We start from the raw sequence: 72,089 nt of genomic DNA on the forward strand, positions 1-72,089 counted from the left end.
TTCTTTACTATTAAGAATTTTTGGTCTCAAATAAAAAAAAAATATATAAAAAATTGTCAACAACAACATGTTGGGGGAAAAAACAAAACACTCAAAACATTTTGAAAAAAAAATGATTAGGTTTTACCTGTGTGAGAATTGTGAGATCGATGCCGGATGAGAAGACCTGGCTCACTGGTGTTTGGTTGAGTTGAGGTTTAGACTCTGTAGGTCTCTCATGTATATTTGGAGAGGGATTCACATACTTTTGGCTGCATAGATCGGTGTTATGGGGAGCTGTACACAAAACATTTGGCCTTCATTTCTACTGGATAATTGTTTATGGAATCAGAAAACCCTAAACTATATTCATATATAATTTTCACCGTATTCCACACATCGCTGTCCGTATATAAAACATTTTGTTCCCAGACAGCACAGAAGAGGAATGTGTTTAATTTATAGACCTCCCCACCCCCTGCTGGGACCGGCCGGTACTTTACTGACGTTTTGCAATCATTTCTCTGTAGGGTGAGGATTATTTGAAGCACAAGGTCCGGAGCAGAGCGGAAAAGTCTGATCTGACAAACATGCATCTTCTACAAGGTGAGCTGCTCAGCCATAGAAGATATCCTTCATAAGAGCTTAAAGGAAATGTGTTTTGTTTTTATATGTTGCATATTATTATACCTTCATAATGTTGTGGTCATTTGCAGTCCACATGGATTGCAGAGTAAGTTTAAAAGCATAGATGGTTTTGTATACTTTAGTTTTGGATGGAGTAAGAAAGGGTTAAAACTCCTCTGGTATATTATCCTTTTTGCTGTCTGTCCCCAAAAATGTACCTTCCTTTACCTACATCCATCTGAACTTCCTGTCTTGGACAAATAACAGGAAATAAGTTGAAACTTCTCTAAAATGATGGTTGGGACACAACCTATCCAATCACTAGAGACCAGTGACATCACCGAGACCCTTCATATTCATGAGAACACAGCCTATCCAATCACTAGAGACCAGTGACATCACCGAGACCCTTCATATTCATGAGAACACAGCCTATCCATCACTACAGACCAGTGACATCACCGAGACCCTTCATATTCATGAGAACACAGCCTATCCAATCACTAGAGACCAGTGACATCACCGAGACCCTTCATATTCATGAGAACACAGCCTATCCAATCACTAGAGACCAGTGACACCACCGAGACCCTTCATATTCATGAGAACACAGCCTATCCAATCACTAGAGACCAGTGACATCACCGAGACCCTTCATATTCATGAGAACACAGCCTATCCAATCACTAGAGACCAGTGACACCACCGAGACCCTTCATATTCATGAGAACACAGCCTATCCAATCACTAGAGACCAGTGACATCACCGAGACCCTTCATATTCATGAGAACACAGCCTATTCAATCACTAGAGACCAGTGACATCACAAGACCCTTCATATTCATGAGAACACAGCCTATCCAATCACTAGAGACCAGTGACATCACCGAGACCCTTCATATTCATGAGAACACAGCCTATCCAATCACTAGAGACCAGTGACATCACCGAGACCCTTCATATTCATGAGAACACAGCCTATCCAATCACTAGAGACCAGTGACACCACCGAGACCCTTCATATTCATGAGAACACAGCCTATCCAATCACTAGAGACCAGTGACATCACCGAGACCCTTCATATTCATGAGAACACAGCCTATCCAATCACTAGAGACCAGTGACATCACAAGACCCTTCATATTCATGAGAACACAGCCTATCCAATCACTAGAGACCAGTGACATCACCGAGACCCTTCATATTCATGAGAACACAGCCTATCCAATCACTAGAGACCAGTGACATCACCGAGACCCTTCATATTCATGAGAACACAGCCTATCCAATCACTAGAGACCAGTGACATCACCGAGACCCTTCATATTCATGAGAACACAGCCTATCCAATCACTAGAGACCAGTGACATCACCGAGACCCTTCATATTCATGAGAACACAGCCTATCCAATCACTAGAGACCAGTGACATCACCGAGACCCTTCATATTCATGAGAACACAGCCTATCCAATCACTAGAGACCAGTGACACCACCGAGACCCTTCATATTCATGAGAACACAGCCTATCCAATCACTAGAGACCAGTGACATCACCGAGACCCTTCATATTCATGAGAACACAGCCTATCCAATCACTAGAGACCAGTGACATCACAAGACCCTTCATATTCATGAGAACACAGCCTATCCAATCACTAGAGACCAGTGACATCACCGAGACCCTTCATATTCATGAGAACACAGCCTATCCAATCACTAGAGACCAGTGACATCACAAGACCCTTCATATTCATGAGAACACAGCCTATCCAATCACTAGAGACCAGTGACATCACCGAGACCCTTCATATTCATGAGAACACAGCCTATCCAATCACTAGAGACCAGTGACATCACCGAGACCCTTCATATTCATGAGAACACAGCCTATCCAATCACTAGAGACCAGTGACATCACCGAGACCCTTCATATTCATGAGAACACAGCCTATCCAATCACTAGAGACCAGTGACATCACCGAGACCCTTCATATTCATGAGAACACAGCCTATCCAATCACTAGAGACCAGTGACATCACCGAGACCCTTCATATTCATGAGAACACAGCCTATCCAATCACTAGAGACCAGTGACATCACCGAGACCCTTCATATTCATGAGAACACAGCCTATCCAATCACTAGAGACCAGTGACATCACCGAGACCCTTCATATTCATGAGAACACAGCCTATCCAATCACTAGAGACCAGTGACATCACCGAGACCCTTCATATTCATGAGAACACAGCCTATCCAATCACTATAGACCAGTGACATCACAGAGACCCTTCATATTCATGAGAACACAGCCTATCCAATCACTAGAGACCAGTGACATCACCGAGACCCTTCATATTCATGAGAACACAGCCTATCCAATCACTAGAGACCAGTGACATCACCGAGACCCTTCATATTCATGAGAACAGCCTATCCAATCACTAGAGACCAGTGACATCACTGAGACCCTTCATATCCATGAGAACAGCCTATCCAATCACTAGAGACCAGTGACATCACAAGACCCTTCCTATTCATGAGAACACAGCCTATCCAATCACTAGAGACCAGTGACATCACCGAGACCCTTCATATTCATGAGAACACAGCCTATCCAATCACTAGAGACCAGTGACATCACCGAGACCCTTCATATTCATGAGAACACAGCCTATCCAATCACTAGAGACCAGTGACATCACTGAGACCCTTCATATTCATGAGAACACAGCCTATCCATCACTACAGACCAGTGACATCACCGAGACCCTTCATATTCATGAGAACACAGCCTATCCAATCACTAGAGACCAGTGACATCACCGAGACCCTTCATATTCATGAGAACACAGCCTATCCAATCACTAGAGACCAGTGACATCACCGAGACCCTTCATATTCATGAGAACACAGCCTATCCAATCACTAGAGACCAGTGACATCACCGAGACCCTTCATATTCATGAGAACACAGCCTATCCAATCACTAGAGACCAGTGACATCACCGAGACCCTTCATATTCATGAGAACACAGCCTATCCAATCACTATAGACCAGTGACATCACAGAGACCCTTCATATTCATGAGAACACAGCCTATCCAATCACTAGAGACCAGTGACATCACCGAGACCCTTCATATTCATGAGAACACAGCCTATCCAATCACTAGAGACCAGTGACATCACCGAGACCCTTCATATTCATGAGAACAGCCTATCCAATCACTAGAGACCAGTGACATCACTGAGACCCTTCATATCCATGAGAACAGCCTATCCAATCACTAGAGACCAGTGACATCACAAGACCCTTCCTATTCATGAGAACACAGCCTATCCAATCACTAGAGACCAGTGACATCACCGAGACCCTTCATATTCATGAGAACACAGCCTATCCAATCACTAGAGACCAGTGACATCACCGAGACCCTTCATATTCATGAGAACACAGCCTATCCAATCACTAGAGACCAGTGACATCACCGAGACCCTTCATATTCATGAGAACACAGCCTATCCAATCACTAGAGACCAGTGACATCACCGAGACCCTTCATATTCATGAGAACACAGCCTATCCATCACTACAGACCAGTGACATCACCGAGACCCTTCATATTCATGAGAACACAGCCTATCCAATCACTAGAGACCAGTGACATCACCGAGACCCTTCATATTCATGAGAACACAGCCTATCCAATCACTAGAGACCAGTGACATCACCGAGACCCTTCATATTCATGAGAACACAGCCTATCCAATCACTAGAGACCAGTGACATCACCGAGACCCTTCATATTCATGAGAACACAGCCTATCCAATCACTAGAGACCAGTGACATCACCGAGACCCTTCATATTCATGAGAACACAGCCTATCCAATCACTAGAGACCAGTGACATCACCGAGACCCTTCATATTCATGAGAACACAGCCTATCCAATCACTAGAGACCAGTGACATCACCGAGACCCTTCATATTCATGAGAACACAGCCTATCCAATCACTAGAGACCAGTGACATCACCGAGACCCTTCATATTCATGAGAACACAGCCTATCCAATCACTAGAGACCAGTGACATCACCGAGACCCTTCATATTCATGAGAACACAGCCTATCCAATCACTATAGACCAGTGACATCACAGAGACCCTTCATATTCATGAGAACACAGCCTATCCAATCACTAGAGACCAGTGACATCACCGAGACCCTTCATATTCATGAGAACACAGCCTATCCAATCACTAGAGACCAGTGACATCACCGAGACCCTTCATATTCATGAGAACAGCCTATCCAATCACTAGAGACCAGTGACATCACTGAGACCTTCATATTCATGAGAACACAGCCTATCCAATCACTAGAGACCAGTGACATCACCGAGACCCTTCATATTCATGAGAACACAGCCTATCCAATCACTAGAGACCAGTGACATCACCGAGACCCTTCATATTCATGAGAACAGCCTATCCAATCACTAGAGACCAGTGACATCACTGAGACCTTCATATCCATGAGAACAGCCTATCCAATCACTAGAGACCAGTGACATCACAAGACCCTTCCTATTCATGAGAACACAGCCTATCCAATCACTAGAGACCAGTGACATCACCGAGACCCTTCATATTCATGAGAACACAGCCTATCCAATCACTAGAGACCAGTGACATCACCGAGACCCTTCATATTCATGAGAACACAGCCTATCCAATCACTAGAGACCAGTGACATCACAGAGACCCTTCATATTCATGAGAACACAGCCTATCCAATCACTAGAGACCAGTGACATCACCGAGACCCTTCATATTCATGAGAACACAGCCTATCCAATCACTAGAGACCAGTGACATCACGAGACCCTTCATATTCATGAGAACACAGCCTATCCAATCACTAGAGACCAGTGACATCACCGAGACCCTTCATATTCATGAGAACACAGCCTATCCAATCACTAGAGACCAGTGACATCACCGAGACCCTTCATATTCATGAGAACACAGCCTATCCAATCACTAGAGACCAGTGACATCACCGAGACCCTTCATATTCATGAGAACACAGCCTATCCATCACTACAGACCAGTGACATCACCGAGACCCTTCATATTCATGAGAACACAGCCTATCCAATCACTAGAGACCAGTGACATCACCGAGACCCTTCATATTCATGAGAACACAGCCTATCCAATCACTAGAGACCAGTGACATCACCGAGACCCTTCATATTCATGAGAACACAGCCTATCCAATCACTAGAGACCAGTGACATCACCGAGACCCTTCATATTCATGAGAACACAGCCTATCCAATCACTAGAGACCAGTGACATCACCGAGACCCTTCATATTCATGAGAACACAGCCTATCCAATCACTATAGACCAGTGACATCACAGAGACCCTTCATATTCATGAGAACACAGCCTATCCAATCACTAGAGACCAGTGACATCACCGAGACCCTTCATATTCATGAGAACACAGCCTATCCAATCACTAGAGACCAGTGACATCACCGAGACCCTTCATATTCATGAGAACAGCCTATCCAATCACTAGAGACCAGTGACATCACTGAGACCCTTCATATCCATGAGAACAGCCTATCCAATCACTAGAGACCAGTGACATCACAAGACCCTTCCTATTCATGAGAACACAGCCTATCCAATCACTAGAGACCAGTGACATCACCGAGACCCTTCATATTCATGAGAACACAGCCTATCCAATCACTAGAAACCAGTGACATCACCGAGACCCTTCATATTCATGAGAACACAGCCTATCCAATCACTAGAGACCAGTGACATCACCGAGACCATTCATATTCATGAGAACACAGCCTATCCAATCACTAGAGACCAGTGACATCACGAGACCCTTCATATTCATGAGAACACAGCCTATCCAATCACTAGAGACCAGTGACATCACCGAGACCCTTCATATTCATGAGAACACAGCCTATCCAATCACTAGAGACCAGTGACATCACCGAGACCCTTCATATTCATGAGAACACAGCCTATCCAATCACTAGAGACCAGTGACATCACCGAGACCCTTCATATTCATGAGAACACAGCCTATCCAATCACTATAGACCAGTGACATCACAGAGACCCTTCATATTCATGAGAACACAGCCTATCCAATCACTAGAGACCAGTGACATCACCGAGACCCTTCATATTCATGAGAACACAGCCTATCCAATCACTAGAGACCAGTGACATCACCGAGACCCTTCATATTCATGAGAACACAGCCTATCCAATCACTAGAGACCAGTGACATCACCGAGACCCTTCATATTCATGAGAACACAGGCTATCCAATCACTAGAGACCAGTGACATCACCGAGACCCTTCATATTCATGAGAACACAGCCTATCCAATCACTAGAGACCAGTGACATCACAGAGACCCTTCATATTCATGAGAACACAGCCTATCCAATCACTAGAGACCAGTGACATCACAGAGACCCTTCATATTCATGAGAACACAGCCTATCCAATCACTAGAGACCAGTGACATCACCAAGACCTTTACTGTATGGGTGAATTATAATCTACTTTTCTAAGAGACCAGATTTGATTAAAATGGAATTTGTAGCACTGAATATATGAGAAAGTCTCAGTTTTTTCTTCCACTTAAAAACAAATACAAAAAAACATTTCTTATGCTACAATGTTCATTTTTCGTAAACTCTTCCTCTGAGAATAACAAGCGTTTCCTGCATGTAGATTCATCTAGTGAGGGATCGGCACAAACTGCCCAAATTAAATTAAAAAGGACCCGCCTTGCAGATGACCTGAATGAAAGGATTGCCCTCAGGCCGGGTCCTCTAGAACTGGTGGAAAAGAACATCATTCCTCTTGAATCTACTGTGAAAGAAGCCATGAAAGGTGGGACATTTTTATTTTTTATATCATCAAACCTATATGAGCTTGTTGGATATCCTATTCCAAAACCAGGACCATTACTTACCCCCCCCCCCCCTCCCCCATTCCTTTGTGGCTTTTACATCCTTTACTTTTCTGGGAATGACTTTCTTCAAGGTTGTGAAATGCATTTGTGGAATTTGTACCAATTTTGGCAAAAGACCTTTTATGAAGTCGGGTACTGAAGAGAAAATCCACATAATGTATGTAGATGTCTTCGGTTTTATAAGCTCTCCTGATACAAAGCACATAGACATGGACCAAGACATTATAACTTTTTGTACTTTGATTTAATTTAGTTTTTTCTTAAGCAGGGCCTTTAAATTTACCTAAATGTTTTTGTATAAGGTTTCATATTTGAGTTAAACCATGAGCAACGTTTTGTCAGTAAAGTAGAATCGTTCCAACCTCAGACTGCCATGTACACCTCCTCGGGATTGGTGAAGGTTCTCAAGTCCACAAACCTAAAGAAAAATGGATGTGGCCTCAACCCCTGTGGGCTCAACCCTCTCAGGTTATGAAGTCAGGTACTGGTGTTGGATGACAAGATCCAGACAGTATATTTAGATGCCTTCATTTTTTTTTTCGTAAGCTCTCCTGATACAGAGAACATAGACATGAAGCAAGACATTATAACTAGGCAATCTTAGGAACTTTTTGTACTTCAATTCAATTGTTTTTCCGAGGAAGGCCTTTAAATTGGCCACATTTTCGTGTATAGGGCTTCTGTCAGGTCACCTTGAGGCGAGGTGACAGGTGCACACCGCAGGGATCAGGAGTGCACTGCAAGGTTGTGGACCCTACGGGAGACAGGTCCCACTGGGGTTAGAGCGTAAGATTCCCTGGGGCGTGGAGTCTAAGAGCCAGCAGGTGTTCAACTGGCTCCAGGTTGCGACCCCCAGGGTCCCCCAGCTCACACCAACAGTAGGCAACAGGAGGATAGGGATGGTGAGGGACAAAGCCAAGGTCGGGGCCACAATCAGACAAGAATAGTCGGGGACACGCCAAAAGATCAGGATCACAGGCAAACAGGGATAGTCAAGGACACGCCAAAGTCGGTAACGAAAAACAGTAGAAGAGCACACGGCAGGTAACAGGAAGCTAACACAAAGGAATACACAATGGTTGATCAGCACTGATGGCCTGCAGTGCAAAGGTTAATATAGGGCTCCCTGATAGGGCCTGGGGTGGAGCCATGCTTAGAGGAGAGGTTATAAAAATCACCAGGTGGAAGTGGCTGACCTCTTAGTCTGAACACATGAGGAAAGGTAAGCAAACACAGGAAGATCACTGCATAACCATGACAGCTTCAGAGTGAACCATCAACAACAATTGACAGTAAAATAGAGTCATTCCTCCCAGAATTTTTGGAACCTCAAACTGCCTTGTACACCTCCATATTGGTTAAGGCTCTCAAATTAACATTCTACAGAACTAAAGAAAATGGATATGGGCTCAACCCTCTGAAGATTAACTCCATAAAATAATCGATTGATCGATCTTACAATTACATAATACCAGAAGGTGCTGCAGAGCACCTCAAATCATACAAGGACTTTGTGTACTCATTTTGGATTGTTACTTTTAAACTCTAATGCCGCGTACACACAATCCGAAATCCGGCCAGAAAAAAGACCGATGAGAGCTTTTCATCGGAAAATGCGACCGTGTGTACGCTCCATCGGAATTTAGCTGTCCGAATTTCCACCAGCCAAAAATTGATAGCATGTTCTCGACGGAAAAACTTTCTATCGGTAATTCCGATCGCGTGTACGCAATTTCCGACACGCCAAAAATCACACATGCTCAGATTCAACTATGAGACGGAAGCTATTGGCTACTGGCTATTGAACTTCCTTTTCTAGTCGCGTCGTACATGTTCTACATCACCGCGTTGTAAACTATCGGAATTTGATGTGACCGTGTGTAGGCGAGACAGCTTGAGCCGAATTCCAACGAGAATTCCGATCGCGTGTACGCGGCATAAATTGATGTTAAATATTTCTGCTCCTTATGCTGCAGATAAGTTGCCTAAACCCCGTTGTGAAGTGGAGAAGAGCGAGCCACTTCCATCGATTTCTTTGACTTAGTAGCCACTCGAAATAATTTCTGACCTAGATAGCTTACAATGGAAGACTTAGATCTTGTAGCCAACATTGTAGCTGATATAATTCAACCGTCTAAAGTGAAAAACGCTTGGAATAACATCACACTATTCCTTATTCCCTCTGGGTTTAGTTTTTAAGTCAGATAACAAATATTTCTTCAAACATAATTGGAAAGTAATTTGGGGCTCAGCGTTGCGCGATGCCAACATGACTAGAGATGTGGAGCGCTCGATGGCTCAATGGACTTGGCGCTCCTTTGTAGATTTTTTCACGTTGATAAGTCCAACAATCGGCATTTTTGGGCCCTTCGCTGCATTTCTCACAAAATAATGATTTAAATGCGTCCCTTTGGTATTACATCTTTACTGGTCCAAACCTATAAAACAGGATCATTTGGCTTTAACCTGTTTGCATATAAAATGTTTAGACGCTGCGAAGTGCAGTCGAGTTATTTCTGTAATCTGACTTGAGTGCACAGATCGGAGCCAAAAACCTAATAACTTCCAAACGGCGGGCAGCAAGGTCTAGGTTCTGAGCTGGCACATATCTGAGGGTTGATATCACAGACCCATTTACCAGTTGCCTGTCAGCACTCAAAGCTCCCCATCCATGAGGACAAAATGGAGTCTGGTCCAGGAAGAGGCGGATTATCCAGAGCTTGAGTCACATTACTGCCTGGCATGGTGGTCTGCGCTGCTCTGCTCTGCTCTGCTCTGCGCTGCGCTGCGCTTCTCTGCGCTGCTCTGCGCTGCTCTGCTCTGATCTGATCTGCTCTGCTCTGCACTTCGCTGCTCTGCTCTGCGCTGCTCTGCTCTGCTTTGCTCTGCGCTGCTCTGCTCTGATCTGCTCTGCGCTGCTCTGCTCTGCTCTGCACTGCTCTGCTCTGCTCTGCTCTGCGCTGCTCTGCACTGCTCTGCTTTGCTCTGATCTGCTCTGCTCTGCTCTGCTCTGCGCTGCTCTGCTCTGATCTGCGCTGCTCTGCTCTGCGCTGCTCTGCGCTGCTCTGCTCTGATCTGCTCTGCTCTGCGCTGCTCTGCTCTGATCTGATCTGCTCTGCTCTGCACTTCGCTGCTCTGCTCTGCGCTGCTCTGCTCTGCGCTGCTCTGCTCTGATCTGCTCTGCACTGCTCTGCTTTGCTCTGATCTGCTCTGCTCTGCTCTGCGCTGCTCTGCTCTGATCTGCGCTGCTCTGCTCTGCACTGCTCTGCGCTGCTCTGCTCTGATCTGCTCTGCTCTGCTCTGCTCTGCTCTGCTCTGCGCTGCTCTGCTCTGCTCTGATCTGCTCTGCTCTGCGCTGCTCTGCTCTTCTCTGCTCTGCTTTGCGCTGCTCTGCTCTGCGCTGTGCTGCGATGCTCTGCTCTGCGCTGCGCAGCGCTGCTCTGCTCTGCGCTGCTCTGCTCTGCGCTGCTCTGCTCTGCTTTGCGCTGCTCTGCGCTGCTCTGCGCTGCTCTGCGCTGTGCTGCGCTGCTCTGCTCTGCGCTGCTCTGCTCTGCGCTGCGCTGCTCTGCTCTGCGCTGCTCTGCGATGGGCTTTTAAGTGTTTTAACCAAGTAAGCTAAACCCAGCTTCAAAATGAAGTGCACCTCGAAGTTCCATACACCTTTACAGATCCCCCGAAAAGACGCATTGCAGGAGGTCACACCGCCAGGAAGCCGAAAAACCTTCTTCTGTCTTCTGAACCGAAGATGAGATGGAAAGAGAATTGTGACTCTTTTACTAGAGACGTTCCCCATGGAAAGTGGGCTTTGTTTTGGGTTTGTTCGTTGAGTTAATCATTTTGTTTTGTCATATTTATTAGAACGATTTGTTTAGTGAAGTCGTTTTGCACATTCAGATTTGTTTTGTATAATTCGTTATTTTCAAATCGATTAGAAATTAGAATTTTGGGAGAAGGTTATTTTCATTCTACTCCTATCTTTTCTATTTTATTCTATTCTATTAATTCTATTCTGCTTTATTCTATTCAGCAGCCCAAGTAGCAATCATCTTATTTCACCTTTTATACCGCACTCTATTTATTGCAAAAATGTTTCCATTTCACATTCAAATTCGTTTTCGAATTCTAATTAATTTTTTTAAATTCAGATAATTAATTTATTTTATAATTTATTTCGGATTAGTTGAAATTCATTACTATTGTGATTCAGGAATTTGTGTGCAGCGGAATCTCCCAATAATGAAAATGTCATTTAAAATTGATTTGTAAAAAAAAAAATAAAAAAATTGCAAACATCCGTCTTCTACTCATATTGTGGAAATCACTTTGCAACAAATGATATATTGGGCCTTTACACACATATGATATGAACTTAAGAAAAATATGGTGTACATATTCTCCATGACCAGGCTATTGGTTGCCAGATTTTTTTTCAATATATCAAAATATACACTATATTGTCAGAAGTATTGGGACGCCTGCCTTTACACACACATGACCTCTAATGACCCCCCCAGTCTTAGTCCGGAGGGGTCAATATTGAGTTGGCCCTTTGCAGCTATAACAGCTTCACCTCTTCTGGGAAGGCCATCCACAAGGTTTAGGAGGGTGTCTATGGGAATGTTTGACCATTCTTCCAGAAGAGCATTTGTGAGGTCCGGCACTGATGTTGGATGAGAAGGCCTGGCTTGCAGTCTCCGCTCTAATTCATCCCAAAGGTCTTCTCTTCTGGAAGAATGGTCAAACATTCCCATAGACACCCTCCTAAACCTTGTGGACGGCCTTCCCAGAAGAGGTGAAGCTGTTGTAGCTGCAAAGGGCCAACTCAATATTGAACCCTCCGGACTAAGACTGGGGGGGTCATTACAGGTCATGTGTATAAAGACAGACGTCCCAATACTTCTGACAATATAGTGTCTATTTTGATAATTCAATGATCAATCAAAAACAAAATCTGGCAACCAATAGGCTGGTCATGGAGAATATTTGTACAATATTTTTGCTCATTTGTGAAGAACGGAAGCAAAATAATCGAATTTGCTGATACTTTGCAATTGCTGGAGACGAACCCTCACGGAGGAATATCTTGGGAACGATTCGCTTTAGAAGTCTTATCTGGATCATTTGCACTTGTTTCTGGATCAACAACAATCTGTCCAGTATTAGCAACTATCATTCCTTTTCTCATCGTGTCTCAGAAGCGTCTGATTGGTTGCAGATGCTTTTATTGGCAGTTGCCCTTGTTCTGCATCCAATCGCCCCGTTCCATATGGATGGATTCCAGTTCTTAAGAGCTGCTACCACCATGAAAGGAGCTTTCATCCTTCTAGACACAATTCTATCTTCCCCTACCTGCCTCTTCTATAGACAGGTGAGATATCAGCGTTTGTAGGGGTGTCACTTCTCTGCAGGTGACAAATTCCGAGTATATTATATGGCCAAATGTTTGTGAAGATCCGACCATCACCCCACTATATGGTCAGAAGAGTGTGGAAACCCGTGAGAAGGGTTGAGTTGGGGCAATGCTTGTCTGTAGACACGCTCAAAGCTCTTCATCCAAATAAAGATTTTGGGTTGATTTTTAGGGTTGAACTCTCCTTTACACATCCTCTGCCCCCATAATGTAAGGTTGTTTCTCATTGTTGAAGGCAATGCAGCGAGTTACTCCAAGCCAGTGGACGCCTTCGCCTTTGAGGAAGACAGCAGTGATGAAGGCTTGTCCCCCGACCAAGAGAGAAGCGATGAAACGCAGGGAAACCCATCTTCATCTCCACAAGAGACCAAAACCCAAGACGCCTCCACCTCCCCCGCCTCCGTCCCAACACAGGTAACCCCTCCATTTCATTCTTATTACAAGACAACATTTAGACTTCCTTTACAAAGAGGATATTAACTTTGCATTGCAGTTTTTTAATCTACTAAATCCTCTACTATAAACCAACTATCATCATCACAGGGATAGGTTCATGTGGATTTACGGGACCACTAAATGCACAACTTGAGGTTTTTCCCGGTCCTTTATGCTGTAGGCCAGAGATCTCCAAACTACGGCCCTCCACCTCCCATGAGGCATTGTAAAACATTCACAGACATGACTGGGCATGATGGGAATTGTAGTTCCTGAACAACTGGTGGGCCGTAGTTTGGAGACCCCTGCAGCGTATGAAAATGGATCTGGTTTCACACAGACATGGGCAAAGTTCAGTAGATCTGGGAATGGTTTCCTCAAAGTCAAAGAACAAGAATTTGCGTCTTCCTGATGTGTTTTTATTGTGGTATTTTTTAAATTCCTTAGGAAGTATTCGCATTGCATTCGAGGTCTTCTGTCCCGATATAAGAATGTATCTATGAGTTGGTTTCTAGGGGTTTTGGACTTAATCATGCATTGGAATTCAGTTCTTTAGTGTGAGCTGTATGGGGAACACAATCGGGATTGGGTTTAGACGATTGACTAGCTTTCTTTCTCTCTCTCGGGCCAGCTTGGCCATAACTGTTCCTAATGACCACCCCGTCTCCATCTTGTTCCTAGTGACCACCCCGTCTCCATCTTGTTCCTAATGACCACCCCGTCTCCATCTTGTTCCTAATGACCACCCCGTCTCCATCTTGTTCCTAATGACCATCCCGTCTCCATCTTGTTCCTAATAACCACCCCGTCTCCATCTTGTTCCTAATAACCACCCCGTCTCCATCTTGTTCCTAGTGACCACCCCGTCTCCATCTTGTTCCTAGTGACCACCCCGTCTCCATCTTGTTCCTAATGACCATCCCGTCTCCATCTTGTTCCTAGTGACCACCCCGTCTCCATCTTGTTCCTAATGACCACCCCGTCTCCATCTTGTTCCTAGTGACCATCCCGTCTCCATCTTGTTCCTAGTGACCACCCCGTCTCCATCTTGTTCCTAGTGACCACCCCATCTCCATCTTGTTCCTAATGACCACCCCGTCTCCATCTTGTTCCTAATGACCACCCCATCTCCATCTTGTTCCTAATGACCACCCCGTCTCCATCTTGTTCCTAATGACCACCCCATCTCCATCTTGTTCCTAGTGACCACCCCGTCTCCATCTTGTTCCTAGTGACCACCCCGTCTCCATCTTGTTCCTAATGACCACCCCGTCTCCATCTTGTTCCTAGTGACCACCCCGTCTCCATCTTGTTCCTAATGACCACCCCGTCTCCATCTTGTTCCTAATGACCACCCCGTCTCCATCTTGTTCCTAGTGACCACCCCGTCTCCATCTTGTTCCTAATGACCACCCCATCTCCATCTTGTTCCTAATGACCACCCCGTCTCCATCTTGTTCCTAATGACCACCCAGTCTCCATCTTGTTCCTAGTGACCACCCCGTCTCCATCTTGTTCCTAATGACCACCCCGTCTCCATCTTGTTCCTAGTGACCACCCCGTCTCCATCTTGTTCCTAGTGACCACCCCATCTCCATCTTGTTCCTAATGACCACCCCGTCTCCATCTTGTTCCTAATGACCACCCCGTCTCCATCTTCTATAATCCCACTTGACACTTTTCTATCTCTTCTTTTGGTTTCACCTCCATTACTTTCTCAATTGACAAAATTGGGTGGGGCAAACCTAGAGAAAAAGGCAAGTAACCCTCTCAACCTATCAACAAGCATTTCAATGGCAGTAGAGACCAAAACCCAATGGACCTTTTTTTTTCTTTACAAGGAATATCATATCAGCGTCCTTCTAAATCTGATTTGAAGTCGTGTATTCCTCATACTACTTCTATTTAGTGCAGATGGAACATCGGGAGGCTGCTTGGAGGCCTTCTCCATAATCACTTCTCCCCTCCTGAGATCCACTATTAATCTTTTCTGATGTAACCAAACTGACATAAACCGTTAGATCGGCGTTGTGTTTGATGGTGTGATGGACGGCTGAAGGCTTCGTCTTTAGCTTTGCTTAGTTTAATAATTTGTAAAGTCAATAAGTCCTATTAAAGAGTTCACCGAGAAATCTGCACATCTCTTGGATTAGAATGTCAGGAAAGCGCTGACATTACGCAGCTCCAGCGAAGGTTCCATCTTCTCCTTGTTCTTCAGATGATAGCGCCGCTCTGTGTAGGGTATCCGGGGGATTGTTATCCCACAAATGACAGATCTTTGGCCGGGGCCTCCAAAGCTTCATTCCTGTGTCTATGTTACACAGTGTACTTGGCATGGCGGCCCTTCATTTTCCAGGCAATGAGGGCAAATGGCCAAAGTATTGTCTGCACGGTGTGTCTAATAGTGAAAGGAGGCTTATGAAATACGATTGGTCTCCAAGGCTTGCAGGTTGCACCGCACTCACGATCGAGCGTTCGTGACTTTCAGGCAACAACTGGTTTACAACCTTCTTCATGTTTTCAAAACAAAATGAGATACTGGAAAGAATATGTGACAGCAAATACTCATCGGCCCACCCACCGCCGCTCAATCCCTCCACCACATCGACCTAACCCCCCAACGCTCAGTCCCTCCGCCACATCGACCCACCCACCGCCACTCATTCCCTCCACCACATCGACCCACCCACCGCCACTCATTCCCTCCACAACATCGACCCACCCACCATCACTCAGTCCCTCCGCCACATCGACCCACCCACCGTCACTCAGTCCCTCCGCCACATCGACCCACCCACCGTCACTCAGTCCCTCCGCCACATCGACCCACCCACCATCACTCAGTCCCTCCGCCACATCGACCCACCCACCGCCGCTCAGTCCCTCCGCCACATCGACCCACCCACCGCCACTCAGTCCCTCCGCCACATCGACCTAACCCCCCAACGTTCAGTCCCTCCGCCACATCGACCCACCCACCGCCGCTCAGTCCCTCCGCCAACATCAACCCACCCACCGCCACTCATTCCCTCCGCCACATCAACCCACCCACCGCCACTCATTCCCTCCGCGACATCGACCCACCCACCGTCACTCAGTCCCTCCGCCACATCGACCTAACCCCCCAACGTTCAGTCCCTCCGCCACATCGACCCACCCACCGCCGCTCAGTCCCTCCGCCAACATCAACCCACCCACCGCCACTCATTCCCTCCGCCACATCAACCCACCCACCGTCACTCATTCCCTCCGCGACATCGACCCACCCACCGCCACTCATTCCCTCCGCGACATCGACCCACCCACCGTCACTCAGTCCCTCCGCCACATCGACCTAACCCCCCAACGTTCAGTCCCTCCGCCACATCGACCCACCCACCGCCGCTCAGTCCCTCCGCCAACATCAACCCACCCACCGCCACTCATTCCCTCCGCCACATCAACCCACCCACCGCCACTCATTCCCTCCGCGACATCGACCCACCCACCGTCACTCAGTCCCTCCGCCACATCGACCCACCCACCGTCACTCAGTCCCTCCACCACATCGACCTAACCCCCCAACGCTCAGTCCCTCCGCCACATCAACCCACCCACCGCCACTCATTCCCTCCACCACATCAACCCACCCACCGCCACTCATTCCCTCCGCCACATCAACCCACCCACCGCCACTCATTCCCTCCGCCACATCAACCCACCCACCGCCACTCATTCCCTCCGCCACATCGACCCACCCACCGTCACTCAGTCCCTCCGCCAACATCTACCCACCCACCGCCACTCATTCCCTCCACCACATCAACCCACCCACCGCCACTCATTCCCTCCGCCACATCAACCCACCCACCGCCACTCATTCCCTCCGCCACATCAACCCACCCACCGCCACTCATTCCCTCCGCCACATCGACCCACCCACCGTCACTCAGTCCCTCCACCACATCGACCAAACCCCCCAACGCTCAGTCCCTCCGCCACATCGACCCACCCACTGCCACTCATTCCCTCCGCCACATCAACCCACCCACCGCCACTCATTCCCTCCGCCACATCAACCCACCCACCGCCACTCATTCCCTCCGCGACATCGACCCACCCACCGTCACTCAGTCCCTCCGCCACATCGACCCACCCACCGTCACTCAGTCCCTCCGTCACATCAACCCAGCCCCCAACGCTCAGTCCCTCCACCACATCGACCCACCCACCGCCACTCATTCCCTCCGCCACATCGACCCACCCACCGCCACTCAGTCCCTCCGCCACATCAACCCACCCACCGCCACTCATTCCCTCCGCCACATCAACCCACCCACCGCCACTCATTCCCTCTGCGACATTGACCCACCCACCGTCGCTCAATCCCTCCACCACATCGACCTAACCCCCCAACGCTCAGTCTCTCTGAAACATCGGCCCACCCACCGCCACTCATTCCCTTCACCAACATCGGCCCACCCACCGCCACTCAGTCCCTCCAGCACATTGACCCATCCACCGCCGCTCAGTCCCTCCACCAACATTGACCCACCCACCGCCGCTCAGTCCCTCCACCAACATCGACCCACCGCCGCTCAGTCCCTCCACCAACATCGACCCACCCACCGCTGCTCAGTCCCTCCGCCAACATTGACCCACCCACAGCCGCTCAGTCCCTCCGCCAACATCGACCCACCAACTGCCGCTCAGTCCCTCCACCAACATTGACCCACCCACCGTCTTTCAGTCCCTCCAGCACATTGACCCATCCACCGCCGCTCAGTCCCTCCGCCAACATCAACCAACCCACCGCCACTCATTCCCTCCACCAACATCGACCCACCCACCGTCACTCAGTCCCTCCGCCACATCGACCCACCCACCGTCACTCAGTCCCTCCACCACATCGACCCACCCACCGTCACTCAGTCCCTCCGCCACATCGACCCACCGACCGTCGCTCAGTCCCTCCGCCACATCGACCCACCCACCGCCACTCATTCCCTCCACCAACATCGACCCACCCACCGCCACTCAGTCCCTCCAGCACATCGACCCACCCACCGCCACTCATTCCCTCCACCAACATCGACCCACCCACCGCCACTCAGTCCCTCCAGCACATCGACCCACCCACTGCCGCTCAGTCCCTCCACCAACATTGACCCACCCACCGCCGCTCAGTCCCTCCACCAACATCGACCCACCCGCCGCCGCTCAGTCCCTCCACCAACGTCGAAAAACACCCACCGCCGCTCAGTCCCTCCACCACATCGGCCCACCCACCGCCGCTCAGTCCCTCCACCAACATCGACCCACCCACCGCCACTCAGTCCCTCCACCACATCGACCCACCCACCGTCGCTCAGTCCCTCCACCACATCGGCCCACCCACCGCCACTCCGTCCCTCCAGCACATTGACCTAACCCCCCAACGCTCAGTCCCTCCGCCACATCGGCTGTAGACAGTGTCATTTCTTCAGTGTTGTCATATGAAAAGAGAGAAGAAAAGATTTACACACATGTCACTGAGGGGTGTACTTACTTTTGTCCCATACTGTGTATATATATTATGCAGTGACCTCATCATCCACATGTCTGTAATATTCATTGTTTGGAGTTAGTTTCCTCGGTTGTCTCTCAGTAGCTAAAACTGGACAGAATTTGTAGATATCCTGATTTACGTGAAATGTCCCCAGGAGATTTAATGCTCCTCGCCTGCCAAATGCGTGCTCCTCGCAGCTTGTTCCCCGTGTGCAGCCGCTGTCATCGTCCAGACGCTGAGCAGATTAAGGAATTGTCGCCTCCGTCTTTCTGGTTTCCGAATCATAATTTAGGAGCTTTTCTAGATTAGTCTGCAATGAAGACAGCCAATGGCAGGCGAGACCTCAGCCAGAAGAAACGCCGAATTCACCCCCAACTCTTCATAAGGAAGAATCGGGGAAAATTCTATTTCAGCAGGTGCATCCATCTCCTCTCCTGAAATACTCCTCTCCTTCCTCTATAACTCTCCTCTCCTGAAATACTCATCTCCTTCCTCTATAACTCTCCTCTCCTGACATACTCTTCTCTGCTGGAGGACTCTGCTCCTTCCTCTATAACTTTCCTCTCCTGAAATACTCTGCTCTGCTGGAGGACTCTGCTCCTTCCTCTATAACTCCCCTCTCCTGAAATCCTCTGCTGGAGGACTCTGCTCCTTCCTCTATAACTCTCCTCTCCTGACATACTCTTCTCTGCTGGAGGACTCTGCTCCTTCCTCTATAACTTTCCTCTCCTGAAATACTCTGCTCTGCTGTAGGACTCATCTCCTTCCTCTATAACTCTCCTCTCCTGAAATACTCTTCTCTGCTGGAGGACTCTGCTGGGGTGACATTTGGCCCACTGAATAGATGAGATATAGTCGTGGTGACAATCACTTCTTCCCCGGGTGCAGTTTCGGGACACGTCGGATCTCGGGGGGGGGGGGGGGTGATCTCCTCTCCAATGTTCTTTCCCAGTAGGGATATCTGGTTTCTCCGGAGCCTCAGGTGATAGAAGTCCAATCTGTTGCAGTCTATATTATACAAGACATTACGGAGTCTTTAATTCAATAATGGCCTCATGTTGGCAGAGGAGACTCATCTCCAGATATGGTCTCTTCTCTCCAGGATGGGTTTGGCTCTCATTCATTTGTCGTCAACTCCAAAAATCCGTAAAACCAGCAAACTTCTCTCTGAAGGACCGTGACATTCCCTAATAGAATTCCGTGATATCGGACACTTTTTGTGCGCCTTCCAGGCAGCTTTGAGTAACTGCAGAGGAATCGAGACAAATAGGACAATAAATAACTCCTGGAAATCCCGCGGCCTTTGTGCCGCGCCGGTTTCTGGTCTAATCCCGGTGAGATGTCTGCCCAGATTGGGTGTCTCGCTGTGTGGTGGGATAAATAAGGGCATTTAGGCTAAATCCTGCCGTTCTCTGCTTCTAGAATCACACAAAGGAGAATGAGAAAGACTCACAGGATGTGGGCAACCCCCAAAGTCACCCGCTGCACCCCGACAACCACCTGTCACCAACGGGACCCGAGGCGCCAAACTCCGCGGCTGCCAAGGTAGGTGTCCGAAACTGCTTCACCACTTCACGGCCCAGCCTTTTTCTGACACTTGAAAATTCTGTAGTTGTTGCTAGAAAATGACTTAGAACCCCCAAACATTATATATATATTAACAGAGACCCCAGAGAATAAAATGAAGGTCGTTAAACAATTCCCTACACCACCACCAGCAATTTTTTGTGTTACATGGTTTTTGCTCAGTGTTTTTTTGAAAACACATTTTTTTGGGGAAAATATACGCTTTTAGAATAAAAAAAACAAAAAAAAACATAATGTATACCCCAAATTTTTTTTGTATTTATTTTATTATTTCAGGTACTTATAGAACACCATCAATTTTACATATATTATACATTTACATCAGTCCCTTCCCCCAAGGAGCTTACAATCTAAGGTCCATAACCAACACTCTGTCTTGGTGTCTTGGCGTTGGTCGGGTGTCTTGGCGTTGGTCGGGTGTCTTGGCATTGGTCATGTGTCTTGGCGTTGGGCGGGTGTCTTGGCATTGGTCGGGTGTCTTGGCCTTGTTCATGTGTCTTGGCGTTGGTCGGGTGTCTTGGCGTTGGTCGGGTGTCTTGGCATTGGTCATGTGTCTTGGTGTTGGTCGGGTGTCTTGGCATTGGTCGGGTGTCTTGGCCTTGGTCATGTGTCTTGGCGTTGGTCGGGTGTCTTGGCATTGGTCGGGTGTCTTGGCTTTGGTCGGGTGTCTTGGCGTTGGTCAGGTGTCTTGGCGTTGGTCGGGTGTCTTGGCGTTGGTCGGGTGTCTTGGCGTTGGTTGGGTGTCTTGGTGTTGGTTGGGTGTCTTGGTGTTGGTTGGGTGTCTTGGCATTAGTCGGGTGTCTTGACATTGGTCGGGTGTCTTGGTGTTGGTCGAGTGTCTTGGCGTTGGTCGGGTGTCTTGGCGTTGGTCGGGTGTCTTGGCGTTAGTCGGGTGTCTTGGCGTTAGTCGGGTGTCTTGGCGTTAGTCGGGTGTCTTGGGGTTGGTCGGGTGTCTTGGTGTTGGTTAGGTGTCTTGGCATTTGGTCGGGTGTTTTGGCTTTGGTTGGGTGTCTTGGTGTTGGTCGGGTGTCTTAGCTTTGGTGGGGTGTCTTGGCTTTGGTCGGGTGTCTTGGCGTTGGTCAGGTGTCTTGGCGTTGGTCGGGTGTCTTGGCGTTGGTCGGGTGTCTTGGCGTTGGTCGGGTGTCTTGGTGTTGGTCGGGTGTCTTGGCGTTGGTCGGGTGTCTTGGCGTTGGTCGGGTGTCTTGGCGTTGGTCGGGTGTCTTGGCGTTAGTCGGGTGTCTTGGCGTTAGTCGGGTGTCTTGGCGTTAGTCGGGTGTCTTGGGGTTGGTCGGGTGTCTTGGTGTTGGTTGGGTGTCTTGGCTTTGGTCGGGTGTCTTGGCTTTGGTCGGGTGTCTTGGCGTTGGTCAGGTGTCTTGGCGTTGGTCGGGTGTCTTGGCATTGGTCGGGTGTCTTGGCTTTGGTCGGGTGTCTTGGCGTTGGTCAGGTGTCTTGGCGTTGGTCGGGTGTCTTGGCGTTGGTCGGGTGTCTTGGCGTTGGTTGGGTGTCTTGGTGTTGGTTGGGTGTCTTGGTGTTGGTTGGGTGTCTTGGCATTAGTCGGGTGTCTTGACATTGGTCGGGTGTCTTGGTGTTGGTCGAGTGTCTTGGCGTTGGTCGGGTGTCTTGGCGTTGGTCGGGTGTCTTGGCGTTAGTCGGGTGTCTTGGCGTTAGTCGGGTGTCTTGGCGTTAGTCGGGTGTCTTGGGGTTGGTCGGGTGTCTTGGTGTTGGTTAGGTGTCTTGGCATTTGGTCGGGTGTTTTGGCTTTGGTTGGGTGTCTTGGTGTTGGTCGGGTGTCTTAGCTTTGGTGGGGTGTCTTGGCTTTGGTCGGGTGTCTTGGCGTTGGTCAGGTGTCTTGGCGTTGGTCGGGTGTCTTGGCGTTGGTCGGGTGTCTTGGCGTTGGTCGGGTGTCTTGGTGTTGGTCGGGTGTCTTGGCGTTGGTCGGGTGTCTTGGCGTTGGTCGGGTGTCTTGGCGTTGGTCGGGTGTCTTGGCGTTAGTCGGGTGTCTTGGCGTTAGTCGGGTGTCTTGGCGTTGGTCAGGTGTCTTGGCGTTGGTCGGGTGTCTTGGCGTTGGTCGGGTGTCTTGGCGTTGGTCGGGTGTCTTGGTGTTGGTCGGGTGTCTTGGCGTTGGTCGGGTGTCTTGGCGTTGGTCGGGTGTCTTGGCGTTGGTCGGGTGTCTTGGCGTTAGTCGGGTGTCTTGGCGTTAGTCGGGTGTCTTGGCGTTAGTCGGGTGTCTTGGGGTTGGTCGGGTGTCTTGGTGTTGGTTGGGTGTCTTGGCGTTAGTCGGGTGTCTTGGTGTTGGTTGGGTGTCTTGGCGTTAGTCAGGTGTCTCGGCGTTGGTTGGTTGGCTTGTTGTAGCACTGGACCAGCAGGGATGAGAAATTAATTTTTTACTAAATAAATTAAGACATCAAATTTTGAAAAAACTAATTTTTCTTAATTTCTGTTATAAAGTTTAGCACATAAATAATAAATAATATTTCTTCATAAATTTCAGCCAAACTGTATTCTGCTCCATTTCTTTGGTGAAAATCCCCCAAATCAGTGAATATTATTTATATGTAGGAAAGTTACAGAGTCCACAAACTATGAGATATATGTCTGATCAATCGACCAATCCTGAAGTACTGACGGCCCATTTCTTGAGCCCTGAAAATGCCAGGACAGTACAAATAGCCCCCCAATCACCCCCAGTACAAATAGCCCCCCAATCACCCCCAGTACAAATAGCCCCCAAATCACCCCAGTACAAAAACCACCCCCCCAATCACCCCCAGTACAAATACCCCCCAAATCACCCCCAGTACAAATACCACCCCCCCAATCACCCCCAGTACAAATACCCCCCAATCACCCCCAGTACAAATACCCCCCAAATCACCCCCAGTACAAATACCCCCAAATCACCCACAGTACAAATACCACCCCCCCAATCACCCCCAGTACAAATACCACCCCCAGTACAAATACCCCCCAAATTACCCATTTTTGGAAAGCAGACAATCCAAGGTATTTAGGATGTATGGCAAGTTTTTGAAGTTGTAATTTTTTTGTCACAATTTTTTGTAAATTGAATAAATAAGAAAAAAAAAAAGTTTCACAAATGAAAGGAAAAAGTTCCATCCTGTCCCCCGTGCCGCGTCATCACATGACTGGGGGGGAGATCGGGGACTCTCACTGGTGACTGTATGTAAAAAAAAAAAGAAAAAAATGTTTTAAATATTTTTTTTCTTTTTTTTATGACATTTTTCTTTTTCTTTTTTCTACAATTAGTTTTACATACAGTGAGCAGAGCAGAGCAGAGCAGAGCAGAGTGTCCCGTGTGATCTCTACTCTGGGGGGGGGGGGGGGGGTGAGGATTTCTCTCTTTTTCTTACACACTCTGATTGATTAGAACAGTGAATTGTTTTGTGATTGGGAATTTGGATACATCCGAATCACAAAACATTTGTCTGAATTTCCATAGAGAAGGGAAGGAATCGCACGTCTCTTCCCCACATCCGTCCCCTTCCCCCCTCCTGTAATGGATTCTCCTCCCCGCTATCAGAGGTTACATTGTATCCTTTGTATTCCATCAGTTTTAAGGTTTAAACAAATGTTGCTACTAAAGCATTGATTGTTGTTGTGATAATCTGGCATTTTGGGTATGTTTTATTGGTTCTTACTCCCGAAAATACCGCGCCTGAAAACGCCAAAATAATAACAAACCGCCAATCTCCATTTGTCTCTGAAATCAGCAGAACAAGCCTTCCGCAGACTCCAAAAACCGCCACAAAAAGCCCAAAGACATCAAGCCGAAAGTGAAAAAGCTGAAGTACCACCAGTACATTCCGCCAGACCAGAAGGCAGAGAAATCGCCACCGCCGATGGACTCGGCCTACGCTCGGCTCCTGCAACAGCAGCAACTCTTCCTTCAGCTGCAGATCCTCAGCCAACAGCAACAGCAACACTTCAGTTACCAGGGAATGCACCACTCACATCTCAAGTACGTCTCCATGTGGTTCCATCATCTCTCCGGAGATAGAAATCCCAACCTGACGAGTTCCTCCTAAACCAGAGGTCTCCAAACAATGGGCCAGTTTACTGTCCTTCAGACTTTAGGGGGGCCAGAATGTGACCAGTGGGGGTAGAAAATGTCCCGGGCCCAGCATCAGTGAGAATAGGCCTCAGGGTTGGTGGTCAGTAGGGGGCGGAGTGGTGCCCCATCATTGGGGTCAGTGGGAGGAATAGTGCCCCATCATTGGTGTCAGTGGGGGGAATAGTGTCCCATCATTGGGGTCAGTGGGGGGAATAGTGCCCCATCATTGGTGTCAGTGGGGGGAATAGTGTCCCATCATTGGGGTCAGTGGGGGGAATAGTGCCCCATCATTGGGGTCAGTGGGGGGTAATAGTGCCCCATCATTGGGGTCAGTGGGGGGAATAGTGTCCCATCATTGGGGTCAGTGGGGGGGAATAGTGCCCCATCATTGGGGTCAGTGGGGGGAATAGTGCCCCATCATTGGGGTCAGTGGGGGGAATAGTGTCCCATCATTGGGGTCAGTGGGGGGAATAGTGCCCCATCATTGGTGTCAGTGGGGGGAATAGTGCCCCATAATTGGGGTCAGTGGGGGGAATAGTGCCCCATCATTGGGGTCAGTGGGGGGGAATAGTGTCCCATCATTGGGGTCAGTGGGGGGAATAGTGTCCCATCATTGGGGTCAGTGGGGGGGAATAGTGTCCCATCATTGGGGTCAGTGGGGGGAATAGTGCCCCATCATTGGGGTCAGTGGGGGGAATTGTTTTGGGCTTTTTCCATAAGATGGTGTTTTCATCCTTTTTTCCCTATCTCAATATTGCTGATCTCCTCCAGTCCAATCTCAGTATTGAATTCCGCCACTTCCTGCCCTTTTTCCAGGATTGGTTGCTCAGCCTTGCGTGGTTTGATTGTCTCTCGGGGGATCAGGAAGGATTTTTTCCCCTGCTGTAGGTAATTGGATCATGGCTTTGCTGTTTTTTTTGCCTTCCTCTGGATCCTCTGTGGGTGATGGATTGATTATTTGGGATCGTATGATTCCCCCCCCCCCCCTTAATGATTGAACTAGGTGGTCTTCTTTCAGCAAGACTATCTATGTATCTACAAAGACCCCAAACCCGTCTCCAATTGGCGCTGTTGACTTTTATGAAGCAAGGGCAAAGCAGGGAGGAGATAGACCTCAAAGTGAGGATCAATGAATAGGGATCACCACACACCCTACAATAGATTGAGGAGAAGACCAGGAGCAACCAAGAAACGCTTCTACTAAAGTGTCCGTCTTTCTGATATTTCATTTACAAATATTTTTCTTTCTCATAGGCAGCAAAATGAACAAATGCACCGGAATGCCAACACGCCAACAGTGGGCAGTCCTTCCTTGTCTCCAGTAAAGACCACGTTCTCTGGCCAGTCTAACATGTCTTCCATGAAGCCAGGACTTCTCCCGTCCAATCTGGACGACCTAAAAGTAAGTTCTGCTCTGCTGGCTCCAAAGAATACAAGGAGTCTGGCACATGGGGCCAAATGGAGAATTGTGAGGATGTTTGAAATGTGACCTCCATTTTTTTGTGTGTCTAGATCCATGTTTCCCAACTCGGGTCCTCGAGGCGCCCCAACTGGTCATGTTTTCAGGATTTCCCTCAGATGAAACGGCCGTGGTAATTACTAAGGCAATACAACTGATCAAATCACCTGTGCAAAATAATGGGAAGCCGGAAAACATGACCTGTCGGGGTGCCTTGAGGACTGGAGTTGAGACGCGCTGGTCTAGATAGTTAAAGTGAATCTTCCCTGAATCTGAGCGCCACAAACCAAAAAACACTATTTCATTCATTTTTTATATTCAAAGCAAACTCGGCCCATCCGTCCATGTCTCAATGCTTTATGTTGCTGAGAAATCACTTTGAAAAACATCCCCCTAGCACAGGGATAGGCAGTTAGCGGACCTCCAGCTGTTGCAAAACTACAAGTCCCATCATACCTCTGCCTCTGGGTGTCATGATTGTGGCTGTCAGTCTTGCTAGGCCTCATGGGACTTGTAGTTCTGTGTAGGTCCGCTAATTGCATATCCCTGCCCTAGCATTTCTGGCCATGGCCATCTTGAGCAAGGGCAAATGATTCATGTAGCATCTACTTCTTGGAATCCATCTGCCCTTAGCTCCGGCATGTATGCAGGGGAGTGTGCTTAGCTGAGAAAATCCCTCCACCTCTCCTCCCCTTCTGGAGACTCCTGAGTTACCTAAAAAGTGACCCAGTTGTTGACCCTCCTGAAGACTCCTGAGATGTATGACATCACTGGCCTAGCCAAGAAACCAGGAAGTAACTGAAGAAATGTACAAAAAAAAAAGTTTAAAACCAGTAAATATGATCTATTTTCCTATCTATTTACTAATACTAGCAGCACAAGGATTAAAAATGATGAATGTTGATTGGGGGAGTGAAGTTCCGGATGGGCTGAGCCTCTAGAGCAGGGGTCTTCAAACTACGGCCCTCCAGTTGTTCAGAAACTACAATTCCCATCATGCCTAGGTATGTCTGTGAATGTCAGAGTTTTACAATGCCTTATGGGATGCGTAGTTCTGCAACAGCTGGGGGCCGTAGTTTGAGGATCCCTGCTCTAGAGTCAGATGTGTGGAGATGAGCTCTTTCTATGATAACAATACAGGAATGATGCTCCTTTATGACTTTATCATTCTTTCCTCTTCTCCAAGGTGTCGGAGTTGAGGCAGCAGCTTAGAATACGTGGATTGCCCGTGTCTGGCACAAAGACCTCCCTGATGGAACGACTGCGGCCCTTCCAGGAATGCAGCGGTAACGCAGTCCCAACCTTTGGCGAGATCACCACCGTCACCTTCCCAGTTGCGCCAAACAACTCTCTGTCGGGTTACCAGACGCACCCGTCTGCCGGGGTGATCTCAAATGGATTCTATCAGTTCGGCAGCACCAGCTCCACCCCACCAATATCCCCGGCCTCTTCCGACCTTTCTGTAAACGGCTCTTTACCTGATACCTTCAGTGACGGGCCAATGTCTTCTCCTCACTTCGGTCTCCACCCTTCCCCAATCCACCTGAGTGCCGAAGAAAGTCTTCTGAGCAGCATCAACAGTAGCAGCTACCAAGCAGAACTGGAAGGCATGGATGCTGAGAAGGACAAAATGTTGGTGGAGAAGCAGAAGGTCATCAATGAGTTGACCTGGAAGCTCCAGCAGGAGCAGAGACAGGTGGAAGAGCTGAGACTTCAGTTACAAAAGAGGAAGGGGAGCTGCGGGCCTCTAGATAAGGCCCTTCCATCTCAACACTTCTTTGGAGTGCAGATCAAACAGGAAAACGTGTCAAGCTGTCCCTTTGCCTCGAAGCAAATGACCATGAAAAACCAGACCAATAATGGGATGGAGAAGCTGGGATCGTGTGCAGCGCAACCAATGCCGTGCTTAATGAACAACCACTGTATGGAGGCCTCAAACCCCAACTCCATGTCTTCCACTTTTCTAAGTCCCCAGTGCTCCCCGCAACATTCCCCACTTGGACCTACAAACAGTCCCCAGCACATCAGCCTGCCCCCATCCCCCAACAACCATTGCCACTACCTGCTGCCCGTGTCCCCAAATTCACAAGGCGACACGCGAAGTCTATCGCCACAACGCATCAATACTCAGATTTGCACTGGACAGGTAATCGATCCCAAGTCGTAAAATTGGAATTTATTGTTTGTGCAATTTAGAGCTTTAAAATTTGTCACATATCTGTAAAGTATATTTTCCCTTGTATTGATACTAATGCCCCGCACACACGATCGGACATTGATCGGACATTGATCGGACATTGATCGGACATCCCCACAACAAAATCCATGGATGTTTTCTGACGGATGTCGGCTCAAACTTGTCTTGCATACACTCAGTCACCCAAAGTTGTCAGAAATTCCGATCGCCAAGAACGCGGTGACGTACAACACGCATGACGAGCCGGGAAAATTGAAGTTCAATAGCCAGTGCGGCTCTTCTGCTTGATTTTGAGCGTGCGGGGCACTTTGTGCGTCGGAATTGTCTGCACACGATCGGAATTTACGACAACGGATTTTGTTGTCGGAAAAATTGAGAACCAGATCTCAAATTTTGTGTGTCGGAAATTTCCGATGGAAAATGTCCGATGGAGCCCACACACGGTCGGAATTTCCGTCAAAAAAGCTCCAATCCAACATTTTCCCTCAGAAAATCGGACCGCCTGTACGGGGCATAAATCACACCGTGTGTACGGGGCATAAATCAGACCGTGTGTACGGGGAATAAATCAGACCGTGTGTACGGGGCATAGATCGGACCGTGTGTACGGGGAATAAATCGCACCGTGTGTACGGGGAATAAATCACACCGTGTGTACGGGGCATAAATCGGACCGCGTGTACGGGGCATAAATCGCACCGTGTGTACGGGGAATAAATCACACCGTGTGTACGGGGCATAAATCGGACCGCGTGTACGGGGCATAAATCACACCGTGTGTACGGGGCATAGATCGCACCGTGTGTACGGGGAATAAATCGCACCGTGTGTACGGGGCATAAATCACACCGTGTGTACGGGGCATAAATCGGACCGCGTGTACGGGGCATAAATCACACCGTGTGTACGGGGCATAGATCGCACCGTGTGTACGGGGAATAAATCGGACCGCGTGTACGGGGCATTAGGCTGTATAGTTTGATTTGTGTCATTTGAGACAATTATTTATAAGTTGAACTAATGTCAATTAAATAAAATGCAAGCAGAAAAAGCAAGGGCGTAGATAAGGTGGGGGTTATGGGGGTCCAAACTTTCCCCAGAGGTCCTGACAGGGGCCTGAAGTCACACAGCCCAGGCATTCTTCTGTGTCTATCCATCAATGACCCCTTGTTGGACTGTCAACAAAAAAAAGCCTTTCAGGAGACTGCAGTACCATGTCTGTCAGCCACTCTCTGAAAGGTTATTCACTACAGATCGCTTTTCAGGGACCAATGCAGTTATAAACAAGCCCTTGCTGTGTAGGCATAACTTTTAAGCCCCTCCTACTGTCAGTCAAGTTTTGCCAGACCTCGAATTTTCTATGTTATGCACATCACTCTGGGTGCCCAAGGTCGATATGAGGCCCTGAGTGAAAAGTCCTCAATCAGTGGCCTGGACCTGGAATGTGACCTGGAATCAGCCTCTGATCTGACAGCAGAGCTCAGACTGGGAGAGGGAGAAGCAGCACAAGAACCTAATCATTTGTGCTTCAATACTAACAAGGGTCATACTGATAGGAGGAAAGAGCAGAGTGATAGAGAGGAGAGCTAATCAGTCTGCTGCTTATCCCTTCACAGTCCTGTCATGGGCTGGTGGATGGGAAAGACCTGTAGGTGATATTTAACTGTAACAGAGAAAAATCAGGACTCCTGTCCTTCCAGAGAGGGATGTGCTCTATGTCAGAGCTGTGTAAATCTCAGGCCTGGATGGACAGAACTAGAAATCATTTAGCAAGTAATGCAGCTCCCTTTTTATGTATTTTAATGCTCCTTATATTGCTAGAATGGAAAACAAGTAATGTGGAAGTGACGCGGCTCGGATTGACCTCCGAGTGACATTGGGAATGCCGGATCTTTCTTAAAGCGGAACTAAACCCATCCATTTAACAGTTTCAAAAAACAGTTCCTGGCACATGCGGGGAATGTAACTGTCACATTGGTTGTGCTCGCAACCAAACTATCAAACCATCCAATGGCCGGTGTCATAACGGATCACATGTGCTGCACCGTGGCAGCAGAAAATAAAATGGAGGCCAAGATGGCGGCTTCCTGGGCTGAAAGCGATGGGAGGGTTTACTTCCACTTTAAGTCGTCGGTCAGAGGCATCGCGTCTCTGAAATTTGTACCCCGCTGCAGTCTTGTCATACCCCTTTCAGTGATGTGCAACAAGCATTCCTATTAAAACAACTTACCATGCTACGAGTGCGCTTCCTGCACACTCCCTGTGCGCTCCCTGTGTGCTTCCTGCACACTCCCTGTGCGCTCCCTGCATGGTCACTGCACGCTCCCTATGCACTCCCTATGCGCTGCCTGCGTGCTCCCTGTGCACTCCCTGCCCGATCCCTGCGTGCTCCCTGTGCACTCCCTGCCCGATCCCTGCGTGCTCCCTGTGCACTCCCTGCCCGATCCCTGCGTGCTCCCTGTGCACTCCCTGCCCGATCCCTGCGTGCTCCCTGTGCACTCCCTGCCCGATCCCTGCGTGCTCCCTGCGCAATCCCTGTGCGTTCCCTGCGTGCTCCCTGCACGGTAGCCACGTGTATCAGAAGCATACTAGCAATCAGGAGCTTTCTGACCATGTGACCACTGTCACAGCCAATCACAGCAGTTAAATGACTGAATGCCCACCTCCACCTCCCCGCTTTTAGAACACTTAAAGGGCCGGGAGTTGGTTAGCGGGAAGGGGTTAAAGAAGAATTTCTTGTATGGTTCATTGGTTCAGCTTGGATCGTGTATGTAGAATAACGGTGGGATTTCCGTCTTCTCCGGGGATCTGCACTCATTTCCAGGTCCCGCGCCCAGTGACTGTCCGGCTGTGTTGTGAAAACAGGAGGAGACCATTCGGAAAGCATTCTGTGAATGGATGAGGTGGAAAGGTGGGGCCATAACCTCACACTCTCCATATTGTCCAATCAGAAAATGCCAAGTATTCTTGCATGGCGCCTAATGGTCCAATCGCTGTCCTCCTGTGATCACAATGCACAGGACCTGGAATCTAATGAAGGTGAATGGAGTGGGGGGGCTCCTTCCATGACTCCCATCTTCTAGAGAGATCCCGCAGGGAGGGAGGGCAGGTATAGTTCCATCGGTCCAAGCCGGACTCTAAACACGTCCTCTCCTCAAACCCGAATTATTTCTATCTTTGTGAAGACGAGATTCATCTCCCATAAACACAACAATCCACCAAAGGAAAGTGAAGCCCTTCACTAATATTAATCTTCTCTGTGACTTTGTATTTGTAGAATGCTGGAAGCTCAGTTTGCTTCTCTCCAAACCAGACCAGTTTACAGCCACCTTATGCTGACCAATCGGAAAGCAAGCAGAGTAACAAAGATGGCGTCTCCCCAAAGAGCCCGCCAGTGTTAGGAAAGGTAAGATCTAACGGCCGAAGACGTATAGAATGAAGAGCTGATCTCTTCACCACAGAGGAACTTTTCCTCATGCAGTGCTAAAGAAGAGATTCACTTTGTTGCTGTAGCTGCTGACGCCCCCCTTCCCTTCGCTCTCCCACCTTGTGGATAAGGAAGCCCTGTAAGCTTTAAAGTCGAGGGTCACCCTGAAAAAAAAAAATATTAAAAATTACAAAAAAAAAAAAAAAAAAAAAAATGAAAGATTTTTTTTTTTTTTACTTACCAGAAATGCCTGTTGCTAGGCACATAATCCTAATCTTCCTCTTCCTCCTCCGCGGAGATCTTCTTTCTTCTCTCCTCGTCGAGTTGTCTTCTGGGTAATGGGGCGCGCTGTGTTCTGGGAACTGTGTGTCCCAGAACACAGGGCGTCCCATTCACAAAGCGCAGCGCGACTCGCGCATGCGCAGTAGGAAACGGGCATTGAAGCCGTAAGGCTCCACTGCCTGTTTCCCTTAGAAGGAATGGCGGCGCCAGGACCCGAGGGACGGGTCGGCCTCGGGCGGGCGACATCGCGGGCACCCTGGACAGGTAAGTGTGCTTATTAAAGCGGAGCTCCACCCTAAAGTGGACCTTCCGCTCATTGGAACCCTCCCCCCCTCCGGCGCCACAATTGGCACCTTTCAGGGGGGAGGGGGGGGTGCAGGTACCTGTACAGTACAGGTATCTGCATCACTTCCGGCATAGATTCTGCAGAAGCTACGCCCCTTTCCGCAGAATCCATGCCCCTTTCCGAAGGTCCCCCGCTGCCTGCTGGGAAACACACGGATCCCAGAGACAGCGGGGACCATCCTTATTGCGCAGCGCGACTCGCGCATGCGCAGTAGGTAACCGGGAAATGAAGCCACAAGGCTCCACTTCCTGATTCCCATACCCAAGATGGCGGCGGCAGCACCCGAGAGACGATGGAGAGATCGGCTTCGGGTGCCGACATTATTTTAAAAGTCAGCAGCTGCAGTATTTGTAGCTGCTGGCTTTTAAAAAAAAAAAAAACGGCGGACTCCCGTTAGCAGCTGCAGTGTTTGCAGCTGCTGACTTTTAATTATTTATTTTTTTTAAACGGCCCTCCTCTTTAAGTATTCTCATCGGTGAATGTGGTCCACCATGCCAGGGGCCTCGGACCATATCAACATCGGTAGCTGACTTCATTTTCTGAATAGAACCTGCCCAGCACGTAGATGGATAATGGTTGACTCGTTTCTCCTTCATGCAATCTATTGGGCAGATTTCGCTCCATCTTATTAGGATCATTTCCATTGCCCTTCCTGTACCTTATTTATACCACTTGAGGACCCCTGTTTGGTGTTGCAGCTGTTTGGATTAAAAGTATCTTAGACACTAACATTGCTTTGATGTTATCCTACTCCTACCTCTCACCACACTCCAAATTCTATTTTTGATGCATCATGTACAATGTGATATAACCTCCTGAGGAAGCCAAATTTAGGGTAAAACATGTTGAGATGATTTGTATGATTAGTATGTAACATACTTGTGGCATTTCTAAGCAATAATATGCATCATTTAAAGTATAAATCGTGTGGTCTCAATGGACTTTCCTTTATGACATTTTATGGTAGTATTTAGGGAACTTTGTTCGGTGTTTTATATAAAATATGTCTTTTTGATTATTGGCCCCTTAAAAATCCCAAACAAACATTCCTTTGCTCTTTTATATGGGGATGTGGTATCTCCGATGCCTTCTCTTGTCCATATATTAACTTACCCAGAGCTGAAGACTCTCTTCCCACCTCCATGTGGCCAATCACCAAGATGGAACATTGTCACATGGGATACAACAAAGACCAAAACGAGAGGGCCACGCCCACCTGGTGTATTATCATGAGACCGTTTTATTAACATAAAATACAATCCAGACCCGATGCTGAACCCATGCCCATCACCAAGGGTGCAGCTTACGTGTTTCAAGGGCTGTACCCTCTTCATCAGAGCTGATGCTTTGAGAATAAATGATAATACACTAGACCGTCCTCTTGTCTTTGTTGTAGTCCGTAAAGGATTTCCGCTTTATGAAGTGGGCAGCAAGGCGGATGTGTTGTGGAGTTCCCGATGGTCCTTTTCTTCTTGGGTGAGACAGATGAGGGGCCCTTCCTGAGGACGTCTATAGAGGCTCCGAGATCCTGCAGAACTGATAGTTGTTTTTTGCATTACTGTCACATGAGAGGAAGGGAGAGTCACATGACCCCCAACCCTGAAGTACTGAGCATGTTCCTTCATTTCCCGGGAAGATCAGACCGGCTGGAGGACAGAGAGGGGCAGGATGTACAGCTGGTGGGGCTCCAGGAACGTTATCCTTTTACTTTACCCCCCATGGGCAATGCTCAGGTTACTTCAACATAAACCAATCATTTTTTGTATTTTTTTTTAAATTGCAACATTAATGGAAAGTAGCAATCCTTTGTACCTGGAGAAGTATCTTGTTCTGCTCAGGTCTCCTAACATTCTGAGTTCTCTGATATGCAGATAGTGACTTTAGAGAACCAAGTCAAGGGCTGGCCCCGCCCCTCCCACGTCCTTATTGGATAACTTCTAGTAACTTTACAAGTCTGTACAAATACATTCATGATATGTCACAATATACAGAAACAGTGTCATTTTTTATCATAAAAAGTCAACTTTGAGTCCCAATCAGTGGTTTGCCAAGGCGGAGGTGATTCCATCCCTCTGTGAAGGCAAAATCCGATGTTCTCAGGCTCTATTCTCTGCAATTTAAATGTGTGAATGCATTATGACCATTAGATGGCGCTAGGGAGCATACATCCTTTCTATGTTATTCAGAGCCATTTAGCTGCCATTACAAGGTATTTTCCCTATTCCATGTTTTTTTTTTTTTTTAATACACTATATTCCCAAAAGTATTGGGACACCTGCCTGTACACACACATAACCTTTAATGACCCCCCCAGTCTTAGTCCGGAGGGTTCAATATTGAGTTGGCCCTTTGCAGCTATAACAGCTTCACCTCTTCTGGGAAGGCCGTCCACAATGTTTAGGAGGGTGTCTATGGGGAATGTTTGACCATTCTTCCAGAAGAGCATTTGTGAGGTCAAGCACTGATGTTGGACGAGAAGGCCTGGCTCGCAGTCTCCACTCTAATTCATCCCAAAGGTGTTCTATGGGGTTGAGGACTCTGTGCAGGCCAGTCAAGTTCCTCCACCCCAAACTTGCTCATCCATTTCTTTATGGACCTAAACCTTGTGGACGGCCTTCCCAGAAGAGGTGAAGCTGTTAGAGCTGCAAAGGGCCGACTCAATATTGAACCCTCCGGATTAAGACTGGGGGGGCCATTAAAGGTCATGTGTGTGTAAAGGCCGGCGCCCCAATACTTTTGGTAACATAGTGTCTGTAACTATGTAGCTTGAATTTAAATTTCTAATGGATTTAGAAATAACGAGTGACTTATTGGTAATATAGTGAATGATTCTAGGATGGGAGGAGGGATTGTTGTTTCTTGTAATGGATTTCCAGTATGTGTTAGGGGTGATCTCGGCTCGTTTTATAAAAAAAAAAAAAAAAAAAATGTAAATAAATAATATTTATATTAAATAAAAATGTATATTTTTGAATTACAGATGAACACTTTACAGCCGTCTCCCCAGGCAGGTCAGAAGCTCTCTGTATCTTGTACGACTTTCTCCAACACACCCACATCGGATTCCAAGCAGCTTCCATCCTACGAGGACGCCGTGAGACAGGTGAGACCAAATCATTTATTCTTCATTTCACCCAATAGAAGAAATAATATCATGTATGGGAAGTAATGGTTACTTGAAATGTTTGAACCTCATATATATATATATATATATACGTTGTGTGATAGAAATGTATTGTGCCGATGTTTCCTGGCCTGGAATCTCCTGTAACTGATCCAAAGCCTTCCGACCTTCGTTATGGAATCCAATGATGTCATCTATAAGTTGTCCTCTTGGCTTCTACTGGTCGTCTTCATTTCACAGAAAAATTTTTAATTTTTAAATAATGTATAAAATATTGTAAAAAAAAAATGGAAATAAGATGATTTAGAAAACCTGGACAATCCTAAATTCTTGAAAGAGCCCCGGTCACCAGCTGTGACGAACGAGGCAAATGGGCAGAAAAATTGGGTGGTTTACCAAATGACGGAACGTATCAGGCGAATGTCCAGGTCTGGTGCCAGCAGAGAGTCCTTCATCCAGACAGAACAGAATTTCAGTGGCAGAGATAACAGGCAGATAGTAAAGACAAGCTGGGTACAAATGTAACCCAAACAAATCACAGGCAAATCCATGGCATGGGCAGCCATACGGAAGTCAACGACAGACAGATCGTTATCCGGGCCATAAACAATCAAAGGGTCCCCAGCACTCAGTTTAACTGTTCTTGATTAGGGTACATGTGTGCATTAAAAAGACCTAAACTGCAGTTCTAATTAATGACCAGCAGGTGGTAAAGACTCAACGCTGATCGATAAAAGTCTGTTATTTAATAATAAATTGACAGTTGGGTTTGGATCTCAAACACTGAATTGGCGTGCCGTTTTGCACAACCAGCAGGGATCCAAGAACTTCAGGACCTGAAAAGTCTCTGCCTTGAAACAAGTACAATAATCAGGAGTTCTGCATCCCTGAGGAAGTTCTTAACAAAATACACTCATCCGCACACTGCCTCTTCATGTAGTGAGCTCCTTTTTGTAAAAAGAAATGGCTTCAGCTTGGTCTCCTACCCACGGGAGAACACCCTCCTAATATGTTTCGTTTAGTAGGAGCTTAATCTTAGTTGTCCTTCTGGGCAAAACATCTTATGAGGGTTCTCCCGTGAGTAGGAGACCAAGCTGAAGCCACTATATGCCAAGCCAGTGTTTGGACGGGTGCCATTTTGTTGTAGTCCTCAATGTGTGTCGGACAAACCAGAATGTAGCCCAACAACCAACTGCAAGTATTGTAGCCAGTCAGCCGGGATAACAGATCGGGCAGGATCACAGATTTGAGCAGTATCAATTCTATTTGGTTTTTGGTCTACTGGGGAAGTTTTCATTCTTTTTCGGGAGGAAATGTAATTTTCCAAGATTCGGGAGTAGATTTTGATTTTGAGGGGAAACCCACGTTAAAATATTTATAAAAAAATGGCATGGGCACCCCCACAATCCATACTAGACCCTTAGACCTAGATTGAATTTTCAAGGGGTAACCCAAGGCCAATTTTTTTTAAAATGGCCTCAAAAATCCATACCAGACCCTTAGGTTTAAGCCCCCTGCCCAAGCCATACCAGGCCACAGTCCCTCAACATTGGGGGGGCGGTGCACCTTGTCCACATGTTGATAAGAACAAGAGACTCTTTGCCACAATCCTGGATGGTTGTGGGGGTGCGGGGGTTGACTTATCGGGATCTGAAAGCCCCCTTTAACTAGGGGGCCCCCAGATCCCAGCCCCTCCCCTCTACTCATTCACCAAAAATATGCTAAAAGTTAATAAAAACACAAAGACAGTCCTTTATTAAAAATGTAAATCCAGCGCCAATCACGATGAATGCCGCCGAGCTACACACAAAAAAAAGCCAGTCAAGAGACCCTCATCAAATGACAGGTAAACATGGGGGTGTGGTCACCCGGTGACGTCACAAACGCTACATTTCCAGCGTGCCCGTGTCTATAGGCCAGACGTTGTTGTCTAAACTTTGAATAAAATGTCTTACTCAACATTTTCCTCACTACAATATGTTCTTTCCACAGCAAGTCACAAGAAGCCAACAGATAGATGAACTTCTCGACGTTCTGATAGAAAGCGGAGGTAGGTCCACCATACAGACAATCTCAACATTTACAAATGTTTTTTGACACATTATTTATAATTCTCATGAATATATAATTATTTGATTATCTTAATAATTTTATTTCAGAAATGCCAGCAAATGCCAAAGATGAGCGGTCATGTGGGCAGAAGATGACCCAACTGGGCGGGCCAACGGGAAACACCAATCTATCTGCCCCAAATTCTCACCTCCCTTACGATAACTGCCCCAATAATGACAGCCACCTTGAAGTCTTACTGAATACCCACAGTCCCATCGGGAGGGCCGCCGAAATCCCTCTGCTTAAGATAGGAAATGACGATGTGCACTTTGAACGTGTTCTGGAAGGATTTTCAGGCAAAGTGACTGAAGATATTCTCCCGTCCAGAGAGATCTTAGAAACTTCTCTGTCTCCTATGGAGACCCAGATGTCACCGTCGTCCACGGAAAGCGCTGCCCTCCACCACTTAAGCTTTACCGAATCTCCGTGGGAGACCATGGAGTGGCTGGACCTAACCCCACCAAGCTCGGCCACAGGTTTGGGATCCCTTACTACTACTGGTCCCAGCATTTTCAACACTGATTTCCTAGATGTTAACGATCTCAACTTAAACAATGCAATGGACCTGCACTTAGAACAGTGGTAATCGCCGCCGCCGGTTATTTATCTTTAGAGCCAAAGAAAAAAGAAGCTTCAAAGCAACGTGCCAAAGAACGAGTTCACCAAAGACCAGCCAAAGTCCGATGAAGACGTTTCTTTATAAGTGTTACAAAATAATCCGCGTGTCTTTGAGGTGGATCGGCCATCACAGCTGGGCGTCCAATGACTTGAGTAGTGGATGGGATGGTCACATATCGGTCAGATCTCAAACCACTCAGACATCAAACAAAACCGCGGACCGGAAAGGTTCAAACATGAAATAAAAATTGATACCTGTGAGTTTCTAATGCTAAATTGCAATGGTAGAACTTTCATTTTAACCCACAAACAAGGGCAAGAAAAGCTTCATACAGAACATGTCCGCAATTACCTGTAAGGCTGCGTTCACACCTGAGCGTTTTTTTACCGCGATTTTGTTCAGGTCACCAATGTAAAAGGCAGAAAAACGCCTGGAATCTGCCCCAAAGAAGCTGATGTTATTTTTTTGAGCTTAGGGCATTTTATCCAGGCGTTTTCAGATGTGAACAGGTGCCATTGAAATGAATGGGATTTTGCTTGTTGGGCGTTTTTCAGGCGTTTTTTGGGGGCGTTTTACAAGCTGAAAACACTCGGGTGTGAATGCAGCCTAATAAATTACTTCTTGCCCCATACATCTGCTTTGGTATGGAAGGTTGGGCTGACTCCCTACCAAGAACTCAACACCAATGTGATGTCACACCGATGATATAAACAAATAAAAATATTTACGGCAAGATGCCCATTTTATATATATATTTTTTGTTTTTTAAGGTCTTATCTTTGGTACCAGCGCAACAGAGGGATTTTAGCTTACAATTAGCTCTTAAACCCTGTATAATGTTATTTTTTTAGTCACTGGAAGTGCGATGTTGTACAGTCTTGAAACTCATTTTTTTTGTGCTTTTTTTGTCTGTATATTTTTGGGCACAGAATATGATTCATTTCAATGCACAATTGATTTTTGTTAAATTCATCTTCAGGATTTGACTTTTTTTTGGACGGGGGGCTACAACCTTATCATTAATTTTAAGATTTTAAGCTTAACTCCTATCAGAAGTTAAAAAAATAATAATAACACCATTGAATGCAATCTTGTATTTATTAAATAATAAAAAAAATCCCATAATGTATTTTTAAGTACAACTTTTTAAATGCCTGAATTTGTTGACTCAATTTGACGGGGGCTACAACCTTATTATTTTTATGTTGGCAGTAGGATTCAATTTTAAGCTTAAGGCCAATCAGAAGTAAAAAAAAATAAAAAATAACACCATTGAATGCAATTTTGTATTTATAAAAAAAAAAAATCTCATAATATATTTTTAAATACAACTTTTTAAATATCTGAATTTGTTGACTCAATTTGACAGGGACTACAACTTTATTACTATTTTCATGTTGCCAAAAAGATTCAATTTTAAGCTCAACCCTAAGCCGAAGTTAAAAAAAAAAACATTTAATGGAATTTTGTATTTATTTAAAAAAAATCCTATAATGTATTTTTTAATACGACTGGTTAAATGCCTAAATTTGTAGACTCAATTTGACTGGAGCTACAACCTTATCATTTTTTTTATGTTGGCTGAAAAATAAAATTTTAAGCTAAACTCCAATCAGAAGTTTAAAAAAAAAAACACAATTGAATGCGATTTTGTATTTATTTAAAAAAAAAATATATAATTAATAATAATATAATGTATTTTTAAATACAACTGGTTAAATGCCTGAATTTGTTGACTTCATTTGGTGGGGCTACAGCCTTATCATTATTTTATGTTGGTCCTAAGATCTGATTTTAAGCGCTTAACTCCATTTAGGAGGAGTTAAAAAAACTAACATTGAATGCAACTTTGTATTTATAAAAAAAAAAATCATATCATGTATTTTTTTTTTTTTTTTTTTCATTTTGCATAGAGTAAAGGAGGATTATAACGCCTGTCAGATTTTTGTGGCCCATTTTTAGAGATTTCCCTTCACTTCCTGTCCCACAACCAAACAGGATATGAGAGGGAATCCCTTGGGGACCCCCCAGGTCACCAGGACTAGTTTCCCCAGATTTCCTCTCTGTTACTTTTCTGGGGACAACACAAAATTTGGGGTTTTCTTTCAGTTTCGATGATAACGGTAAACAGGACAAATAGAGAGGGAGAATCGAAACGGGGCACAGACAGCTAAAAAACTGACATCCATCTACGCTCTATCCAAAACAAAAACAAAAAAAAAAGTCTGTTATACTTTAATATTTGTGGTTGGCCTGAAGTTAAGTTTCCTCTGGGGAAAAAATAAATTTAAAAAAATAATAAGGCGAATAAACTGTTGACCAACAACAGCAAGCTTACAGCTTTCTGCATTAAAATTATATATATAAAAAAAAAATTCCACGTTTGCCATGTTATGTCTTGTATCCCCTTTTTTATTTGTTAAAAAAAAAAAAGAAGAAAATAAAAAAGGGATACAAGACATAATATGACAAAGATGGAATTGTCCATTTTGAAATTTTTGAAAATTGCAAAAAAATATTTTTTTTATACTTTTAATTCTGAAAACTGTAACATTATTGTTGTTGGTCAACAGTTTATTCACTTTAAGATTTTTTTTATTTTTTTTCACATTCTATTGGTTTAAAAAAAAAAAAAAAAAGAAACCACAATATTGTACTAGCAAATGACAGATCTCAGAATTCCGCTCGCTTCCCGTCCATATAAATAACAGTACACGAGATCCTGAAATCATACGTAGAACAATGTAAATAATTTATGTAAATAGACTTGTGTTTTTTTTTTTTCTGGACTGTGTAAAATATAATAACACCGAAGTGCTCAGTGTAGTCCGATGGCCTCGCGACAACCGGTACTGTACAGACGTCTGCCTTTGTTTTGGGGTTGAGAACTACGTTTAAAAAAAAATAAAAAATCACTTTTTGTATTATTATGCTACTGGAAGACGACACACTAATAATTCTCTCTTTTTGTTGCCCTGATAAAGTATTTCGGAAATTGTAGAAGGGAAACATAAATGTTGTATGTCAAGTTAAACTGTACATAGAAAAAAAAGAAAAATCTGCACCCATTTGTAGCTTCTACACTGTATATAATATCTCCAATTGTTTTTAAAGGCCATTCAAAATACAGGAAGTGTTTATATATATAAAAAAAAATTGTGATGTTCACCAGACTAACGGACTACATCGCCGCATGCTGTATATAGGTAGAAATAGTTTCTTTTTTATGTTGAAAAGCACCAATATTTTGTACAAAGATTCACCATGCACTGCTAATATAGAGAACGAGCACCAAAAGTGTCTAAAATTTGTATTTTTGACAGTTAAAAAAAAAAGCCATTCCATACAGAGATAAAAGTAGCACTTTATGCCAGCATAAAATTTTACATTTATTTGTTGTTTAAAAAAAAAAATTCCCATTTGTTTGCAACTTTATTCTAATTCTTGAAACTTTTACTAAGGCATCCAAAAGCCCTATGCTTCCTTTATAAACACTTAAAAGGCCCAAAATTTGCATTAAGAAAAAAAAGTTACATATTTTTTTTAAAAGGCCAAAAACATACATTTGTATTAAGAAAAAACGTTTTTTTAAAGGCTAATAAATATACATTTGCATTAAAAAAAAGGTCAAATCACTTTTTAAAAAGCCCAAAAACCTACATTTGCATTAAGAAAAAAAAAAAATGTTAAATATTTTTTAAAAGGCCAAAAACATACATTTGCATTAAGAAAAAACTTTAAATCATTTTTTTTTTTAAAGGGCAAAAACTTTTTAAATCTTTTTCTTTTTTTAAAGGACAAAAACATACATTTGCATTAAGATTTTTTTTTTTTTTTTTTAAAGGCTAATAAATAGACATTTGCATTAAAAAAAAAGTCAAATAACTTTTTAAAAAGCCAAAAAACATACATTTGCATTAAGAAAAAACTTTAAATAATTTTTTTTTTTTAAAGGACAAAAACATACATTTATGTTAATAATAATAATAATAATATTTGAAGAGGCCAAAAAAGATGCACTTGCATTAAACTTTTTAAATATTGTTTTACTTTGTCTTCAAAGGTTTGTCTCATATGTTTGAAATTTAAGACAAAAAGAACAAAAACAAAATTAAGATCTTTAATCTTATTTTTAGTGCAACGTATAGATTCCACACAATTATGAAATGGTAGCTATTATATACAGAGAAAAAATATACTATATATATATATATATATATATATATATATGTGTGTGTGTGTATATATATATAATATATATATTTTTTTTTGCAAGCGTGTGTTGAAGCAGCATTTACTGTCATTTATCATTTTCTTCTGTCCCTTGTAAGTATCAGTAAATAGCCGATGCGATTTATGTTCCCACTTTGAACGTTGTTTGAAGACTTTATCTACGAATGTTCCGTCGTGATTTTCAAACCTATTTTGGGAAATTTTCTTGACAAAACAGGACTTGATCTGTGAACGTCTCTTTAACTATCTTTTTTTTTTTTAATATATATATTTTTTTTAGTTACAGACATTTATTTGCCAAACAAAGTGGGACCTTAATTTAAAGTAGTATTATTTTAAGTATCTTAATATATTGGATGTTTAAAAGTTAAATATTATTATTAAAAAATAACTAATCCAAAAATATGTCGCTAACACATCACAGGTACCAAGATTTATTCTGTTTATTTGAATTCAGTTCAGTAATTATATTCTGGTGTGCCGTGTACTATAGACAATCCATCATACCGCATTAAAAAAAAAAAAGAAAAAAAAAGAAACCAAGAGGACAAAGGAAATGTTTTAGCTATCAGGTTATCACTGGAATAAAAGCTAATTGGGGACCAAGTCCATCTTGGATGCAATTGGACAAGCTCAGGATTGTAAAGCCACATCATTCCTTTTTAGTTCAGTTTAGCCTATTCCACAAAAATTTAAATCATTAAAAATTAAAAAATACAAGTCAAAACAAAAAAAAATATTTGTGCTTACCTTCCTTAATACAATGACATGCAAATGTCTAACAGTGCAGGCTATTTAATCAAGAGACGCACATTTGCCGCTTGATAAATTAAATGTACAAATATTTTTTTTTTTTTTTTTTTATTTAAGAAGAAAAAGATTTTATATTTGTATTTTATTCAAAAAAACTGGTTAAACAAAAATTCAGCCTGTCCCACCTTTAAACATAAAACGCATAGGTTTGTCCAGTTTTTTTTCTTATTTTTATTTTAATACACTGCCACATTTTTTTCATCACTGAACCAGCAATAGTGCATTGATGTAATAAAAAATAATTATGCCATTTTTTTTCTATTATTTCTTTGTTATCATATTTAAAGTAAATGGAAAATGTCAAAGTATTTCAACATTTTTAAAATTTTTATTTTGAATAAAATAAATATGATGATTGTCCAATGAGATGGTGCACATGACAGTTCACTCATATGAGACATACAACCTTTTGATATTTTTTTTTTTTTTTTTTTGTGGTTATCTGTCATTTATAGATGAATAATTATTTTATATTAATTTTAAAAAATGCGTGCCCTCACTTTTCTGTGTTATGAGCAACGACATGCAATGCAAAGGTACTAAATACTGTATTTTATTGTAAAGCGGAAAAGCATGGATGAAAAAAAAAAAAAAGAAAAGAAAAAAATAGCTCACGTATATATTTTTGTCCTTGTGGCCAGTCACATGCAAGTGTTTTGATATGAATTATAGGGGGTTTTGTTTCTATGTTTGCCTTAAACTTTAATGGGGAAAAAAAATAAAAAATTATGCAACTTTCTATTGTTGAAAAAAAATGTATTTGTATATTTTTCCAGTTTTTGAAAAATTTTAATAATTGTGTAAAATATGTTATGCCCTTTTGTGCAAAAAAAAACGAACAAAAAAAAAAACATCTACCGTATTGTTTTAAATAAAAAAATAAATAAATAAAAAAAAGTGTGTAAATTCTTTTCTTCAGAAGATGTCGGGCCGAGGGTTGGAGATCAGGGAGGAGCGAATGATAAGGAGAGATTATCGGGGTCTCAAATCTCAATGTGATTAAGCCAAGAATTCACAATCGATCGGCCCCTTACAGTAAAGACCCCTTCCACACAGGGCCGGCGCGGGCGTCGGCGGTTAAAACGCCGTTTAACCTGCTGTTATATGTCGCTAGCGGGGCAATTTTAACCCCCCAGCCAGGAGGGGTTAAAAAGGGGGGTTAAAATCGTCCTCTTACATTTATGTGTATACCCCTCCCCCACCGCCCCAAAGACGCTGCTTCCAGGACTTTTTTTTTCCTGCCTCCTGCAAGCGCGCCGCCCCAGTGTGACCGCACTCGGGACCTTCACCCTCCTGGGGCTGCAGACGAGGTCGCATACTGCCGCTATTTTTAGTGCAAAATCGCCTGTGAGGCGCCTCGGTGTGAAAGGGATCTACAGACTCCGCCTCCGACTTCTCGCAGGCGGCGTTCACACCTCAGCGCGGCGCCTTTCAACTTGCACATTTTTTATACAGCATTTTTTAGTTTTAGTGTTTTTTTTTAATCAGCCAATAGAGAAAACGATCGCCGCTTGCATTTTTAGTTACTAGGCATTTCAGCTTTTTTTAGCTTCTGCTTTTATGTCTTTTATTATTATTAATAATTTATTATTATTATTTTTTTCGTTATGAATGAATACTAAGTAATTATAAATAAATAATTAACTCCTAACTGAAACCTCTAACCCTTAAAAAATAAAAATAATAATAAATAGCTCAACACCCCAACACACAATAAATACATTATTATTATAGTAATGTATCTATTTTTTGTGGTAGGGTGTTTATGTATAAATATATTTTTTTATTAATGTAAACGTTTTAAATTTTTTTTTTTCTTTTGCTTTTAAATGTAGAGGAGAGATGGGGGGGGGGGGGTGTCTTATAGATCCTCAGGTCTTTCCATAAAGAGGGCCTGTCATATCGGAGGGGGGGGGGGGGTGTCTTATAGATCCTCAGATCTCAAGAAGAGGACCTGTCATGCTCTATTGTTATTGTGAGAGCAATAAAGGTGATCAAAGATTTTTGTTTTTAGAGGGACAGGGTAAGAATTAAAATGTGCTCCACCCCCACGTGCTCTGCCCCGCATGCTCTGCCCCGTGTGCTCCACCCCCGCATGCTCTGCCCCGCATGCTCTGCCCCGTGTGCTCCACCCCCGCATGCTCTGCCCCGTGTGCTCCGCCCCTGCATTCTCCGCCCCGTGTGCTCCACCCCCACGTGCTCTGCCCCTGCATGCTCCTTTCCGCCTTCTCCGCCCCGTATGCTTTGCCCCCGTGTGCTCCGCCCCCGGCGTGCTCGTGCGCAGTAGTGAACGCATACAGAGGTCACACCCACATATGTAAACGGCGTCCGCACAACACGTGAGATTTCGCCGCGGATGTCAGAGCGATAATTCTCTATCACAGATCTCCTCTGTCCTTTCACATTGGCGCTCCGCTCAGCACAATCCGCTCACTCGGCAGGGGGGGAGGGGATTGATCCGCTGATCTCCGCTGAGCGAGTGGATGACCCACCTGTCTCCGCCCTCCTCTATGGCGAGATCAAATGAAAACGCCTGCCCATCCGATCCGCCAGACGGATTCTAAATCGGGTCCCCATCCACCTGGATTTCACGGATCGGATCGGGTGTCAGAGGAAACGTCACCGCCGCCATCCGCCACTCCAGTAAACGGAACGTCCAATCGGGTCGGCCTGAAAAACTGACAGACCTGATTGGACCGCCTGTGTGAAAGGGGCGGAACTCTAAACTTGGTAACCTGTAGAAATGTGTAAAGCGGCACCTACAGAGAATTCTGAGGATCGAAGATTGTCGCCGTTCCACGAGCGCAAATTTAAAGCGCGACATGTTAGGTATCTATATACTCGGCGTGACATCATCTTTTATAGTATACAAAATATATATTATATCATATTTATAGTATACATAATATATAGACGTAGATATTATGTTTTTTTAAATTATTTATTAAAGAGGTTTTTTTTATTGCGTTAGAAAGGCCGCTGCGCAAAAACCACGTGACATAAAAAATTGCCGCCATTTTATTCTCCAGGTTTTCTGCTAAAAAAATATAATTTTTGGGGAGTTTTAAGTAATTTTTTAAACAAAAAATACAGATTTTTTTCCTCATCAAAGAGTGTCAGAAAGAGGCTTAGAGGATCGTTTTTAGATTCCACTTCCAAGGAGTCCACTATTTATTTATAACGGAGATCCTTCACTAGAGCTGCCTTTACAGTAAAGAATCCACAATCTGATTATTCTTACAGCCAACAATCGTTTATTATCATCTGATTATCCTTTAAGAATAATATCTAAGCCATTCCCTCACAAAGAGTCCTCAGTGCCTGTACTACAGAACACCTCCCCTCCACACATGTGCCGTTCCGCTCATTTCAAACTGAAATTCGGACACATTTTTCCTCGCTCAGAAATTTAGATGTATCCGATTCTCTAAATTGCAATAATAACAAATTGATATGAATTAAACTTACAGACACAATTCCAATTTAAATACTTTTCGAAGTGAATTCGAATTTCTGAAGAGAATAAAATAGAATAGAATATAAAGCAATAGAATAGAAAATAATAGAATGTAATATAATAGGGTAATAGGGTAAACAGAACAGAATACAAAAAAAAATTATATATATGGACAGAATAGAAAATAAAAGAATAACCTGAAAGGGTGGGATTTTATGGGCGATAAAAAAATATGCATAACAGAATTTCACATATAAAAATTGTAATTTATTGTAATTTTTATATGTGAAATTTTGTTATGTATATTTTTTTATTGCCCATAAAATCCCACCCTTTGAGGTTATTCATATATTATCAAGGGATGGTGGCAATCTACATGTGTGGCCTTAAGAATCACTCAATTACTAGAAAATAAATGAACAGAGTAAAACAGAATAGAATAGAATAGAAAATAAAAGAACAGGAAAAAATAGAAAAGGAAATAAAGAAATAGAATAAAAAATTGAATAAAATAGAATATATCCATCTTCTGAAAATTCTAAGTTTGAATAGAATAAATTTGAATTCAAATAAAATAGACAAGAATACAATAGAAAAGAACAGAATAGAACATAAAATAGAAAGAATCTAAAATGATATAACCGTTTTCAGAAATTCTAATTTGGAATAGAATAAATTTGAATTTGAATAGAAAGGAGAAGAATAGAAAAGAAAAGAATAGAAAAAACAATAGGATAGAATGGAATAGAAAGAATATAACTATCTTGCAAAGTTTGACTTTCAAATAAAATAAATTCTATTTCGAATGGAATTAGAAAAATATTCCAATTAGAATAAATGAAAGGAATTCCGAAAACAAATGAAACAAATTTATGTAAAAAACGAATCGAAAGGAAAGGCATTTTTCCGTTCTGCACATGTCTACTTCTCTCTGACAGTAAAGAAGAGTCCACAGATCGTTTACAATAGAGAATCTTCTGACTGCTGTAACTGTGAAGAATCCACAACACGACTTCCTGCAAAGAATCTACGACAAGAAAAGAATCTTCGCACATTCAGTCCGGTGATCCCATTATAATGTGAGGGCAGCTGGTCAATGATTGCCCATCAATTTGGGGTTTTTAATGCTCATCTGCTTGTTAGCATTCTGCTACTCAAGCCCATCCCCCGCCCGCTTCCTGCTCGGAGTATTTTTTTTTTTAAACTCTGCTGACGTAAATGAAATAAAAATCGCGGAGAGAATGCGCCTAATGATGCCATCAATTTCTTCCATTTTTCCGAGGCGTGCAGCATGGCTATTGTCAGTGTGCTTATCCTGCCGCTCCGCCAGTGTACACACATCATAACATAAAGGATGATTCACCGCGCATGGCACCGCTTGGCAGAGCGTCAGGAAAATAACGCGTTCCGTCCTGACGTCTGGAACCTGTCATCTGCCACCCGAGGTTTTTATATTTTATTCAAAATGTGAGGGACATCCAAATCCGACACACAAAGACCAACAAATAGGAAAACGGGTTACAAAGCTGACGATGTCCCTGATTGGTCACTCCATCTCCTGCTTGACAGGTGTGCAGGTACAGCAAAAAAGAAAAAGAAAAAAAACATTCCTTTAATCCAAATTTTTTACTTTAAAATTATATATTTTTTTTAGCATACAGTTATTCTTTAGACCTCATTCGCACATATACTGTATATATATATGTGTATGTATATATATATATATATATATATATATATATATATATATATATATTTTTTTTTTTATATATAAATTATATATAAAAATACATCATAATATAGAAAATATATATCTATATAATAAAATTATTCATTATAGGACATTGTTAAATTGTAATCTTTTTGCTACATTTTTTGTTTAGTTTTTTTGCACACACATTAATCACCTGCTGTCCACAATCACCGATATTATTAGTTTATTCCAAATGTTACATTTTTTTTATTTATTTTTTTTAGAATTATTTATTACAGGACATTGTTATGGTGATGGAATAATTTTAATCCTTTTGCTTTATTTATTTTCTTATTTATTTTCACACCTTAACCACTTTCTGCTCAGTCAGGACAACCAAATCCGTCAGAAAACTACCTGACCGGGAAAAGGTGATACAAAGCTGTGATTCTTTAAATCACATTCACACATATACTGTATATTATTATAAATATACATTTATACCGTATAATATACAATATATATATATATATATATATATATATATATTGTTTTATATATAGTTTATATAATATTACAATGTACTGTATGGAATATATTATCATTTAATAATATCATTATTTATTATAGGAAATTTTTAAATGCAGAGAATCATTTTAATCCTTTTTGTATTTTTTTTTTTTGCACACACATTAACCACTTGCTGTCTGTCCAAATCTGACACAAAAACACCGACTAGGAAAAGATAATACAAAGCTGGCAATGTCTGTAATGCCGCGCACACACCATCAGACTATCCTCATACACACGGTCGGACTTTGTACAAACTTTTCCGTGGACTTTTGTACAAAGGGCGTGGTCCACAAGTTTGTATTGCATACACACGGTCGGACTTTTTGACAACAAACACGAACGTAGTGACGTCACAACGTACTGACGCCGCTTCAAAAGAGGACGTTCAATGACTCCAGCGCCACCTTTGGTCAACTTCTGTATTGTAGTCTGATCTTTTGCATTGGTTCTGAGCATGCGTGTTTGTACCTTGTACAAAAGTCCGATGCTTTTGCGTACACACGGTCGGACTTTGCTCCATCGGACTTTTGTTGCCAGAATGTTTGTCCGTTCGCACAGCCAACAAAAGTCCGATGAAAACAGAAAACGTTTGTCCGATGGAGCGCACACACAGTCGGATGTTGCTCCAGAACAGATAATTTGCATGTTTGTTGTCAAAAAGTCCGACCGTGTGTACGGGCCTTTAGAAAGAAGTTTTGACTCAAAATTGTCCGCCGGACTCGGCAGTCCGGCGGACAATCCGGCCGTCTGTGCGCCAATCCACCGGGATGAAATGAAGGGGCCTCCGCTTTCTTCTTCCAGCTCTTGCGGTGGCCGGGTCTTCTGTCGCCGCCGCCTTCTCTTCTTCTTTTCGGCGTAGGGGTTCCCCTTTAAGTCCATACCAGGTGACGGGGCCAGCGAGGCGTCAGTCTCACCGATGGAGGCGGCGACATTCACTTCCTGCGCTAGTCCCGTCTACCTGGAGCCGCGCTCAAAATGAACGGACTTTTCTCCGTGCGGGCAAGTCCGTTCATTTCAGAAGTCCGGCGGACTCCCGCCATAGTTACATTGTTAGTCAGGTTGAAAAAAGACACAAGTCCATCCAGTTCAACCACAAAAAAATAAAAAATAAATATATAATAAATATCACACAATCCCATCTACACAATTCTATACACAGGTGATCCAGAGGAGGGGGAAACCCCCAGCAGAGCCAATGATCCAATCTGCTACAGCCGGGGATCACCTTTCCCTATAGTCTGGCGGTTTGTCCGCTGGAAAAGTCCGGTCGTGTGTGGGCAGGTCCGCGGCGGACCTCCGCTGCAAAGTCCTCCGGATAGTCCGATCGCGTGTACGCCGCGTAATGGTCACTTCATCAACCCGACAGATACAGCAAAAAAATAAAAATAAAGGAGCCAAAACTATTCCAATATTCATTTCTATCCACATTTTATTACATTTATTTATTTATTTTTTACTTAGAGTGATTATTCACACATATACTGTATATTACATTCATAAAATATACAATATATATATATAGTTTTATATAATATATAACACTAAAATGTACTTTACAGTATATATTATCATATAATAATAGAATTATTTCTTAGAGGACATTTTTAAATGTATATAAATGAATGGAATGATTTTAACTAATTACATGTTAACTACTTGCTGTCCGGGAAAACCCAAATCCAACACGAAACTAACAGGAAATATACCGGTATATATATATATACAGAGGGGCAAATAACGATCGTCTCCCCTGCAGATGGGGTAAGTTTTGCCCCCTTCCATAGAAATGAAGGGTCTATAATTGTATTTTATATGATAGAGACAGAAAATCAACCAAAAATCCAGAAAAATCACACAATACAAATGTTATAAATGGAGTTCAGTGAGTAAAATAAGTATTTGATCCCCTTAGTAGTCGGTGGAGAAACCCTTGTTGGTGATCACAGAGGTCAGACGTTTCTTGTAGGTGGTGATGAGGTTTCCACATCTCAGGAGGGATTTTCTCCTCTCTTCTCTACAGATCTTCTCTAAATCCTGAAGGTTTCTTGGCAAATCGAAGTTTCAGCTCCTCCATACATTTTCTATAGGATTAAGGTCTGGAGACTGGCTGGGCCACTCCATGATCTTAATGGGCTGCTTCTCGAGCCCCTCCTTTGTTGCCTCTGCGGTATGTTTTGGGTCATTGTCATGCTGGAAGACCCATCCATGACCCATCTTCAGTGTTCTGGATGAGGGAAGACTCTCCTGGACAGTCCGGGTTTTGAATCACGTGTCCAGGTTTCAGACAGGCTGAAACCCGGACACATTATTCAAACCGAGCAGTGGCTCCTCAAGTAACCAAGATAGTCACAGAAATCTTTTGATATCAAAATAAAATTGCTATCTGGGAGCTGCAGGTGGCTGTCTTGGGGCAAGTTCTGCATCACTGGGGGGAGGGGCAGGGTGATGATGTCAGAAAGAGCAATTTGGCCACACCCACTGTTGACTGCGGCACGCTATGCGCCCCACATTACTGCTCTCCTTGGGGCACCCAGAGGTGTCCCCGGCCGCTAAAGTGTTCGGGTTCGGCTTGAAGAATTGGTGGCAATCCTATTCTCACCGAGCTTCTTGCTGATGGTCTTGTAGCCCATTCCAGCCTTGTGCAGGTCTCCAATCTTCTCCCCGACGTCCTCTGACAGATCTTTGCTCTTCCCCATGATGGTGAGGATTGGAGGGAAGGGATTCTGTGGACAGGCGTCTTCTATACACATAACGAGGTGTCGTTAGGAGAACCTTCTTACATTGACAGGACTGATCTGTGTACCACATGAGCCCCTACTGGAGCCAGTCTGTGGGGGGAGGGGTATTGTTGGTTGGTAGGGGATCAAATACTTATTTTACTTTCTCCATTTATAACATTTGTATTGTGTGATTTCTCTGGATTTTGGTTGATCTTCTGTCTCCGTCATATAAAATACACCTCTGATAACAATGATAGACCTTCATTTCTATGTAAGAGGGCAAAACTTACACAATCCTCAGGGGAGACGATCGTTATTTCCCCCCTCTGTATTTACACCATGTCATAAAAGTAAGTACACCCCTCGGTGACATTTCTTCTCTCTTTTCATGTGACAACACTGAAGAAATGACACTTGTCTACAATGTAAAGTAGTGAGTGTACAGCTTGTATAACAGTGTAAATTTCCTGTCCCCTCAAAATAACTCAACACACAGCCATTAATGTCTAAACCGCTGGCAACAAAAGTCAGTACACCCCTAAGTGAAAATCTCCAAATTGGGCCCAATCAGCCATTTTCCCTCCCCCCGGTGTCATGTGACTCGTTTTACAAGGTCTCAGGTGTGAATGGGGAGCAGGTGTGTTAAATTTGGTGTTATCGCTCTCACTCTCTCATACTGGTCACTGGAAGTACAACATGGCACCTCATGGCAAAGAACTCTCTGAGGATCTGAAGATAAGAATTGTTGCTCTACATAAAGATGGCCTAGGCTATAAGAAGATTTCCAAGACCCTGAAACTGATCTGCAGCACGATGGCCAAGACCATACAGCGGTATAACAGGACAGGTTCCCCTCAGAACAGGCCTCGCCATGGTCCACCAAAGAAGTTGAGGTCACGTGATCAGCGTCATATCCAGAGGTTGTCTTTGGGAAATAGACGTATGAGTGCTGCCAGCATTGCTGCAGAGGTTGTAGGGGTGGGGGGTCAGCCTGTCAGTGCTCAGACCATACGCCGCACACTGCATCAAATTCCGACATCACTCACAGGGGTTACTTCCGTGTATCGCGGCTTTGGCGCTCTGATTGGACGGCGCCGCAATGACATCACAGGAGCCACCGGTAATGTTCGTGTCATTGCTTCGGTGCGCTTGTGCCGATGACATCAGCAAACACAGGGATTAGGGGATATCCGGGGTAGGTACAGGTAAGTCTTACCTATGCGGTCTACAAGCCCTTTACACGCCTGTCGTCCACAACAACCACATTCAACACACAAAAAACACAGGAAGAGGGACACAAAGAATTGTGATTTGATGTCGGGATAAATCTGATGTAGAAAGCCGCGTGCGCAGGACAACGCCATGTCCAATAAAGTGAGACTTCTCTCTACAAACAGGCGTGTGACCCATGTGATGTAACATACTAAGGCCGTGTTTATATAACATGATACATAAATGTCAGGGGCTCGACTGCGCTCCATCCACCCCTCCCCCCCCCATCTGCACTTCTTCAGCTCGCTGTGTTTTGTTTAGGAATGAAAGCGGAGAATAGTGACGGGTGAAACGTGGCGGCGCGGCATAAAACAGACCGCGACTTTTCCTGTCTTTTTTCTCTGTTTTATTATGTGCCACATTAGCGGGCATCGTCCTCCTCACTCCTACAGACCACACATATGGCAGACATGTCTGTGTCCTCTACATCACCGCCACCGCGTGCCGCACACCCGCCAGGGACCACATCATCTACAGATATATATACATACACTATTACCAAAAGTATTGGGACGCCTGCCTTTACATGAACTTTAATGACCCCCCAGTCTTAGTCCGGAGGGTTCAATATTGAGTTGGCCCTTTGCAGATATAACAGCTTCACCTCTTCTGGGAAGGCCGTCCACAAGGTTTAGGAGGGTGTCTATGGGAATGTTTGACCATTCTTCCAGAAGAGCATTTGTGAGGTCAGGTACTGATGTTGGACGAGAAGGCCTGGCTCGCAGTCTCCACTCTAATTCATCCCAAAGGCGTTCTATGGGGTTGAGGTCAGGACACTGTGCAGGCCAGTCAAGTTCCTCTACCCCAAACTCACTCATCCATGTCTTTATGGTCCTTGCTTTGTGCACTGGTGGGCAGTCATGTTGGAACAGGAAGGGACCGTCCCCAAACTGTTCCCACAAAGTTGGGAGCATGAAATTCTCCAAAATGTCTTGTTATGCTGACGCCTTAAGAGTTCCCTTCACTGGAACTAAGGGGCCAAGCCCAACCCCCCACCATAATCCCCCTCCGACACCTTAATCCCTCCTCCCCCACTCCATAATCCCCCTTCCCCCCTCCCCCCACACCATAATCCACCCTCCACCCACCCACACCATAATCCACCCTCCACCCACCCACACCATAATCCCCCCTCCCTCCCCCCACACCATAATCCCCCCTCCACCCACCCACACCATAATCCCCCCTCCCTCCCCCCACACCATAATCCCCCCTCCACCCACCCACACCATAATCCCCCCTCCCCCTCCACCAAATGATTTGGTCCAGTGCACAAAGCAAGGTCCATGCAGCACTTTGTTTGTTAATATTGTTTAAACCTTTATCTTATATTTACACATTTCACAATGAAAACTGTACAAAAAAAATAATAATATTTAACCACCTCGCGCCCGCCTTGTAGCCGATTTACGGCCTTAGAGCAGGCGCTTTCCTGCAATTGGCCGTCCCTGGACGGCCTGTTGTTTACTTCCGCAATGCGCGCCGCCACGGGCGCGCATCGCGGAAGTTCTGTGTTCGCCGTGTCCCCCGGGGACAGGCAAACACAGATCGCTGTAAACGGCCAATCACAGCAGCCATTTACAGCGTGATCGGCGTGTCCAATGGGAGATGATCTCTTATGTAAACATATGAGATCATCTCTCAGTGCCGCTCTCCCTCCTCCCACAGACAGCGTGTGAGAGGGGAGAGATGAACGGCTGCAGCAGCCATCAGTGCACAGAGAAAAAAAAAAAGTGTAAAAAAAAAAGTGCCATCCTCCCCCAGTGCAATCCTCCCCCAGTGCCATCCTGCCCCAGTGCCATCTGCCCCAGTGCCATCCTGCCCCAGTGCCATCCGCCCCAGTGCCATCCTCCCCCAGTGCAATCCTCCCCCAGTGCCATCCTGCCCCAGTGCCATCCGCCCCAGTGCCATCCGCCCCAGTGCCATCCACCCCAGTGCAATCCACCCCAGTGCAATCCACCCCACCCCAGTGCCACCTGCCCCCAGTGCTATCTGTCCCCAGTGCCACCTGTTGTCAGTGCCATTTGTCCCCAGTGCCATCTGTCATCAGTGCCACGTATAAGTGGCATCTGTCATCAGTGCCACGTGTCATTAGTGCCACATAGTGCCATCTGTCATCAGTGCCATGTATCAGTGCCATTTGTCATCAGTGCCACCTGTCAGTGTCACGTGCCATCTGTTGTCAGTGTCATGTGTCATCAATGCCACTTATCAGTGCCATCTGTCATCAGTGTCATGCATCATCGGTGCCACGTATTAGTGCCATCTGTCATCGGTGGCACGTATTAGTGCCACGTATTAGTGCCACGTGTCATCAGTGCCACGTATTAGTGCCACGTGTCATCAGTGGCACGTATTAGTGCCACGTGTCATCAGTGCCACGTATTAGTGCCACGTGTCATCAGTGCCACATATTAGTGTCATCTGTCATCAGTGCCACATATTAGTGCCATCTGTCATCAGTGCCACGTGTCATCAGTGCCACGTATAAGTGTCATCATTGCCACGTATCAGTGCCATCTGTCATCAGTGTCACGTGTCATTGTCCTGGTGCTTCAAAAGTGTAATAGGTAGTCAACAAGTTAGATGTGTAATTTATGCTCCTAGAACACGTGACGGTGCTCCCTGCATGTTGGGCCTCTCTATGTGGCCAGGCTGTGAAAAAGTCCCACACATGTGGTATTGTAATACTCAGGAGGAGTAGCAGAATTCTTTGAGGGGTGTAATTTGTGGTATACACATGCCACGTGAGAGAAATAACCTATTACAATGACAATTTTGTGGAGAAAAAAAAAATGAAAAATCTTAATTTTGCAAAGAATTGTGGGAAAAAAATGACAACATCAAAAAGCTCACTATACCTCTTACTAAATACCTTGGAATGTCTACTTTCCAAAAAGGGGTAATTTGGGGGGTATTTGTACTTTCCTGACTTGTTCGGGTCACAAGAAGCGAGATCGGCCACCAGTACATCAGGTGTGATCAATTTTGTGCGATTCGCACCACAGATTGTGGACTCTCTAACTTTCACAAAGACCAAATAATATCCACTAATTTGGGTTATTTTTACCAAAGATATGTAGCAGTATAAATTGTGGCCAAAATTTATGAAGAAAAATTAATAATTTACATAATTCTGTCACAGAAACAAAGAAATATGCGTGTTTTTTCAAAATTTTCAGTCTTTTTTCATTTATAGCGCAAAAAATAAAAACCCCAGAGGTGATCAAATACCACCAAAAGAAAGATCTATTTGTGGGAAAAAAAGGACAAAAAATTCATTTGGGTACAGTGTTGCATGACTGAGTAATTGTCATTCAAAGTGTGAGAGCACCAAAAGCTGAAAATTGGTCTGGGCAGGAGGGGGGTTTAAGTGCCCAGTAAGCAAGTGGTTAATTTGCAAATAACTTTTCATTGTTTTCTACCATCGCTGACAGTTGTGGTAAATATTGGTAATCAGTAAATATTGGTAAATATTGGTAATCAGTAAATATTGGTAAATATTGGTAATCGGTATCGGCAAGTACTAAGAAAGAAAAAGTATGGTTACTGGTAAGGAAGATACTTTCCTGGTGATAATTAGATTTTGTTTTTTGGTCGCATTGAAAGAACACAAAAGTTTTTCTTTTGTTGAAAAGAAACCAAAATGTCCCCAAATTATAGAAAACAAAAAATGTAACAAAAAATGAATCTTTAACAAAACATAATAACATAAATAACAGACGTTTCACACAGTGAGCAGCGGGGTCTTGTCGGGGTCTTGTCGGGTTCTTGTCGGGTTCTTGTCGGGGTCTTGTCGGGGTCTTGTCGGGTTCTTGTCGGGTTCTTGTCGGGGTCTTGTCGGGTTCTTGTCGGGTTCTTGTCGGGGTCTTGTCGGGGTCTTGTCGGGTTCTTGTCGGGGTCTTGTCGGGGTCTTGTCGGGTTCTTGTCGGGTTCTTGTCGGGGTCTTGTCGGGGTCTTGTCGGGTTCTTGTCGGATCTTGTCGGGTTCTTGTCGGGGTCTTGTCGTGTTCTTGTCGGGGTCTTGTCGGGTTCTTGTCGGGGTCTTGTCGGGTTCTTGTCGGGGTCTTGTCGGGGTCTTGTCGGGGTCTTGTCGGGGTCTTGTCGTGTTCTTGTCGGGGTCTTGTCGGGTTCTTGTCGGGGTCTTGTCGGGTTCTTGTCGGGGTCTTGTCGGGTTCTTGTCGGGGTCTTGTCGGGTTATTGTCGGGGTCTTGTCGGGGTCTTGTCGGGTTCTTGTCGGGTTCTTGTCGGGCTTTTAGCGTTGTGTCCATGAAGAGTCTCATTCATCTTCCTGCAGAGTCCGGACTGTTCCCCGACGTGACGCAGATCACTGCTGCCCCCTAGTGACCACTCCGCCATTTTATCTGAAATACAATAAGACCGTTCCACCGTCGGACTTTAATGTTGTTATTTTTATTATTATACAGGATTTTTACGGCGCCAACAGTTTGCGCAGCGCTTTACATATACAAATCAAGACAGAGAGATAGGAGGACCCCGGACACTGGTGGGTGTAAATGGGGGTGATAAAAATGTATATTATTTTTATTGTTTTTTCTGCTATTATTATTTACATTTTCTTATTTATATCGTTGTTGTTATTATTATTATTAGTGTTACTATTATTATTGTCATTATTATTTACATTGTTGCTATTATTGTTATTTGTATTTTTATATTATTTTTGCTATTATTATTATTATTTAATTTGTTGCTACTATTATGAGTGTTATCATTATTATCCACTTGGCCCTCGGAAGATTTACCCCCCTTCATGACCAGGGCATTTTTTGTGGCATTGCGTAACTTCAACTAACAATTGCACGGTCGTGCGGCGCTGTACACAAATACACTGCGTGGTGTTTTTTTCCCACAAATAGAGTTTTCTTTTGGTGGTATTTGATCACTTAATTTTTTATTTTTTTTCCGCTATAAACAGAAAAAATAACAGAAATAATTTTGACAAAAAAAACTAATATTTTTTTTTCTCTGATATTCAGTAAAACACATAAAAAAAAAAAAAAAATTTCTGCATCAATTTAGGCCAATCTGTATTCTGCTTTGGTAAACAAACGAAGTTTACCAAACAATATTGCGGCGGACAATCTCACACTAACTGACACTTTGTGATCAAAAATATGCACTGTCACTGTACTAATGACACTAGCTGGGAAGGGGTTACCATCTAGGGGGGATCAAAGGGATACCTGTGTGCCTAGCCAGTGTTTATGTGTAGTGTGGGGGAGGGGCTTTTACTAAGGGAAGTTCTTTGCAGGGAAAGGAAACCCAGCACATCCCCCGCTTACAGAATGGAGCTGCATAGACATAGATCTCCGATCTGTTCCCGGCGATCGGCGGGTGTCGGCGCCCATCCACTGACAAATCACAGCAGAAGCGCCGCGGCGCCCTGGCATGTTCACACCCCCCACCTATATATCTATATACACGGATTCTGCACGGAAATCTGCTAAATGGCGATTATTATTATTAGTGGTGTTTATATTATGTTTGTTATTATTATTTATACTAATAATATCATTTACATTGTTTCTATTATTTTTAGTGTTGTTATTATTATTATTAGACACTATTATAATATAATCATTGATATTTCAACTTATTTTGGGTATAATGAATATTCTTTTCCTGTGGATGGGATCTGCACATAAGAAAGACCCCCGCCCCTCCCCCACCTCCCACATGGAGTTTATATAACATATAAGAGGGTTGAGCAATCCTCCGAAGGTCAGACATATGTTTAGTTTGAACACAAATTGCAAACACACATCGCTCTCTTCCTTTCTTGTGATGCCAAGTTGTTTGGGACGGTGACCTTTGGCCCGCACCCTCCATCGCACTCAAGACCCCAACCATGCGCCCCTCCCCCCCCCCCCCCCGCACCCCCCATGGCTGCCAAACTGTTTATGAGATCACAAAACACGTCATTAGAACAAATGGCGACTTCCAGACTGAAAAGAGCAGAAAATCGCCATCTACTAATCGCTGAACCGAAGCTGACAGTCGAGAAGCCGCAGATGTCCGGAGCCCCCGAATCTGATCAACCAAAAATAAAAAGATTAAAAACAACTAAAAAACGTTTTATTCTAAATGTCGTCCTTTCCGTCCAACATCGGACAATTCTGTCACTTAGTATCAGTACTTGTGCTATATCGTATATGTGGAGGAGTCCACGCCACCGGGAAGCAACGTGCGCACCCCTCATCCGCCACGTCTCCCCTTTGCACCCCTCATCCACCACGTCTCCCCTCTGCATCCCTCATCCGCCACGTCTCCCCTCTGCACCCCTCATCCGCCACGTCTCCCCTCTGCACCCCTCATCCGCCACGTCTCCCCTCTGCACCCCTCATCCGCCACGTCTCCCCTCTGCACCCCTCATCCGCCACGTCTCCCCTCTGCACCCCTCATCCACCACGTTTCCCCTCTGCACCCCTCATCCGCCACGTCTCCCCTCTGCACCCCTAATCCGCCACGTCTCCCCTCTGCACCCCTAATCCGCCACGTCTCCCCTCTGCACCCCTCATCCGCCACGTCTCCCCTCTGCACCCCTAATCCGCCACGTCTCCCCTCTGCACCCCTCATCCACCACGTTTCCCCTCTGCACCCCTCATCCGCCACGTCTCCCCTCTGCACCCCTCATCCACCACGTCTCCCCTCTGCACCCCTCATCCACCACGTTTCCCCTCTGCATCCCTCATCCGCCACGTCTCCCCTCTGCACCCCTCATCCACCACGTCTCCCCTCATCCACCACGTCTCCCCTCGGCACCCCTCATCCACCACGTCTCCCCTCTGCATCCCTCATCCGCCACGTCTCCCCTCTGCACCCCTCATCCACCACATCTCCCCTCTGCACCCCTCATCCGCCACGTCTCCCCTCTGCATCCCTCATCCACCACGTCTCCCCTCTGCACCCCTCATCCACCACGTCTCCCCTCTGCACCCCTCATCTACCACGTCTTCCTGCTGGGGGGGGAGTATGGGTGTAATATTCCTGATGGGGGGGAGTATTGGTGTAATATTCCTGATGGGGGGGTATGGGTGTAATATTCCTGATGGGGGGAGTATGGGTGTAATATATTCCTGATGGGGGGGGGAGTATGGGTGTAATATTCCTGATGGGGGGAGTATGGGTGTAATATTCCTGATGGGGGGGAGTATTGGTGTAATATTCCTGATGGGGGGGTATGGGTGTAATATATTCCTGATGGGGGGGGGAGTATGGGTGTAATATTCATCTTGGGGGGGAGTATGGGTGTAATATTCCTGATGGGGGGAGTATGGGTGTAATATTCCTGATGGGGGGAGTATGGGTGTAATATTCCTGATGGGGGGGAGTATTGGTGTAATATTCCTGATGGGGGGGTATGGGTGTAATATATTCCTGATGGGGGGGGGGGAGTATGGGTGTAATATTCATCTTGGGGGGGACATCTGTGAGACATGCTTGCGATCCGTTTACTTTCAATACCACCCCAATCGAGGCCTGATTTTGACTCGATTGTCACCTGACAAATTACAGGATTTCTTCTGGTAAACAGGCGGCCCAGGATTTAGTTGGTGTGATTTGTCAGGTGACAATATTGTTCCGTGATTGGGATGCCATTGAAAGTAACGGGATCACAATCAGTAATTGCGCCCGCGATCCGGAAGGCCTAGGTGTGATCGCAGCCTAAGCGTCTTCTATCAGTTGTTGGGTTCACCTTCTATAGATTCGTCCTCAAACATTCCACACATTCGCTTCATTCTTTATTCCACCGCTAATATATAATCCGCATTGACCTTGTATAGCGCTTTCCTCTCTGAGGACTCCAAGTATTGGAGATGGCGTTGGCCGGGAATCGAACCCGGGTCAGCTGCTTGAAAGGCAGCTATGCTCACCACTTCACCACCAACGCAAGGTAGCGTGTCTTTGTAGTGTGGGAGGAAACCGGAGTACCCGGAGGAAACCCACGCAAGCACAGGGAGAACATGCAAACTCCATGCAGATAGTGTCCTGGTCAGAATCTGAAACAAGAACCCCAGTGCTGCAAGGCTCACCCTTAAGCCTCTGTGCTGCCCATATGCGGCCTCTGTTCTCTAAGCCCTTGTACACACGGTCGGAGATTCCGACGGAATGTGTCCTATCAGACCGTTTTGGCGGATATTCCGACTGTGTGTGGTCTGCATCGGACTGTTTCCATCGGAATATCCGACGGACCAAGTTTTCCAACTTGCCGGTAAAATTTTCAGACAAAATGCTCCGATCAGACATACTCCGATCATGTGTAGCCTACTCCGACGGACAAAGTGCCACGCATGCTCAGATCAAATTCCTAGACCAAAGCTATTGGCTACTGGCCTGAATGTAGTCCCGTCGTAACAAAATAACGTCATCACATTATGTACAATCAAATTTTCCGACAACTTAGTCCGACCGTGTGTATGCAACATCACTTCCGGACCTCTTCCGGAATTAAGAGGACACATACTAGGGCCAATCTACCTCCCAGCATGTCTTTGTAGTGTGGGAGGAAACCCACGCAGGCACAGGGAGAACATGCAAACTCCAGGCAGCAGGTGGCGCTGTGGTTGGGCATTGAAGTCACGACCCCGGTGCTGCCAGGCTGGGGTCGTGACTTCAAAACCACTTAATTCCTGTAACTTGTGGTGGGACTGCAGCTTCTTGTTGTATGTTTCTGTACAATGTAACAGCTCCTATGCTGCACTGCATGTGGATGAAGCTGGGGGACTCGTAGGAAGATCTTAGTCTGCCATAGAGAAGCAGTTACTCATTGGGCCGTTTTATATTTAAATGTCATTTTATTACAAAGAGAGAAATGAGAGTGAAAAGAGAAGAGTTTGTATAGAGAGGGAAGATGGTGGGGGGAGGGGCGGGGCTTGGAGGATATTGTGGGATAGAAATCTGCTGATGGAGCTGGTGCCAGTCTGGGCACTGGAATGTGGGAGGAGCTTCATATAGATTGTGGGAGGAGCTTGTTCATAAAAGCGCGTTGTCCCATGACCTCGCCATTTCCTTGGTGGGTGATTGGTGGAAATCCATTGAGGGGAGAATATATCTATTGGATGAAGAAACACTGATTTGGGGGTGTGATCGGCCCAGAGGTCCTCAGGGTTCTGGGGGGAGGGGCATTAGCACCATCACTGGTGGGGGAGGGGCACTTTATGTATTGAATTTTAAGGATAAAAGCACGGGGGATGGGATGACGTTTGATAAATACAAGAAGTGCCCCAGTGAAGGGAACGGCCGGATAGCCAGAAACTCCTCGTCATAACGCAGCCAAGCGGTTCCACCAAAGACTCTGTGATCTTCACCGATGGTGTCCATATAACAAAAGAGTGCAGAATAATGTTCTGGATTCTTCTCCCCGATGACGCTCGCCATAACAGCAAACGCTTGCAGCCAGTCAGCGAAAATCAGAGGAATCAATCGATACCGCCGCGTCTCCTCGTCCTCCTTTTTAGTGCCGTCGGGGTTGAGCCTGTCCAGGTTAAAGTTCGCGCCCCCAACGGACCCTCAGAGCGTACATAAACTTCGCATTTTGCAGCGTCAGCTAATCGCACGCCATCCGTTTTTCCCGAGACCTCGAGCGATGCCCCCGAATACTTTTTCTATGTATGTAAACGAATGACTTCCAGAATAATAATAATAATAGGTGGAGACACCATTTATGTTCCACACTCTAAGCTGCACCTATCCTGGTGTTTTAACTTTGTGAAAAAGTTAAAAAGCCGTTCTCTACATTGATCTTTCCTAATTTAACCAAAAACAAACATGACAAAAAAAAGAAACACGTACTACCATTGCTGACCATGAGATGGCGGCAAAGATCCACCGCCAGATGAAGGCATTTTTTTGTTGATTTTCCAGTTTCTTATTATAAAGTATTTATATATTATTATTATTATTATTCTACAAGATTTATATATTATTATTATTATTATTATTATTATTCTACAAGATTTATATATTATTATTGTTATTATTATTATACAGGATTTATATATCCGGTATAATAATGAGGGCAGACGGTACACTTACAATACAAATCAATACAGGAGGGATCAGAGGGCCCTGATCCTAGGAGCTTACAATCTAGATTGGAAAGTTTTCTCAAACTCTGCAGGGAATAAACATAAACATGAGAAGGGCGCCCTTCCCCCGCTCTACCGAAACCCTTGTGTCTGTGTTGTGGTTGGAGAGTTACCTTCCTGTCCGGCGCACCGTTGTCACCTGGGGGATGGGAATGTCGGGAAGGACTGAACTTCCATTTGTTATTAGTAGCTGTCTAGTTCCCTGTTGAAGGTTTTCCTTCATTTCCTGTCTGTCTGGTAATTTGTTGTCACCAGAACAGGAAATGGGAGGAAATTTCTCCTATGGGGCCCCAGACTGTAAGTGACCTTTGTGACCTTCCCTTCTAGCCGCTGTTCTACCTACCCTGCAGAGGGAAGAACACTTACCTATTCTCAGGGCTTCAGGGGAGAGGAAAGAGCGCTGATGGTGACATCACTCATAGACTTACAATGGGGCATCCATTGTCGGTTGTCCCTCCTCTCCCCTGAAGCTGCTGGGAGCCGGTCATGTGACTGGAGCACCCTGAGAATAGGTAAGTAGCATCCTTCTTCTTCTATGGGGGAGGGGAACCAGTTTTGGACTTAGATATAGAGTGGATTTCCTATGTAAGACATTGAATGGGACTCATAAAAGGCGCGCCGTTCTAAGCACGCACTCTATGACACTTCCAGCCCCCGCCCAATGTAACGACAAATCCAAAGATTGCACAAGATGGAAACCTTCTAGTCTACAAAGTCGGATCAGCTTCATTTTGTCCCCTCCCCAGCCATGGCCACTAACGCCTGGTCTGGTCTAAGGTTATTAGTGGTGTACCCCGAGGTTCCGTGCTGGGACCCTTACTTTTTAATATCTTTATAAATGATATTGGGTCTGGGATCAAAAGTAATATTTCCGTCTTTGCAGATGACACCGAGCTATGCAGGGGAATAACGTCCTTACAGGATGTCTCCAATTTACAAGCCGACCTCAATGCTCTGTCTGATTGGGTGACTAAGTGGCAGATGAGGTTTAATGTCGAGAAATGTAAAGTTCTGCACTCGGGGGCTAAGAATATACATCATACATACTAGGAGAGGACAACTGGGGGAATCCGTGGTGTAGAAGGATCTGAGGGAGTCCATGGTGGAGAAGGATCTGGGGGGTCCATAGTGGAGAAGGATCTGGGGGGATCCATAGTTGAGAAGGATCTGGAGGGATCCATGTTGGAGAAGGATTTGGGGGGATCCATAGTGCAGAAGGATCTGGGGGATCCATAGTGGAGAAGGATCTGGGGGGATCCATAGCGGAGAAGGATCTGGGGGGATCCATAGTGGAGAAGGATCTGGGGGGATCCATAGTGGAGAAGGATCTGGGGGGATCCATAGTGGAGAAGGCGCTGGGGGGTCTAGGTGGAGAAGGATCTGGGGGCATCCATAGTGGAGAATAATCTGGGGTCCATAGTGGAGAAGGATCTGGGGGATCCATAATGGAGAAAGATCTGGGGGGAGTCCATAGTGGAGAAGGATCTGGGGGGATCCATAGTGGAGAAGGATCTGGGGGGATCCATAGTGGAGAAGGATCTGGGGGATCCATAGTGGAGAAGGATCTGGGGGAATCCATAGTGGAGAAGGATCTGGGGGATCCATAGTGGAGAAGGATCTGGGGGGTCCATAGTTGAGAAGGATCTGGGGGAATCCATAGTGGAGAAGGATCTGGGGGGATCCATAGTGGAGAAGGCGCTGGGGGGTCTAGGTGGAGAAGGATCTGGGGGGATCCATGGTGGAGAAGGATCTGGGGGGATCCATAGTGGAGAAGGATCTGGGGGGATCCATAGTGGAGAAGGCGCTGGGGGGTCTAGGTGGAGAAGGATCTGGGGGCATCCATAGTGGAGAATGATCTGGGGTCCATAGTGGAGAAGGATCTGGGGGATCCATAATGGAGAAAGATCTGGGGGAGTCCATGGTGGAGAAGGATCTGGGGGCACCCATAGTGGAGAAGGATCTGGGGGGATCCATAGTGGAGAAGGATCTGGGGGGGATCCATAGTGGAGAAGGATCTGGGAGATCCATAGTGGAGAAGGATCTGGGGGAATCCATAGTGGAGAAGGATCTGGGGGATCCATAGTGGAGAAGGATCTGGGGGGTCCATAGTTGAGAAGGATCTGGGGGAATCCATAGTGGAGAAGGATCTGGGGGGATCCATAGTTGAGAAGGATCTGGAGGGATCCATGGTGGAGAAGGATCTGGGCGATCCATAGTGGAGAAGGATCTGGGGGATCCATAGTGGAGAAGGATCTGGGGGATCCATAGTGGAGAAGGATCTGGGGGATCCATGGTGGAGAAGGATCTGGGGGATCCATAGTGGAGAAGGATCTGGGGGATCCATAGTGGAGAAGGATCTGGGGGATCCATAGTGGAGAAGGATCTGGGGGATCCATAGTGGAGAAAGATCTGGGGGATCCATAGTGGAGAAAGATCTGGGGGATCCATAGTGGAGAAGGATCTGGGGGAATCCATAAAGGAGAAGGATCTGGGGGAATCCATAGTGGAGAAGGATCTGGGGGGATCCATAGCGGAGAAGGATATGGAGGAATCCATAGTGCAGAAGGATCTGAGGGAATCCATAGTGGAGAAGGATATGGGGATCCATAGTGTAGAAGGATCTGGAGGAATCCATGTTGGAGAAGGATCTGGGGGATCCATAGTGGGGAAGGATCTGGGGGGATCCATGGTGGAGAAGCATCTGGGGGATCCATAGTGGAGAAGGATCTGGGGCGATCCATAGTGGAGAAGGATCTGGGGGAATCCATAGTCGAGAAGGATCTGGGAGAATCCATAGTGCAGAAGGATCTGGGGGATCCATAGTGGAGAAGGATCTGGGGGGATCCATAGTGGAGAAGGATCTGAGGTGATCCATAGTGGAGAAGGATCTGGGGATCCATGGTGGAGAAGGATCTGGGGGATCCATAGTGGAGAAGGATCTGGGGGATCCATAGTGGATAAGGATCTGGGGGATCCATAGTGGAGAAGGATCTGGAGGAATCCACGTTGGAGAAGGATCTGGGGGATCCATAGTGGGGAAGGATCTGGGGGGGATCCATAGTGGAGAAGGATCTGAGGCGATCCATAGTGGAGAAGGATCTGGGGGGTTCCATAGTGGAGAAGGATCTGGGGGAATCCATAGTGCAGAAGGATCTGGGGGGATCCATAGTGGAGAAGGATTTGGGGGATCCATAGTGGAGGAGGATCTGGGGGAATCCATAGTGCAGAAGGATCTGGGGGGATCCATAGTGGAGAAGGATTTGGGGGGATCCATAGTGGAGAAGGATCTGGGGGGAGCCAATGGTGGAGAAGGATCTGAGGGGATCCATAGTGGAGAAGGATCTGGGGGATCCATAGTGGAGAAGGATCTGGGGGATCCATAGTGGAGAAGGATCCGGTGGAATCCATGTTGGAGAAGGATCTGGGGGATCCATAGTGGGGAAGGATCTGGGGGGGATCCATAGTGGAGAAGGATCTGGGGGGATCCATAGTGGAGAAGGATTTGGGGGATCCATAGTGGAGAAGGATCTGGGGGAATCCATAGTGCAGAAGGATCTGGGGGATCCATAGTGGAGAAGGATCTGGGGGATCCATACTGGAGAAGGATCTGGGGGATCCATAGTGGAGAAGGATCTGGGGGATCCATAGTGGAGAAAGATCTGGGGGATCCATAGTGGAGAAAGATCTGGGGGATCCATAGTGGAGAAGGATCTGGGGGAATCCATAAAGGAGAAGGATCTGGGGGAATCCAAAGTGGAGAAGGATCTGGGGGGATCCATAGCGGAGAAGGATATGGAGGAATCCATAGTGCAGAAGGATCTGAGGGAATCCATAGTGGAGAAGGATATGGGGATCCATAGTGTAGAAGGATCTGGAGGAATCCATGTTGGAGAAGGATCTGGGGGATCCATAGTGGGGAAGGATCTGGGGGATCCATAGTGGAGAAGGATCTGGGGCGATCCATAGTGGAGAAGGATCTGGGGGAATCCATAGTCGAGAAGGATCTGGGGGAATCCATAGTGCAGAAAGATCTGGGGATCCATAGTGGAGAAGGATCTGGGGGGATCCATAGTGGAGAAGGATCTGGGGGGAGCCAATGGTGGAGAAGGATCTGAGGGGATCCATAGTGGAGAAGGATCTGGGGATCCATGGTGGAGAAGGATCTGGGGGATCCATAGTGGAAAGGGATCTGGGGGATCCATAGTGGATAAGGATCTGGGGGATCCATAGTGGAGAAGGATCTGGAGGAATCCATGTTGGAGAAGGATCTGGGGGATCCATAGTGGGGAAGGATCTGGGGGGGATCCATAGTGGAGAAGGATCTGGGGCGATCCATAGTGGAGAAGGATCTTGGGGGATCCATAGTGGAGAAGGATCTGGGGGGATCCATAGTGGAGAAGGATCTGGGGGGATCCATAGTGGGGAAGGATCTGGGGGGGATCCATAGTGCAGAAGGATCTGGGGGGATCCATAGTGGGGAAGGATCTGGGGGGGATCCATAGTGCAGAAGGATCTGGGGGGATCCATAGTGGGGAAGGATCTGGGGGGGATCCATAGTGCAGAAGGATCTGGGGGAATACATAGTGCAGAAGGATCTGGGGGGGATCCATAGTGGAGAAGGATCTGGGGGAATCCATAGTGCAGAAGGATCTGGGGGGATCCATAGTGGAGAAGGATCTGGGGGAATCCATAGTGGAGAAGGATCTGGGGCGATCCATAGTGGAGAAGGATCTGGGGGGTTCCATAGTGGAGAAGGATTTGGGGGGATCCATAGTGGAGAAGGATCTGGGGGAATCCATAGTGCAGAAGGATCTGGGGGAATCCATAGTGGGGAAGGATCTGGGGGGGATCCATAGTGCAGAAGGATCTGGGGGAATCCATAGTGGGGAAGGATCTGGGGGGATCCATAGTGGAGAAGGATCTGGGGCAATCCATAGTGGAGAAGGATCTGGGGGGTTCCATAGTGGAGAAGGATTTGGGGGGATCCATAGTGGAGAAGGATCTGGGGGGAGCCAATGGTGGAGAAGGATCTGAGGGGATCCATAGTGGAGAAGGATCTGGGGGATCCATAGTGGAGAAGGATCTGGGGGATCCATAGTGGAGAAGGATCTGGGGGATCCATAGTGGAGAAGGATCCGGAGGAATCCATGTTGGAGAAGGATCTGGGGGATCCATAGTGGGGAAGGATCTGGGGGGATCCATAGTGGAGAAGGATCTGGGGGGATCCATAGTGGAGAAGGATTTGGGGGATCCATAGTGGAGAAGGATCTGGGGGAATCCATAGTGCAGAAGGATCTGGGGGATCCATAGTGGAGAAGGATCTGGGGGATCCATAGTGGAGAAGGATCCGGAGGAATCCATGTTGGAGAAGGATCTGGGGGATCCATAGTGGAGAAGGATCTGGGGGGTCCATAGTGGAGAAGGATTTGGGGGGATCCATAGTGGAGGTGTGCTGGATCTCTGGAGAGAGACCACTGCTTATTCACAAAGGCAGGGCATTGGCTTTTCTATGCAAGCTGTGGCTGCTTTAGAAGCGTAAGTCTGCGTTTGCTTTGTGGATTGGAGGTTAGGCTTCTGATGGGTGGGGTCAGATGTGGGGAGGGCCCGGATTGGCCGGCTGCTCTTCCCTGGGTTGAGCCACTCGTCCTGCGACTCATCATCTCCGAATCTCCGTTTGCGCGGCGCCCCCTCCCCCGGCAGACGACAAACAACACGCGGGAACTAATTAGGCCGGTGAATGTCTCCTTTAAACAGCTTAATGAATAAATCCATCAACATCCTGTCTGCTCCAACCTGCGCTCCCCTCCCCCCCCGGGGGAAATTAAACACGGAATTAAGTTCTGCGACAATTAATATCGCCGCTCGATAAGGTGGGATAATGAATGTGATTGGGGCTCATTAATAGCACAATGACAAAATAAAACATGAATTAGAAATTTCCGCCCGGGGAATATTCCCTTTAATTGTCACCATGTCATCCATTAAGACGTTGATTAAGAAGATATTTCCTCCTAACGAGGAGCGGGCGGAAATCAACGCGTTTTGTCAGGAGGACTTCGGGTCTTTTTTTTTTTTTTTTTTTTTTTTTTAGTGTGACGCTTCCTGTCAGGAAAAGCCCAATACAATTTACTTTAGATGAACGCAGAACAGAGGATGGCGTCTTATTTCCTATTAAGTGCTCGCCGACCCCCTGCACCAGATCACCTACTCATAGCTCCCAACCGTCCCGGATTTGGAGGGACTGTCCCGTATTTGGAGCAACGCCCCGGATTTGGAGGGACTGTCCCGGATTTGGAGGGACTGTCCCGTATTTGGAGCAACGCCCCGGATTTGGAGGGACTGTCCCGGATTTGGAGGGACTGTCCCGTATTTGGAGCAACATCCCGGATTTGGAGGGACTGTCCCGGATTTGGAGGGACTGTCCCGTATTTGGAGCAACATCCCATATTTGGAGGGACTGTCCCGGATTTGGAGCAACATCCCGTATTGGGAGGGACTGACCCGGATTTGGAGGGACTGCCTTCGATTTCTTCGCGCCGTTTATTAATCATCTTCATTCGTTTTGGAGAAAAAAAGGGGGAAGGGGAGCAAAGTGGGACTTTAAATGAGACATGTAGTCACTAGTGGTGAGTGTGAGAAACGGCGTGTTTAATAAATCATGATTACAATTCATACAATGAGATGGATGATAAATATATATATATATATATAGACAGATAGGAAGATGAAGTTACGGTATGGAGACCTTTATGCTTCATTAACTGAGAAACATCCTAATTGCTAGAAATGGGCGATAGCATTGCAAATATCCACGTGAATGATAACAAATGACGACAATTGGTCGGTTTCCACATTGCGTATACTAAGACTCTACGCGTTTCGTGGAGTGTGGTATTCCCCTCATCAGGAGAAGAACTTTGTTTTGGAAGTTCTGTGTAACATTTCACTCTATTGAGCGGGCGAGCGATCGATGGGACGTTAGGAAATGTTTGGAGGGTGACAGAGGGGCAATTATCTGTACTGGATGGAAATGGCGGCCATGTCTATTTAATTAGCTGTGTCCCCCCTAACGCCATATTAACCCCTCGCGGCACGGAAGGGGGTAACTAACTTCAGGAGTCTTGGCAGATTTATCATGAAAGTGTTTGGGAAGAGCGACCACTGCGCGGATTAATGCCCCTCCCCCACACTTTTCACATATTTATTTGTATCATTTATCATTTCCCTTCCACTTCACAATTATGTGACACTTTGTGTTGGTCCATCACATAAAATCCCAAATAAAATACATTTATGGTTTTGGTTGTAACAAAATGTGGGGAATTTCAAGGGGTGTGAATACTTTTTACAGGCACTGTACATCTGGATGAGAGGTGCTGACCACCAAAGTCTACCCCCCTCCCCCCTTTTCTCTCTCCTGCCTCTGAGCAAGTACACTAAGGTATATCAGGGTTCTCAAAACCCCCCTTTCATCAGAGTTCCCCCTTATATCAGAGTCCTCAGTGTCCCCCTTTATTCAGGGTTTCTGCAGCATCCCTTATGTTAGAGTCTGGGAGCCAATCCAGTGACATGGGGGGAGGGGCCAAGTCCCACTGTCTGTCTCAATGGAAGCAGCAGTAGAACTTGGGTGGGGGCCCGTACGGGAGCCCGAGGGAACATGTTTTTTTGTGGGGGCACCCAATGAAGAGGAGGGGCCTAAAGCACCGGCGGGGGACCCCAGAAGAGGAGGATCGGGGGCCACTCTGCAAAAACATCACACAGCCAGGAAGTATAATATGTTTGTTATCGTTATTTAAAAATTAAAAAAAAATCAGAGGCATCGATTGAAATACATTTATATGAACAAAGTCACATGACGGGTCGCACGAGTGTGAATGGAGCCCAGCTGAGTGATAATGCTATTTTGCCATTTTTTTCCCGTATTTGTTGCTGCTGATCTTCTACTGATCTTCTGCTGGTCTTCTGATCTTCTGGTCTTCTGCTGATCTTCTGCTGATCTTCTCATCTTCTGGTCTTCTGCTGATCTTCTTCTGATCTTCTGGTCTTCTGATCTTCTGCTGATTTTCTGATCTTCTGCTGGTCTTCTTCTGATCTTCTGGTCTTCTGATCTTCTGCTGATTTTCTGATCTTCTGCTGGTCTTCTTCTGATCTTCTGCTGGTCTTCTTCTGATCTTCTGGTCTTCTGCTGATCTTCTGGCCTTCTGCTGATCTTCTCATCTTCTGATCTTCTGCTGATCTTCTCATCTTCTGCTGGTCTTCTGATCTTCTGCTGATCTTCTGATCTTCTGCTGGTCTTCTGATCTTCTGATGATCTTCTCATCTTCTGTTCTTCTGCTGATCTTCTCATCTTCTGCTGGTCTTCTGATCTTCTGATGATCTTCTGCCGATCTTCTGATCTTCTGCTGATCTTTTCATCTTCTGCTGGTCTTCTCATCTTCTGCTGATCTTCTGCTGGTCTTCTGATCTTCTGCTGATCTTCTCATCTTCTGGTCTTCTGCTGATCTTCTGCTGATCTTCTGCTGGTCTTCTGATCTTCTGATGATCTTCTGGTCTTCTGATGATCTTCTGGTCTTCTGATGATCTTCAGAAGATCAGCAGATCAGCAGAAGATCAGAAGATCATCAGAAGACCAGAAGATCAGCAGAAGACCAGAAGATCAGCAGATCTTCTGATCTTCTGCTGATCTTCTGCTGATCTTCTGCTGATCTTCTGATCTTCTGCTGATCTTCTGATCTTCTGCGACCTCTTTAAATCCCCTTCCAACTTTCATGGCTGGTTGACATTTCTCAGAGTCGGCTTCCTGTGGATGAAACGGCCACTTCTGAAATGTTGGCACTGCCGGAGCACAGAGGAAAGTCAGAGTGTTGTCACCCTATAACAGGAAATGAGGACATTCATGGCGGGAAACCCCCGGGGAGTATTTTATTGAAAGCTGCAGACATGAAATGACATTAAGGGGTTAAAGCATAGAGGA

The 72,089-nt window shown here is 45.6% G+C and overlaps 1 protein-coding gene across 2 annotated transcripts; it reads left to right on the top strand.

The window, feature by feature from the left end:
- The first annotated feature begins 513 nt into the window (after positions 1 to 513).
- MYOCD (myocardin) lies at positions 514 to 38,976 on the top strand. Of its 2 annotated transcripts, XM_077458532.1 has the most exons (11): positions 514 to 585; positions 7,403 to 7,564; positions 13,292 to 13,470; positions 20,441 to 20,563; positions 24,337 to 24,584; positions 25,932 to 26,079; positions 27,323 to 28,282; positions 31,611 to 31,739; positions 35,369 to 35,491; positions 37,505 to 37,562; positions 37,672 to 38,976. In XM_077458532.1, the coding sequence occupies exons 1-11, from the start codon at positions 570 to 572 to the stop codon at positions 38,208 to 38,210; spliced, it is 2,685 nt and encodes an 894-aa protein (XP_077314658.1). In that variant the 5' UTR covers positions 514 to 569; the 3' UTR covers positions 38,211 to 38,976. The 2 variants fall into 2 exon arrangements, with proteins under 2 accessions (XP_077314658.1, XP_077314659.1); XM_077458533.1 differs by lacking the exon at positions 31,611 to 31,739.
- Positions 38,977 to 72,089: the final 33,113 nt, after the last annotated feature.

Source organism: Lithobates pipiens, unplaced genomic scaffold (assembly GCF_037356315.1).
Source record: "Lithobates pipiens isolate NorthernLeopardFrog02 unplaced genomic scaffold, aLitPip1_a1.2 Scaffold_28, whole genome shotgun sequence".
In the NCBI taxonomy this organism is placed as follows: Eukaryota; Metazoa; Chordata; class Amphibia; order Anura; family Ranidae; genus Lithobates; species Lithobates pipiens.

Coding starts and splice junctions, on each gene's coding strand:
- MYOCD (XM_077458532.1), top strand. Junction 7,565..13,291: donor TGTGAAAGAAGCCATGAAAG/GTGGGACATTTT, acceptor TCATTGTTGAAG/GCAATGCAGCGAGTTACTCC. Junction 35,492..37,504: donor ACGAGGACGCCGTGAGACAG/GTGAGACCAAAT, acceptor TTCTTTCCACAG/CAAGTCACAAGAAGCCAACA.